General features: G+C 35.0%; 2 protein-coding genes across 2 annotated transcripts; both read left to right on the forward strand.

Annotated features, from left to right (window-relative positions):
* Positions 1-506: 506 nt before the first annotated feature.
* On the forward strand, positions 507-9,008 carry meox2a (mesenchyme homeobox 2a). Its single transcript, XM_046862186.1, has 3 exons — positions 507-1,326; positions 5,915-6,087; positions 8,057-9,008. Exons 1-3 carry the CDS (start codon positions 819-821, stop codon positions 8,273-8,275), a joined length of 900 nt encoding a protein of 299 aa, XP_046718142.1. The 5' UTR covers positions 507-818; the 3' UTR covers positions 8,276-9,008.
* Positions 9,009-10,826: 1,818 nt separating this feature from the next.
* On the forward strand, positions 10,827-49,156 carry agmo (alkylglycerol monooxygenase). Its single transcript, XM_046863701.1, has 13 exons — positions 10,827-11,040; positions 18,227-18,357; positions 18,777-18,928; positions 30,104-30,207; positions 30,968-31,063; positions 32,598-32,664; positions 32,810-32,875; positions 33,394-33,473; positions 34,798-34,932; positions 38,798-38,914; positions 40,918-41,000; positions 41,846-41,951; positions 48,888-49,156. Exons 1-13 carry the CDS (start codon positions 10,909-10,911, stop codon positions 48,963-48,965), a joined length of 1,347 nt encoding a protein of 448 aa, XP_046719657.1. The 5' UTR covers positions 10,827-10,908; the 3' UTR covers positions 48,966-49,156.
* The last annotated feature ends 22,933 nt before the right edge of the window (positions 49,157-72,089 follow it).

The raw sequence follows: 72,089 nt of genomic DNA on the forward strand, positions 1-72,089 counted from the left end.
TAGACCTGAGGATCGGAGGTGTAGATTGCATGAATAATTGCCTCTTTATGGTGAATATTTACAGTCAGCAAGTCTTCAGTAATAACCCCCCCTGCTGTGTAAATCATCCCTAGAGTGAGGAAAGAGGGTAGGAAATATTGGAGGAGTGAGTGTTATCACTCATGTTTTACTCCTGGCTTCCATGTCCTCCTACTGCTCATCTGCTGTTCTTAAATCACAGCAAAAGAAAACAAGAACAAAGAGAGGGCACTACACTTCAAAACCACAAGGTTGGAGATGAGCTTTCTGAGTCATGCCCATACATTAATCCCACTCTATATTATATTGGGTCTGTCATGTGGATGTGGTCAGTAGTGGCAGCATGGGTTTTCTGACCCAGCCTCCCTCTCACATTACAACTCTATTTATAACACCCCCTCTTGCATGGGCTCCCCGCCCAGCATGCATCTGGAAGCCCCATCCCATAGCCCAAAGCCCATAGCCCCAACTCTGAGCAATGGCAGGAAACTCCTACCACTCCCATCTCCTCTGCACTCTCCTCCAGGCCGTCATCTGAGCTCCTGCTCAGCTCAGCTGCTGCTCCTGTTTACCCAACGCCGCCTGGCAGCTCGCGCTCGCCGCACGCTCTGGATTAACACACACATGGGCGTGCTTAGATGCACACACAGGCACACAAATGTACATACAGCTCTTGATGTTTTTTCCCGGACAACTTTTATGAAGGAGTGGGAATTGATTTATTAATTTTTGACACCCCTTGTGTTTGTTGTTGCGGAATTAAACTTAGTAAAGGGGTCTTTTTTTTTTTTTTGCTTGCAATGGATCACACGCTGTTCGGCTGCCTGCGCAGCCCTCACGCTCCTCCTCAGGCCCTGCACCCAGCCTTTGCCCTGCACAGCCGGTCCGAGCACCTTTCAGCCTACCCTGACCTCTCGTCCTCTTCCTCGTCCTCCTCTCCCTCCTGTGTGGTCAGCTGTTATCCGGGTGAGGACGGGCTCTACGGAGGGCATGGGCACCAGCGTGGACCCCCGATTACCCAGCAACATCACCCTGTAACACCCCAACCACAACAAGGCAGCTGGCACATACCCCAAATGTCCAGTCTGTCAAATAACAATGTGCGCTTAGGCCTCGGAATGGCAGGGACAGACTCAGGCTCCTCAGATATGGTACCTAGTGGCCCAAGTCTCTGTGCCAGTACGCCCAGTCTTGGTGGAACTGTGCCTTCGGGGGTCTCCTGTCTGCCTGGTGGGGACTTTGGGCGTCAAACGCTGTCTCCAGCAGAGGCAGAAAAGAGAAACGGAAAACGAAGGAGTGATAGTTCAGGTAAGAGACTGTATATTCAGTAACATTTATTTTATAACTGTGAAATTTGCAGTACTTGTAATGCTCACATTGCAATGAGCTAAAATTAATATTTTATATGTATATATATATATATATATATATATATATATATATATATATATATATATATATGAATATAAAAAAAATTTTACCTACTCAAATGTTTATCATAAAAATGAATCTCTGTTGATCCTGAGAACAGACTTTTGATTTGGTACCTTTCCCTTCATGACTCACTGGCTATTAACACATTGTAGCTGGCTGTGGGATTATTCAGACGGGATTTTGTAGTAGCGTTTTTGGAAAATTAGTCTCCTGCTGCTCGGAAATGTGGAGCCGTATTTTTGCGAGAGAGACTTTTGTAGGTGTTGGCTGACACGCACAGAAGCAATTATTTTGACTAGAGCCAGGAGCAAAGGCCAGACTATAACTCTATGTGGGCATTCAACTGTTCGCATGTTTCACTTTACACACCATCTGTTTCGTCTCTGCACTTTTTAGAGAGCAGAAAATTAGGAATACTGTAAAAAAAAAAAAAAACATTTCAAGGATTGTAAATCTGCCGAGAGGAGCAGCACATATAGAAAATGAGAGAATGCAGATTCAGAGCATGAAAAGCACTATCTGCATTAAAGTATATGATCTTTATTTTGTGATGTCAGTATGGGTGAAATAGAAAATATATTTAGGGTAATTTAGGAAAATATCTTTAAAAAAAAAATCAGTATTTAATAGGCTTTGATACACGTTTTAGGTTTCTCACACCTTATTTATTTATTTACTTATCAGATATTTATTTATATATTAATTCATGTATTTATTTATTCATTTATTTGTATTCGTTTATATTTTGCATTGAGGAGTTTGTTTACAAATTTTACCAATAAAAAGTTTCTCCCTTTTCCTTTTTTTTTCAGCTCATAAGTCACAATAAGTGAAATGCAATTGCAGGGGTTTTCAGAAATTGTGATTGCTTTTAACGCCAATCTGAAATCTATAAAAAATAGCCAATATACATGAATAACATTAGAAACAGTTCAAATATGCATTAGAAATACTGTAAAGTCACAAATATTAACATTTAAACCAATATTTAATCATTGACCACTTAATGATTGATCTAAAATATGTAAAAAAAAAAAAAAAAAAAAAAAAAACTAGCATAAAATATTGGTACATATATTAGATGTATTTTCTATTTAATGTACAATATATAACAGATTCTTCAATTTTCCTACAATAATCATTTCATCAATGCTGGTCGTTTTCTCTCTCTATCTATCTATCTATCTATCTATCTATCTATCTATCTATCTATCTATCTATCTATCTATCTATCTATCTATCTATCTATCTATCTATCTATCTATCTATCTATCTATCTATATATATATATATATATATATATCAACTCAGTATTTAAACATGGTATACTAATTAAACTAACAGAGGTTCAGAAATCCTTTGTTTATTTGCATAAATCATGATAAATTCATGTAGAATTATCTAATGCTTCTGCAATTACCGTGCTTTTCTGAACCTCTGTTAGTTTAATTAGTCACACTGTACCTAAACTTGCTGTAGGTGGAATGACAGCATTTGAGTACTGAGTGGGATTTCCCTTTCAAAATGACTGTCGTCGGTCTCCTGCTGTTCAGCATGTAGCACAAAAAGTTACACCTTACAAAAACTTGCTCGCACAATTAACTCTGAGTTTCTGCTGGTTCTTAAAGGAATTCAGGGAGAAATTGAATGTACATTATTAGCAATACCCCCTAATATGACAGCAGCCTAATTAAGATCAGGTCTAATTTAGATGCTACGATAATTTAGGAATTGTGTAATGCTTCACTTTCAGTTTCGACAAAATGCTGTTGAAAGTCTTGTCGTTATAGCTGCAATGTTAAAATTTGACTTGGAGCGTTACAAGTTTAATGTGTAAATCGATTAATTATTTGTGAATGTGCTTCTTCTGCTATATGTGACTTGATCATTAAAACAGTCCAAATGCAACAACAACAAAATCCAATATTTTTTCCTGTGGAACTGTAATGGTTGGCTTGTCGCTTTCATTCAGTAACACCACTGACCTCTCATTTTTTAAAACTGGGCCTTAACCTCGCTCTTTCTGTCTTTCACACACACACACACACACACGCACACGCATGCACACATACGCACGCACACACACAATCGCTCTCTACTTTTTAGTAGAGAGTTTAGTAGAGATTTAGTATAATATAATATAAAATTTAGATTTTTATAATAAAGTGTTTAAAAATAAATTTTCTGCAACATACATTTTTATTTATTCATTTTGCTTTAAGCAGCAGGAGCTAATTTGCAGGAATTTCATAGACATAGTTACAGCATTATAATAGTTTTACAAAATTAAATTTTTTTCTTTATATTGTTTGCACTTCTATCTGCAGACACTCATTGGTTAACTATAGACAGGAATAAACTGGAGGAACTATAACGTGACTTGGATATAATATGTATAGCTTCCTACATGCTGAAAAGTAATTAGAATCTACAATGGCTGGGGAATAAATAAAAAATAAATGATTTAAAGCTTTTACAAGTGAGTTTTGTACTCAGTGTCAGCATATTATTAGGCTGGGTAAACTATTTCCACATTGGGACATCTGGATGTGCACTACAGTGTCAGGTTTATTTTAATAAATCTTTACTTCTTCAAAACACAATTCAGTGCTGGGCAACTAAAACCATATGCAATTCAAAACTGACCTAAAATGCAAAAAATGACACATTTCTTTCAGTTTATGTCTTGCATTTGAAATCAATCTACTTAACGATGACATTCTGTAATGTAATTAATGACAACTAAATGATATAAATCATTTGTAACTAATGCAATGCAGAAAATCTTTCAAAAATCGTCCACAGACACGCAGACTGTCACAGCAAAAACACTGCGCCTTCTTTTTTTACAGCGCTGCTTGTGTTTTTGAAGTGAGATGAAAGTTAAGGCGCAGGCCTAATTGCTGTGGCGTAGCCGCGGCATCGTAAAGCTGGGGAAAAGTTGCTTTAAGTTGTGGCACTGTTCGCAAACAACTTCACATGTTAGTCTTTCTTCTTCCACAATGGCTGTGTTTAGCCCACAGTAACTGGCTTTCCCGAGGCCTCAATCAGAGCCAAATGGAGCCCCGAGAAGGCCCGCTAAAATTACAGACCACTCCGAATCGCTTAAAGATGAAATGGGCCATGTAGAATGGAAATGGTCTAAGAAATCAGTAGTTCTGCACTGGAATGCACACAATATAATAAACTTTGCAGTAAAATGCAAACTTTTGGGATTCTTTTTCATAATATCATGAGTAATTCATTGTCTAACTATATAGTTCAGACTAGAGGAAATCCAGAGTTATTTATTTATTTATTTATAAATATAAATTACAATGATCAAGCACAAGGTGGTTGAATCCCCTCTTGGACTTTTATATGTACACAAAAAAACCTAATTAATATTTGTACCTGTTTCTCCAAGATTGTATATTGGACAAAATCACACTTCCTCACGCCTTTTGGGAAGAAAACCAATGTTGAGCAGTTGCCCACTTTCACTATTTAGCTAAACACAATAGGAAGTGCTGCTCAATCCACAATAGTGTATTTTGAAAATACGTGTGTTTTGAAATAGCAAAGTTGTTCCCATGGCTTGTGGAAGGGGCCTCGTTAAAGTGGGCTCTATTTACAGCTGGGTTTAGGATTGCCAGTTGGATTAGCAAAGACCGGAGGTTTTGTTGCCTTGATGTGCAATTTGCCACTGAGGCATAGCCTGAAAAACATACCACAAGATCTAGTCATGAGAAGGGCAAACAGTTCTCTGTTTCTACCAACAAAACAAACACCAAGATCTGAACTTTCTTCATTGCGGTGTAAGAACAGCAGAGGTCAAATTTTCTTGGGACGTCGTCCGTGCTTAGTTTCCAGTTTAGTGTTTCTCATAAGTACTATCTCAATAGCCAAAAAATAAGAAAGCTTCAGCCTTAAATAATAATTATACACATATACTGTACATATGGGAGCATATCATGCGATGCCAAGAAAATAAACAATTTTAATGCAACAAAGAGAAAAAAGAAAATAACAAAACTAAAGTTTATTATTGCTTGTGAGTCATATAGGAAAGAAGCTTATAAAATGTTGAGGTAAATAAACTAAAGAAACCATATTTTTACATGTTATACTGTGTTGTTTTATTCCATAGTAAAACTTTAAAGTTCCCCAAATCCATTAAAAAGTAAGACAAATTAACTCCACATTGGGAAAGGCTTTTAAGACTGATCCTATTGTAAGAGGCTCACTAGTCTTAATATGAGACATCACCAATGAGAACGTCAGTGCTAATAAACACAGCAGAATTTTATGTCCACCACAATCTCACAAGGCAGAAATCCCTTTCTTTGCACCAGTTTCTCAGAAGGTATTAATATCATATAATTTGAAAGTGGAAACTCTATGGTCATTTAGCATCATTTGGAAATTCTGCTTTTTATATATCAAGTGGAAATGTTTTTCCTTCAATTTTGCTTCCCACCAGAGTCTCAGGATGGAAATTACAAATCGGACACGAGTAGCAAGCCCCGGAAGGAGCGGACCGCCTTCACTAAAGAACAGATCCGGGAGCTTGAGGCGGAATTCGCCCATCATAACTATTTGACCCGACTGAGACGTTATGAAATAGCGGTAAACTTGGACCTAACGGAAAGGCAGGTATGACAAAACGCAACCTCCACCTGGAACATTCAGCAAAATATAAAGTGTCACATTTTGTATTTGGGTTATGTGCTTCTCAATGCTGCTGTGGCTATAGAAAAAAAATATAATGGGGACTATAATATTCCAGATGTTTCAGCAAGGTCCCTTCATCAGACAATAGTCAAGAAATAGAGACAGGCAAAGGATATGTTCGTGCAGTTAGGCACTTCCTGCACAATCTCCCAAATTGTTCTGTGTAGGAGGACCATCTGTGTAGGCAAATAAATATCTTGAGACAGTCTGAATGGTGTGAGGGAACTTGAGAAAAGAGCTGATCAAACATCAGTGTTCTGAATCATATAGCCTTATTCTGCAAAATATTCAGAATTTAGATGCATTCCCAATATTTCTTTCTAATAAGATGTTTACAAATAAATTATAGCACAGCTCGTAGTGAGGGTTTGACACTTTAAGACTCCGATTTGGGCACCTATATGGGCACCTTTTCAGGGGTTACATTCCCTCTGCATAACATTAACCTTGCCACACGACGGATTAAGCAAACCCCCTCTTGCTATGTGATACCTGTGTGAACCAGCAACCACTGAAGTAGGATATAAAATTTTAGGACAATTATCACTCTACTGCAGCCACCGAGGAATAAGCTAAAGCTTATAAAGCTTATAATTACATAACTGTATAACGTGTAATAATACCATTCACTCGTTATAATGGCTGTAAATAAAATTGTGATAGCTAATGTCCTAGGTTACTCAGATTACATTCTTTGAAAAAATGACTGCCTGATGGGATACTAAGAAGACGTAATACAGACTCAAACTTGTCAGCAGTGATGTGGAGAACTCTCCATGCTGTGGGCAAAATCGCAAAGCTTGCAGATGTATTTTAAGAACAGTCGTCGTATGCGGCTGACAGCATGGGCCACAAGTGGCAAATCATATGGCAAGATGTATCACACAGAATACACGCCATTACCCCAATGTTACCCTGACTGGGGTTTTCTTATATAAATATGTGATTTAAACAGCTAGGTTTGTTGTAGCTATTACTCCAGCATTTGCCTAATGGAGACCAAACAACTCTCAACAAATCAATCAATCAATAACGTATCCTTTCATTGGTTCTACTGTATTTGGTCAAATAATGAATCCATTGTTGATTTGTGCTGCACTTACTGCTATGAGCAAACATCGACATTTGGGCAGTATGGTGACATCCACATCACATGACTCACTTCATTTGCATCATGACCAACCAAAAATAAATTTTAGCATGGTGTGATCCGGCCCCCAGGCACCAACACTCATCACCAGTGAGCTTCCATCACACAGCGGTAGCCATTTAAGAAACTGCTTAGTCATCATTCTGGGAAACGTAAATGATGGCTCCTGCTTGTCAAGAAAGGAAATAAGGGAAGCATTTGATACAACTGAACAGATGCACTCTGACAATTTATTATGGCTAATATGGATACAGTTCATTTTAGGTAATGTCTGTGTCTTAAAAAGTGAGCCTTGACTGACTACGGGTGTCCATGAATGTCTATTCTATGACGATTTTTGTTATCATATATCATGTTTTTGCTCTATATTTGCCAAAAATTTATAGAACCACACTAATTTCTGCTGAAATTTAAACGTTTGGCAAATAGATATTTTTTTAAGTTTTTATATAATACTCTCACTTCATTTTATTAAAATAGTTTTAACAGGCTACATTTTGCATATCAAGCTACAGAAATAAATAGCACATATACATGCACCACTGTTGAGTAGCCATCTGTTCACTGACCAAGTGTTATTAGCTTACGTGTGGTTTGTGAGTCACGGATGTTGTGTAGTGACAAAGTCATAGTCAAAATGAAAACTCATCAGCAAACCATATGACGCAACAAATCAATTCACTGTTAGAATTCAGTGAATCTGTTAAGTATTTTCAGAGTTGTTTTTATGTTCCTTTCCAGGTAAAAGTGTGGTTTCAGAACAGACGGATGAAGTGGAAGAGAGTGAAGGGTGGACAACAAGGGGCGGTGGCAAGGGAGAAAGAACTGGTGCATGTGAAAAAGGGGACTTTGCTGCCTTCAGAGTTTTCAGGCATCGTCGGACTTCACCACAGAGCAGACTCACTGATTAATGACGACAGCCATGACAGCGATCAGAGCTCTGATCATGCTCAGTTATGATATGAAGATGTTGCCCCCGAGATGCAAAACTGGGGTCCGACCGTACCCTAGTGCTATCACAGTTGCTATTTATGAAGAGGAGCCACATATTGGGTCAGCAGTCCTGGGCTTTAAATCCACAGGGATGTATTACAAAACCACAACTGGAAGACCTAGAGGACTAGAAGGAATGTCCCTATAAGGATTTTTGGTAGCGGAATGACAATGCTCAAAATACATGCACGCATGTACAAAGGACTGACTTATGATTATGTAAAATATGCCCATGTGCCTTACCATTAAAAAAATTTTAAAAATCAAAAACAAATGTAAATTAACAGTTAGATGCAGTTTACAAGTGGAATATTGCAAGAGTTGGAAGTATAAATATGTTATATGCTGACAGGGTTTTAATAAAAAAAAAAAAATGTGAGTTTTTTTAGTGTTAAAATGTTATTTCTAATTTGTTCAAAAATGTTGAACATTCCATACAAAAAGTGCCTTGTGTTACAAAGTGGGTCTGTTCTCTGGTTTACACTGTAAACCATCATTCATTTCTTTTCTACTGTATATTCTAAAAGTCTCATTGTACACAAAATCATTATTTAACCCAGCTTGCAAGAGAAGCCCAAACTCCCCTTTTTCTTAAGTTTTTCTGTAAATTTCTGTAAATATCAGTATGACTATTTTCCCACCACCCACCTCACGTCTGCTACTTTCATCTTAAATAAAAATGTTTTTGGCTTTTCTTTCAGCCTGTAGTTTTGTCTTCAAACAAGGCATAAAACATAATCAACAATGATCTGTTCTGACTCTTTGGCAAGTTAAAAGCAATTTTAACACTTGCTGCAGATGGATTTTGACTGCTATGTCTGATCCTGTCCATGCCTCATTATGGCTAATGTATGCTAGGACGAAGAGTGTGGCTAACATGAATAAATCATTGAGGAAGCAGCAGTGCACAAGCTCCAGAGAGAATGCTAAACTCGATGTCTCCTCTAGGCAGGGTCAGGACTTCTGCTGGAGGCCTGAAAGGAAGTGTACAAACGGATCATATTCCATTACAAAAGCGCATTTGAGATATTGCTATGGGATCCAACTGCCTCGCCAACTTGCCTTGTGTGTGAGCGTGCATTCTAAACGGTAGAGAAAATTATAGCATCCAAACACAGGTTCGCCCACCAGGATATGGGATTAAGTGATTTGGCCGCAAGAACCGCATGTATGTTTGATGGTTAGTTTTCAATTAGCAAGAAGCAGAAAAACTAAACAGTAAATGCACAGTGTGGAGGAATTTTCTGCACAGAGCGTTGCATAAATACAAACAGTGAAGATTAGAAATGCACACTGTATAACTACGTGTCAGCATATTGGTTAAATCTAAATATATCATTGAGGTTTGAGCTGTGGTACACTGTGTACTTTATGTGATGATTTTAGTTCCTTAACCCAGCCTATTTTTTTTATTTTTTTACTTTAAGGAAACATTCCTTTAACAGGAGAAGTAATATTGTAAGATTGGCCAAAAAGAGGCCTACCCACCTAATGCTTTTTAGACTGTGCCAGAATTCTGCCTCCCACATGTTCCTACTCAAGTGAACAAGGTAGATTTACAGGATATGCATTCTTTTTGTGACCTTGAGGACCAGTGATGAGTTAATGACTCGAAATAACCTAATGCTGTACTTCTTGATTTTAATTCACAACACTCTATGTTTGAATAGCTATTTTTATTGTGTTCAGTGGGTAAATAATTAACTTACTTTATCTAAATGAATCAAATTTCAGAACTATGTCACAGTATTATTGATGTGTAAAATAACAAGTGTTGTGGCATATAAAAACTATGCACACTAATATGAACTGGATTAGTAGCGCAAACCTTCACATTAAGTCTATCTGTTTTCAGTAAATAACTTTCTTGACTCTCTTGTTCCTTAATTCCAGAATGTAAATGATCATTGTCAAGGCCTCTGTTTGTGTCATACAAATCAGTTGAAACCAGAATACAAAGAGTAAAATAAAAATTCCAATATGAGATGAAATCAGCAACGATCAAACTGGACTCCTAAGGTTTGTTAATATTTATGATATAGCTCAAGGTTGTCTGTTTGCTCTAGGTCCCAGGACCATTAAAATTTATTCTAATTAGAGTTGTATAGTAATTAGTTATAATTATAGAAACAACAATTCTGCCACTCTCACTTATACGTTTGTGTTGTTTAAGAAGTTAATTCATTTTATATACAACAGTTTATATTTTTTTTTAACATAATTGGAAAGGGTACTGAGTTGATACTAGGAAATGCTAAAAACGCTTTAAATCCACATTATTATTATTATTATTATTATTATTATTATTATTATTATTATTATTATAACTAGCCAATGATTAATACACTTTTTAAATTAATTTTTTTTACTGTTATAAATAATGCAAATGCACTTCATGTAGGCCATATCGGGTTATGCAATTCTTTAAGAAGCAGAAATTCAGATAGAGTTCAGTGTCAAAGTTACTGATAAATATCTGGATCTAAGCGTGTCCTATCTCTCAGTCACACTGCAAACATTCACCCAGAAGGACAAAAGTCACGTCTGTGTTTGTGATCATTCTGAAACACGGCAGCAGCTCACACACACTAAAAACACACATGGCGCAGGTGGAGGACACGGAGACCACCGCTGTCTCCTTCTCACAGGGGACTCGCATGCTTTTCTACCTCATGTCCCCCAATGAGACGTCATTTGCGGAAGTAGAGCACGTTCCGCAATATGTTCAACAGGTAGGCTCAGGGTTCACCCTGCAACATTAGCATGCATACACACATAATCTTTTATGCTGTCTGTGTTTCTCAGGCTTTTTATAACCAGTCAAACATTCACTGATTCAAACATTCACTGATTCAAACATTGCACTAATTATTTATGTGTGTAATTCTATCTGGTCTATTACTTATACAAACCAGTGGAGAACTTCCCACTTTAACAACAATTGGTTGTGATTTCCACCAAAAACAATTATAAAATAAAAATAAATAAATCAATTCACAGGCACTGTATTTCATAGGCCCCTGTATTTCCCCAGTCCTATGTTAGAACCGCTGCAATGAAAATGTAATTTGAGGTGAAACAAAATGAATAAAACACCTCAGAATTTGCTTTTATAGCAAAAATAACCAACAATAGTGTGGTGTAATGTGACTCACCACAAAGTGGAGTTACATTTACCAGCCCTAAAGTAGAATATATTTCCACAACCACATGTTTATATATATACTGTATATACTGTATATACTATATATATATATATATATATATATATATATATATATATATATATATATATATATATATATATATATATATATAAATATATAAATGTAGATTTCACCTTAGCTTAGCATTTAATATGTTAATTGCTGCAATGTGATACCAAGCTGACCTAAGAATTAAATTAATATCTTGTAGCATTGTTTTTTTTTTATTAATGAAATTTAATAACTTCTAGAACTATTCATTCAGCAAGATAGACACGTATTATAGATGTCACAATCAGTTTGTTATAATTGTTTTAATGTTGTTTCTTGCATTTACTTTACAGTATGTTAAATTGTATTAGGTTATAAATGAAAGCCAAACAATTTAAATTGTCAGGTTTTTCAGACAAGTGCTATTGAAATACCCTGCTTTGTTCTACTCACAAACAATCTGGCAACCTCAAAGGTGATAATTACACACAGGTGATTTGCATAATCTGTAAGGTGCAGCCAGAAAATCGACTTAAACATCTGAGTAATTTGACACTGCACACACAAAACATTCCCAAAGCAAATATTTACATAACTTAACTTCGGTCTGCAACTCCAATACAGTCCATGTTGCTGAATAACATTTCAGCAAGGCTGTAATATCAGTGTCTCTGTTGTGCTAAGCATGCTTCAAAAACTCGAATTATATCTGGTTTAATGGAGGTCTGTTGGAGAAACTGAATTCAATTTGGTTAAAAAAGTGTCTAAACTAAAAACCAACACCTAATTGCACATTGCCATGAAAAATAAGTTGCTCTGAATTAATGTATAATAATAGATCTAATTTCAGAAGTAATCCTGAAAGACCTAAGAGACGTAAGGGACCTAGAAGCAAAATACAGAGCTACATAAGTTTCACTTGACTGGGGTTTTATATTCCCTGCAATTTCTGGTTGTTGAAATCATGTCAGGCTGAGTTTGTTTATAATTTGTAACTTCTATACAGGCTTATGCTTTAGGATTGATAATTACAATTTCTGAATTGGGTGAGAAAATCAGTAACTCTCCTCACACCTGGGCGCTCTATAATTGCAGGTGTTTGAATAACGTCACCTGGGATTTCATAGTGTTAGTCTCTGTGTATTATGAAAAATGAATCTGTTGAAATTTCCAAGAATGAGGATCATAGGCCATTTTCAAGGTCTTCGCTCACAGCACTTCAGCAGCATGTATACAGTATGAGCTTTGACCTATAGTTTATTTCTTGCATTTAATTTTAGTCACAAACAAGAGGATCTAAATGACCTAACATTATTAAAAGTGTGTGCTCATACTAAACTTTCTTAAGCACTATGACAGGTGTTTTAAAATGTCAGGAAATTATAGTAGAGAAAAATATTCTAGAATCTGCAAAAACACCTCACAAGTCCTCACAATGTCATTTTATATGTAAAACTCACACTGTCATTTTTTATGTGTTACATTTTTATCAAAGACTACCATATTGCAACCCTGCACCTTGGACTTATATGTGAAATTTTATTTGCCCTGCAAATAAAAAAAAAGTATTTTTATATACCATGCACAAGTTGTATAGTTCATGTTATCTTTACTTTTCTTATTTTATTTTCCTAGTTTTTATATTTTAAATTTTATAAAAAAATATAGCACCAGCAAACCATGATGAATTCCTTGTACGTGCAACTTGTGATACTTAGCAATAAAGGTGATTCTGATTCAAGTCCCTCTAACCTTGAATCTAAACGTTGTGTAATGCTTTCTAGTAGTTTTTTTTTACAGTCGAGTTGCACCTAATCATGATGTGATAACATGCTAACATAACACTGCACACAGTCTTTTCCAATTCATCCCAAAGGATTTCAGTAGGGTTAAGGTCAAAGCTAGCAGGCCACTCAATATCTTCCACTCCCAACCATGTAAACCATATTTTCATGTAGCTTGCTTTGTGCACCTGGGCATTGCCATGCTGTTTGGGTCTTCTAACTCAAGTGAAGGGGAAAATTTAATGCCACTGCATCCAAAGACATTCTGTGCAATTGTGTGCCTTCAACTTTGTGGTAAAAGTTTTGGGATACACCACATATGGCTGAAAACCTGTGAATACTTGTGTTTATATAGTGTATAAAACTATTACTGTTGGCATTAGTAGTTCAAAAGTTCTACATCAAACAATGTAAGAAGACTTTCCTTGTACCAATTCGAGTCACTGTCTGTAGAAAGGAGTCAGTTAATGAATATATACTCTTTCTATTCATTGTTTTAGGTGTATATAATATATACCTTACAAATACATATACCTTTCAGGCTGCAACTAATAAAACAAAGCTTACAGCACATCTAAAGTTGATTAGAGTAAAGTGTGAGTGCTGATAATGTTTGTGCATTCATAGCAATACTGGCTTGTCTATTTTTATCACTTTTAGATTTTTTTGACTATTTTTACCACAGATTTTTTAACCTCGAGTTTACCTTTCTATCTTAAAGCAGCATACGAAAAAAAAAAAAATTTAACAGCAGAGTCAATCTCATCTTTGATAGCAATGAATCTGTATCTAAGCTATAATTGCTGGCTTTGTGAAGTAGTCATAAATCACGACACCACATCTGCGCAATGCAAGTGTGGAGTTTGAAAATAAACATCCCGAGCATCACGAGCATAAGCAGGGGATTCTCCCTGCAGTCCGAAAAGTATATGAGGTCTTCTGCAGTTGCTTCGAATACTATGACCATTTTTAGCCCTAAATTGTAATCTAATACTTTTGTTTTCAGACATTAGCACTTCTCATGTCTGGAACTGTAATTCGCCTGATGCCAGAGCAAATGCAAAATCTTGTGTACTTTCTCACATTTAAAGCCCCCTCACATTTTAATTGTGGGTGTGTTTTGGGTTTGGCAGTAACCGAGTCAACACATGTTTATAATTTGAGGTAGTAAGGTTAATCTTTCAGTAGACCTATATAAACACTTGGGGACAGACAATTAACCACACAGCAGGGATCTGAAACGCTGTAATGTTGTAATCGTTGTAACGCAGTGATTAACTTTACTCACAATTGTTCTACTACTAGTTTATTTTAATGGCTGTCTGTATGAATCTGTGTTCACATTTATGCTCATGGAATGTCTTTTCAAAGACAGAAAGAGGAAAAACAAACACATAAGTAAGTTATTGTTTATTGTATATCATTTTACTTGCTTTGATAGTCAGAATATATAAAATTATATGAAACTTCATGCTATTATAAAATATATTTGGATGGAAAATGTGGTCAGAGCTCAAAGAAATCCTTTTATAGCTATATTTTTAATGCAAAAAATGACCCCAAAGCAAAGAGAAAGGTTACAAACACTGACATCTGCTTTGCAAATGTAATTTTCCTGACAAGATCAGCATCCACACACAAAGTTTTCTATAAAACCATAGAAGCCCAGAATATGTTACTGCCTGAACAAAAGCACTGAATAATAGAAACTAGCATACCAAGAAATGTAAGTGATCTGTGGGATAAAGCAATTTTATGAAGACGAAAAAAGTAAAAACTATTTTTTAAATACTTTTCTTTTATTACTGAAATTTTTGGGTCACTATAAATCTTTGGCTGTACTAATGCAATATAATATAGCATTAATAATGAAAATCCTGTTTATACCGAACTCCAGATTGATACAGACAGATCTCTGTTTGCAAGTTGTGCAGTGCTAACTTACAGTCGACAGCCAGATGTGTAATGTTGGGGGGGTCCCGAGTGGTGTATCCTGCCCTGGAGTGTTCTTATACACACATAAATCCACACATTTGTAATACTATCTTTGTGGGGTATTTTGATTTATGTATATGTGAACCTAACCTTAAACTCAACAAACGAATGAAGCACATTTTCATTGTAGAAGAAGTTGTAGATTTCATGAGACAAATATTTAAAATATCTCGCAAATTCCTAGTATTATAGAAATTATTTATTTTCTTAACATAAGAAAACAGTTGTATATGCTGTGCCTCACAATTTGAGTGTGTCTCACATTCCACAAAGTGATGGGGGACCTGACACATTTTTCTGAGTTTATCCAGTTCGCTCTGAGCACAGCTAACATTACAGCATTATGAAGGAAAATTCGGAACATGCTAACCATGCTGACAGCTGCCTTTAGAAATAGTAAACAATAATCATTATGTGAATTTATTAAACACAATTTTTATACGTATATATATATATATATATATATATATATATATATATATATATATATATATATGTCAATTGCTCTGTTACAATGAACAGCAGGTTAAATGAAGCCTTGGGAATGTAGAATGCCCATAATACACATGTAAATTGTAGGGAATGACTACAAAACGACTGCAATATCTGCATATTTTTTTCACTTTTTAATTTTATAAACTATGCTACTAGGAACATTGATATTTTAAATTTCATGCTATATATTAATGTATATGGTAAAAAAAAAAAAAAAACAGAACTTTTCCAGATGCCTTGTCAGCATTTTGCAAACAACAGAGGTGTGATAACTGTATAAAATCTGCCTCTGATGTCATTTCAAGCGAGTATTGACTGGCGTTACTGGATGTATATCAACATATACATAAGAACAAAAACAGTTCATGTGGTGCATGTGGTAAAAAGTCTATTTTCAAATTTAGTACATTTAGATCTTCTTAAGGAACTTAAGCACTGCTTGTAGAGCAGGACACTTTGTTACTGTATATAAGTAGATTTTTCTGGTATGAGTATTTTACTTCACTATTTTTCTTTTGGATAACTTTTTACTTTCAGTCATTACATTTTTACACAAATATCTTTGCTTTCTACTTCTCACATTTTCAAAACAGACTTTACTTTAGTAATGTTAATCTTGTCATAGTTAATCTTGGTGAAATGTCAATATCTTAAACCATTTCCTGTCATTGATTTTCATTCTATCACTGGTGTTTCATTTCCTGGCTTTCACACACTACAGACGTAGGCTAGATACAATGAGCGTAGTAGAAGGCGACAACAAGTTTTAGGTTAACGTAGATGAGACAGAAGGAGTCAGTGATGTAAACATGATTCAGAACAGAGACATTTTTGATCACCTGATCATCATCATTATCTTTTCTCTGCTTGTGTTCTATATGGTGGATAGTCAGCCTGGATACATTCATTAGGTAAAAACATTTTAAATTAGTTTTGAATTCATATATTAATTAGGGCTTTCAGCAAATTCATTTTAAAGACACAATTTATTTATTGCTGCACGATTAATACAGTGCATATTTCTGTTTGACCAATATAAATAAATATAAAAAAAATCATTTTTAATTAGTAAACATTTGTTTTACTGATGCGGCAAGTCTCAAATCAGCACCAAAATCCGTCACGACACGCACATCTGGCAGTTAATCCTCTGGGGTCGACAAATGCGCCGGTTTCTGGCAAATTTGTCCTCATAACACCGAAACAAACATTTGCCTTTTTTGATCGTACAGAAGAGCAATTTATCATTTGAATCTGTAAAGGATTTACTTTTATCTGTATACACTCATAATGACAACAGAATGCTGTGCTTTTATAAAATAAAGAAAACAGACAGTGTGCGCATCACTGTCATCTCTTTTCACAGACACAGATCTAAAACAACCTGAATGTTAGTAAATACTTGCTTCACAGACATAATAAATATATCAATAGAAAGCACAAAATGTCTATTTTTAATTAAACCAATCCACAAAACAAATATTTTTTCCATTCATATAACTCTTACCAACAGCTTTACCATTATTCATCCTTCAAATATCAGATAAGGCAGTGCCATTCTCATGCACTACTACGTGCATCTACCATTGCTAGTTGATTTAAGGAGAGCTACTCATTGTACCATCTATCATCTGTTGTGTAGCCTTGTATCAATTTTAGCTAAATTCACTGTTATAACGTTTTATTGTTGTCTGACTAACATTTACATCTTTCTGTATAAAAAAAAAAAAACACCTAACATAAATATAAAAGGTAAAAGAGTTTTACTGAATTGAAACATTGCATGGTTAATTACACAGTAGCATGAAAAGATTTGGTGCTCCAAGGAAATGTTAGCACTTCCCAGATTAATCGCTGTTGTGTAATAGAGGAAACCTAGCCAGTGCACAGAAATAGACAACGATTAATCTGAGAGGTACGCTATAAATAATTATAGTATTAATAATAATAATAATAATAATAATAACAATAATAATAATAAAAAATAAATAAAAATAATAATAATCCATAAAGACACTGTATTATTATTGTCAATCCTTCCTGTTAATAGCCCTGCAATTATGAATTTTAATAAAGGCAGAAAGGTATTGTATAAATATGAAGCATGACTATTTGGTCACCCTGTCCTTCAATATACCCTATAAGCCTGTGAGATTTAAATACTATACTTTACTCTTATTTGCAAAAAAAAAAAAAATTCACTTTCATTTTAGTTTCCACATATTATATATTATATCTATTACATATATATATATATATATATATATATATATATATATATATATATATATATATATATATATATATATATATATATATATATAATACCTATTCCAGACTCTATACATTTAATATTGGTTTGTGTTGAATACTGTTGACCTGTCAATAGAAAGGCATCAAAATTTGTACAACAGAAAATGACAATTTCTGGTGTTTGTTTCATGTAGGCCACTCCATTTTTTATTGGGATGATATTGCTGGAGGCATTTCTGGGTTGGCTGAAGACTGGATACCTTCTCATTAAAATTAATGATGGCACCACATCTCTGTCCGCAGGCATGATGTCTCGACTGCCCGAGTGAGTTAGCCACATTGCCTTACTCTACTGTATTTTTAGGTTACCTTGCTTAACTCTACTCTATTTACAGGTCACAAGGCAATAGCTTGACATTATGCTCTGTATTGCATTATACTAAATATAGAGTGTGTGATTTTACTATTTAATTGTCAAATCCTAATAAAAAGGGTTAACATTATCATTAATAAAATAAGAAGAAGAAGAAGAAAAATAAACTTTATTTATAGACATCATTCCTGTGATTGCTCAAAACACTGAATAGCTGAGTAGTCAAATGAAATGATAAAAAATGATGAAAATTATGAAAACAATGCAAGAGGCAATTAGTAAACAACTACAAAACAATATCAAATACATTTGCAAAATACTGTAAATAAAAGGGCACTTTGCCTTAACTTCATGTGTGGTTTATCTCTCAGGCTCCTTGTTAAAAGTTTGGAGATTTCCAGTTATATATATGTTTGGAATAACTTCCACATATTGGAGTTACCCTGGGACTCAGCTTGGACTTGGTGGCTAGCATTCCTAGGCGTGGACTTTGGATACTACTGGGTTCATCGATGCAGCCATGGTATGTCATGCAAATAAAAAGCTATACATTACAAACAAAGACAGATTATTTTATTTCACTTATAATATTCGGACATATTTTTCTTTCTTTTTAAAAATGCAGAAATATTTAAGAACGCAGAAAATGCCTGATGTATTATTGCTCATATGGCAAATATTATATAACAGAGAGCCAAAATATCATCTATAAATTTCCTAGCAGCTGTTAATTTTACAGCAAGCTAACAGCTAATTATAATTACAATGTAATATATATATATTTGCAAATGTTACTACAAAATATTCTTAAAGTGTTTCTGTTATATAGATTTATAGGATTTTTTGAAGGATTGCCCAATCAATATTACATTTAACTGTAAAGGATATATTATTTTTCAAATAATCGTTTATACAAATACAAAAAGAAAATTATTCACAGGATTGAATGCCAATATTACATACTCAAACAACAACCTGTATGTTGAAATTACCAGCAAAAAATAAAAAAAATTTAAAAATAATAATCCAATGCAACACTAGAGAACAATTAGAGGAACTAAGTTCAGGAAATTACTTCAGGAATGTAAAGGAATGCTAAGGGTTATTAGGTGTTTCAGATTCATTCAAACCATTGTCTATAAATCCGTCACTTCAAAACTCATGTATAGATCTATTTTTACCACTATGATGTTTGCTGAGCGTTTCCTTTAGGTGTATGTGATCTCGGCTCGATGGTATGTTTTAGCGGAAAACCCTCCTTTAAGTTGCCTTCAAAAACAGGCAGGCAGCTGCATTCCTGAGGCAATGCCACTGCCCATTACAACATTTCTGTTCACAAAAAAGATAATCATCATGTGAAAAGCAAGTTACGTTGTGGTGTAGCTAATAGGGGTCATTGGTCTTTCTTGCCAGGGTTAAGTGCATGTATATGTAACCTCAATTTGGGCTAGTTCAGATTTAATTGTAAAAGCACTCCAGCACTCCAGTACATTATTAAAATCATGTCCCTCCAGACGTCACTGAGATGTAGTGGAGTGATGAGGTGCTTGTGGTTGTCATGTTATGTTTTCCATTGTCCAGAGTGCCTTTTGCTGAAGTTGGAAATGTCATTTATATCAGCGGTCTCCTGTCTCCAATTTGTACCTTTTTTTTTAAGTTGAAGGAAATTATTTGTCTAGTTTTCCTGTTCCATCATCATTCACAGGATTGGACAAAACTTCCACCAAAGACATAAAGGCCATGGCCTCTGCCTTTTATCTGTTTAAAATTTGTGCACTGGATTATTTATAGACTATAGACTATAGTGTACATGCATTAAAGCCACATGTGCACAATAATGCAGATGCAAATGGGAGGTTACTGTACATGATGAAGTACATGATAAACTCCACTTTTACATGAATGCTTTCTCATTGAGAAAAATTGTGCTCTAATTGAATTTATATACAGGAAAAGGAAGCACCATTGGTGAATGGTCTTTATTGGCATGTTTTTAAGCCACCAATTCAACAGACACAAGCATATGGCAGTTTTATTTAAAGATCTAATCCTGTGAGGGTAGCTTTGCCATTTTCTGACTTTGACTTTGGCTTTAAACTGGTTTTCATTCTCAATTTAGCCTCCAGTGAAGCATAGAATATGTATCTAAAATCCTATTCTTTTTGCACATGCAAGCAATAAATCTTTATTTTGAGCAAAGTAACAGACAAAAGGCAGAAATATGACGTTCATAAAACCATGCAGACCCCAATTAGTGCGTTGTGAAATACGAAGACGAGTTTTTATTTTTTTTTTTTATGGGAATTTCATTTTTCCCCATTTTTCATGTAAAACACTTAAAAGTAACCCTTATTTGTTTGAAAATGGAAAAAAAAGAAGCAAGTGCTTTTAAGTGAAACCCTTTTCTTTTCTGATGCCACCAGTATTGAGAAAACATTACTATAATATGAGCAGTAGTCTAGGTTTACAGCTGGCTCAGTTTGTCATACATCCTTTCTGCTAATTATATATACACTACAGTATATGCACTTAAGTATTGGGACATCTGACTTTTCTCAGCAATGTATGCTTCGTCTCCAGATTTTTGTCTATATAGTGTAAGTTCATTAATGATAAACATGAAAAGAGATATAGGTGAGAACTCCTTACTATTTAACATTTTGAGTTCTACTTGCTGTATGTGAGAAATAAAAAGGAAATTTGCAGGAGAGAAATTATAGGGAAGCAATTACAATGAAGCAGAGTTATAAAAAAGCTGACTGTATTTCAATAATAGCACAAATACTTTATTTTTTGTATACACTACAACATGTAGGCACTATTACTTTTTTATTAAAGCACAGCATATTTTTTTTCATATTTAATGTTGTGAAATGTTTTCATATTATTGAAAAATCGTCTGAAAAAAGGTCTGACAGACCTTCAGTGCTTCAGTGCTTTACAATGCACTGAAATGTGACTCTTTCCAAATAATGCTACAAAAATGCTTCACAATTACAATAATTACACACAATTTCTTTGTATTGCATCAGCAATACTAGTTTTTGTGGAAAATATATTCGAATCCTTTACATATTAGAATAATGTAAACATCTATGATCAGTTGAAATGTCAGTACATTGAAAACATTTTCTATTTGTAGCTTTGTGGTGCATTATTTTCCATCGGATTCTTCGACTGTTTTAGTGTGTATATTTAAATGTTTGAATTATTGGTGCTTTTCTTGTCGTTTACTTCTAGAGCATGTCTGGGTCATACACCACTGCAGTTGCATGTCTGACCCTTACACACTCTCTGGTCTGACCACACAATGCATCTGGTTGAATGCAAGCCTTGAGCAATATGCATGACAAACAAGGTTCATAGCTCTGCCTGAAATCTTGTCAATGCTTTGTTGCATTTCAGGGTTGATTTGTTGTTTTGCCAGTTTTTCCCATTTATCTACTGACAAAATCTGAACAAATTGAGAGAAAAATACAATGTATGCCATTTACTCTGGATTTGGTCAGGAGGAATTCAAACGGAGTTAAGTATGACTTGATCAGAGTCGTGCTGGTTCTGTTTGTTGTCTCTCTTATGTGACCTGACACAGAGTAGCTCTGCTTTCTGCCTACTTCTACTAAGTTCTGAACTACTAAGTTCTCCGGAGACCTCGGCACAACAACTTGTCCACAAGCAGCAGTTAAAAAGAAAACCATTGTAGACTATTTCATTTCAAAATGAAATAAAGTAGAAAATTAAAAAAAGGAAAAGAAGTGGGGAAAAAATAATCGAAACAAGTTTTAATTACTATTTTGACAAAGTCCCAAAGTCTTCTTTAAAGCGTCCCTTAAAATTGTTCTTTTGATGTTTGTGGAGACATCAAGAGGTGGTTTGCAGAACCAATTGAATTCTATCGGTGGCATACATACATTTTGTGTGATGTCAGTTTTGATCAGTTAAAGGTTCAGGGTGTTAGGATATGTCCCTTTTGACCACATTATGACTAGGTTAACCACTAATACATTTATTTTGAACATTTATTTTAAGGCATTATTCTGTGGTTGACTCACAGTAGTTTCATCACTATGTCCAATGACTATTAACATAAAAATATAAGTCTCTATTGTTCTTTAACTGTCTGTACATTTTGTTATTTTACTTTACACTGTGTCATAAAATGTAACAGTTTGTCAAACTTAAAACAGATCCATGTTTCAAACATCATCTCATTGCTGTGAGTCTGGTTCAAAAAAAGACACAGAACATGTCAAAGCATTAAACAATTTTTTTTTAATAAGATTTATAGCACGAATAACATACATTTTCACCTTTTTCAAACCTCATATCAGGTACCTATCCTCCATATAAGGTACAGTCTTTTCTTTCATATAGTCACCTGCCCTTAAAGGATTCATTTGTGTCTCTCTTTTGAAAAAATCTTAATCCCTAATAGAACCATTTAAGGATCTAGAAGCCCACTGATCTACCCATTGAAATAAAATCATTCACATTAATTGTTTGGGATTTCGTCTTCTTAAAGCACAAATCCTACCTGTTCCATTTCGCCTATGTCTTGTCATTTGTTAAATTAATTTATTTCTAGGCATTTTTCTGTTACACATGCAGGAAATGTTTGATTCAAATCTTGCTCTATATGATAACACTTTGTCTGATAAAACTTTGTACGTTGGAGTGTGTGGAGATTACCCTAGATAATAGCATGGCGATTCGTTAACTAATGCAGACAGCAACAATCACTAGGACAAACAGATCACGTCAGTGGCTCAGTGGGGCATCCTGAAGGCCAGCAGGTCTGGTTGTTATTGTTTTTAGAAGGAATCCTCATGGTAGAAGGTGGCGGGGGTTAACTCTGGGTGACAGAGGCTTCATAAATCTTCGACTGCCACTGGAAGTCCCCTTGCGCTCAGGTTGGAGGGCGTACAAAAGAACTGAGCTGGTCAGGATGTAGGACTGAGTTTTGGACAAGTAAGGTATACCTCTGGGACACTGAAATAATATCAACAATCAGCTACTCTTCAGCATGAATATGAGTGTGTGTGTGTGTGTGTGTGTGTGTGTGTGTGTGTGTGTGTGTGTGTGTGTGTGTGTGTGTGTGTGACAACACAGTCAAAAGAATGTATCTTGCTGTGTTGAAGGTTTACTGTTTTTATAGACACTGGAGATAAGTGTTCTGGTTGAATAAATTTGATTCCAGAGGTATTTTTAAAAACAGAAACCTTGTCCAGATCACTAGCTTAGTGCCTCTGTCATAGCCTGGACAAATATTTCAAACTAGAAGGTTTCTTAGAAGGTTTAATGTTTCCAGATATATAAATATTTCAAATACAAGATGCATCCCTAAGTGGCAGTCTGCAGTGTCTAAGCACCCTCTGCAAGTACTGCATCATCAATGCAAATACACAGAACATTTCAGCATGATCAGACCCATGGTTTCAGAAAAAAACATTTACTCACACACAACTTTGCTCTCTACATATAATTATACTTTGCAGATGTGAACAGCTGATTGGCATGTGGTGGCAATTCTGTTTACCGTTAAATGCTTTATAGTTATTGTGACTCAGACTCTAGGGTAATTTGGGCAAACACGGGTACATATTGTCATGGATTGTTTGCAAATGAAGACTATTATATAGGTATACTATTACATCATCATATTTAGGTGGAGGAAACTTTTTGTCATTTAACATGAATTATGCATAATTTGAAAGAAGAAGAAGAAGAATCCTGGTATAAATATACCTTTCCAGCATCTTTGGCTCTTGGTCGCCTAAATCAATATAAAAAAGATTAAATATAAAAAATATTTTTATTATTATTTTGCATCATAAAGCTGCAAAACTAAAAGTTATTAACACTATGCACAAACAAAAATGGACTGTTGCATATCTTAAAATCTGAGACTGAAATTCGAGATTTTTTTCTTTTTTAAATATATATGTTATATAAATGTATATTTTAATAATGTAATTCTTGTGAGAAAATAGTGACAACAGCTATTCATTTTATATTCATTTGGAATAGCTGCTTGTAAAAAAAAAATCACTGCAAATCTCAACACACCTTTCAGTTTATGGCTTGGAAAATATTACATTTGAAAGATACTTGATCCTACTCCATAGTTAAAGTATGTGTAGGAAACATGATAACTAACTCCTTGTCCATTTCAGAACTGTATTTTTAGTCATAAGCAAGCTTTCAGTGATTTCACCAACAGCTCCCGCCTGGGCCACAGGATATCAGTGTAGTGCGCATAAAGCCTGCCGGGTACCAAATGAAACTACTTAATAATAATCCCACAACACAAATCTCTGTAGGTAGGCCCTTTACCTTATTATACCTTTATCACACCTTTAAAAACCGTCCTCAAACTCCAGTGCCTTCGGCTTGTAAGTGGAGACAGTGTGAAGTATTGTGGTGACAGGCGAGGGATTGGCTGGCCCAGATGCCTGTTTGTGTTGGCATTTCTTATTAGCACTCGGCCTGTCCTCTCCAGCTTGCCTTTCACAGCCCATTGGCAGTGTGAATGACGTGGCATGCAGTCTCTTGCCACTCTTCAGCAAAGCACCTCATTTAGTGCACCGCTGCTGTGTATGGTGGCGCTGTGGCAGACATGCTGGTGGTTTCTCACTAAAATCTCACAGCGGGTGTTCTTTATGTGAAACAGGACAAATGGTGTTGGGGAAAATAGCAGGTTCTGGCTTTTGTTTGTGTACCCTAAATGATAGTCTTCTATAGACATGAAACAAGAGTAATAAACTTGAAGGAATGGTCTCTTTGAATTTATTATTTGAATGATATTTTACAAAACAATTCTGTACCTTGTACTATGGCTTACAATGAAGTGTTGTTTTTCCCCTTATACCACAACAATTTAACAAAAGTAGCAATTTTTCCTTATAACTTTTTTGTTTAGCTATTTATAGCTATATTTAATGCCATGGAATGCTATAAACAATTTATTTACAGTGCTGGAAAACTTACTGAGAATAGAGACTTCCTTCATACATGTTGAATAAATGTCTCCTCATAGACAACTTTGCATGATGACAATTTCAATTAATATATTAACATGGAAAATAATGTGTTTTAGTAATAATTTATTAGAACTAGTATATTAATATAGACTTATAATTTGTATTACAACTAGAACTACAGTCAGGGCTACTGTTATCGGAAATTAATCAACAGTCTTTGACCAGTTACAGTATAAAAATGAACAAAACTGTGATATGAGTATATAAAGCACAGTATACTAAAGTTAGCTGCTTTGTATATTACCCATGTACTACATTAGTTTTATACTAAAATGGAACAAAGTGTATGTTTCTAAGTAAGCTGTCTCAGATAAACTCCATATACATGGTAATGATTGTACTTTACCCAAGCATTATCTATATAATAGCCTAAAAGTACACTTCAAATTGATTGAAAAACATCTGAAATCTAGATAATTTTCTTTCCATCATGCAGTTTGGGAGGTCAATGGAGCTTCTTCCAAGAAACATACAGCAATCACACCTTTTAAAAAATGAGACAGAAAAACTCTCCTTAATATAATTAATCTTGCACTAATAAATACCCTAACAATTAATTGTAATGTGAACATACGTAGTTATTTCACTTAACTGTGTTTCAATAAAAACACAAAATTACTGAACATTACTTCCTCCATTCTCCTAAGAGATTGTCACAACATATGTAAGATTATACAAATCTCAGCAATAGTCAATGAAAACTTGCATAAACCTGTTGAGTTTAACAATATTATAAATGAGATGAAAAGTGATAAAATGTAATAACCCTCCCAAAAAACCCCAAAATGTTTTACTATTTAAAGCTCATCGAGTTGATAAAGAAACTACGTGTGACTTCATTTTGCTGAGCAATGAACATTAAAAATAATTTCGAAAAGCTTATCCAAAGTTGCCTACAATGTCTGACTCTAAGATTATATTATCTAGGAAAATAGGATTCACAGGGAAGATCTGTCATCTTTAGAGTGTGGAAAGGGCAATCACACCACAACATTTTGGATGAGTTCATTGTAGGTGTCTAGTAAGAGCGTATAGAAAATGACAGACATTTTCTCCTGTTCTGTAATCTGACTTTTTAATGGGTCACAATAACAGGATTGAACAGATACAGTAGTTTATTATAGTGCATTCACCTTTGATCATTTGACTTTTAACATAAAAACATCAAGAGCACATGTTACATAAGCCTTAAATTAAGTGCAATTATGGCCTGACAATGCTCAGTCAGCACTTTCTCATCATTACACCATTACAGACTTGAAACTGAAATGGTGCTGCTTGCAGCTGGGTAGAAAAACAGTCTATGCTAAACAGTGCAGACCAACAGAAACAGAATTCCACAAACATAACAGACTTCAAATATTCAGCAACATTTACTAAACTATTTATTATGACACTGCTATAATGTTGGTGGGTAAGTACTCAACTCGACTAGCTCTTTACACCAAAACAGAGTAACCACAATTTCATTAGCAGAGTAATAAACATGGTTTATTTATATTTTAGCACATTTTTACTATGAGTGTTTTATACTTTAGCAAAGTGTACTATGGGTGCAATTAAAACACTGTATATTAATATATTAATGAATATCAGTACCAATATATCAATATATTATATTGTGTAAACCTTTAACCATGTTCAAAATTATGCTGGTTAGCATAACAATATTGTGTATACCAGTGATCCACTTTATTAATTGCCAAGTTTGAAAGCAAGTTAAGCACCAAATTGCTCACCATGATAAATAATTAAAACTGAATGGCCATGTAGAAATTGGTATTGACTACAATAGCTACAAATAATACGCCATTCCATAAACCAGCTGCTAATATCCTCTATCTTAATATAATAAGTGTAGCACTCCACACAAGTTTTGAAGATTTGAAGTAACAGTGTAAATTATAACCAAAAGCACATTTCGTGTTACACAAGGACACTTTACAAAAACATAATTTAAAAAACTCTTGGGAATTATGAAGCTGCAAAACCAAACATTTTCTGTTGCAAAATTCACTTCGCACTTTTCATGACTATTTTTTTTTATTGGTCCATTTACTAATCCATGCAGTGCTATGCAGTTTACATGTTTGCCCTCACTGTCAGAGAAAAAAGGCAGTGTAATTGTGCAGGCCTTGGTGCTCAGATTCGGTGGGAAACGCTTTCCTGTGGCATGGGTTCTCATCATTAAAGCGCTTCCCCTCTGAATACAGGCTGCCAAACTATGCAGTGTCCAGCCGAGCCCTGCTCACAAGGACACGGATTGCAATGAGGCCTAGCTGTACACACTTCCTACCAGTGACACTTGGCATCAATCTTCTTCTCTTCCACCCCGTGAGGGGAAACCAAGGACTCATACACTATCAAACAATGGTTGGATTATTTGCCAGTGTGTATTTTTGTGATAGTATATTTATCTGACACATGACAGAAGCAGGAGGTGGAAAGTATAATGTAATGGCTTTTGATTAGTCTGTCACTTTGTTAATGACTTGGTGTTCTAGATGAGTGCAGCGCATATTCGTCAACATGACTAGGACCAGGTGTAGTGATCATTCTGCATTTTTTTCTGAGGAAATCAGTGCAATCAATCAAAACAGTCAACGCTGTAGACAGTGCCAACATTTTTACCAGCTTTCTTTAAATATACATTTCCGTTCCATATCATTTTAGTGAAGCACACAGACACAAACACATGATCTTAACTTAAAGCGCCACATGTAGCCTTAACTATGGGCCTGATGGCTAAGCATCAATGGCCTGATGAAATTTTCTGAATGGAAACTTTGCTGCTCTCCCCAGAGCTTGTGCACTCAGGCTGCTCGTCTTGGCTTCATCCAGGTGATTTTGACATCTTGGCCCTGTGCCGCTGGCTGCTGGAGGGCAGATGGAGAGGAGAGAGTTATTTTTACGTCCTCACAACTCTCTGTTTGTTCAGCTGGAGTGCAGAGAACTCTACCGGCTTACCTTTTCAATGGAGCTTACATTTAAGTAGAGCTTCTTAAGTCTTATTCTGACAGTGTTAATACTGAAGGTAATGTTTAAAAATGTGTTAGACATCACTAGTGTCACATATGCTTTTCCTGGGCCGGTGGGTTAATATTTTGTGCAGCAGTAGAACTTGTGCTGGAAAGGTTTGCCAGTAAATAAAGTATTGTTACTGTATCATGCTGGTAAAATTTAATGAATGGAATACAAATGTAATGAACACTAGGGTTTGTAAACCGAACTGTGGCCACATGTCATGCCATTACATGACTTTGTATCTGTCTAAATCATCAATAGGTGACTTCATATAATAAACAAACAACTGCAAAAAAAACATTGTTTGCATAAACAGTTTGCCTAGTGTTTAACTTAATTTAAAAGTATAGTAAGTGATTTTGGGTCATAGTTCATGTTTTGAAATCAAAACTCATGGTTATTCCTGTGAGGCCACACCCTAACAACACATAAGGTGGCAGTTTCTGAATTAACGACCAAGTCCAGACACCTCCTTCCACATAATTTCTCGAATTCATCTCCAATAACTGCTCTGACCTGCAGAATTACATTGGATCCAGAGCCTATCCCAAAATATTAAGTGTGAGGTAAGAATACAGCCAAATAGGAAATAGGAATGCAGGGCATCTTATACACACATTCACACAGGGGCATTTTTACTCAAACTAATTAAACACTTGCATGTTTCTTCAAGATGGAAGGAAACCTGAAGAACTCGAATATAGGAAACCAATGTGGGCACACAGAACACACAGTATTCTATACATACTGTAACCTGAGCTCAGGATCGAGCAAAGTACCTTCAAGCTGTGTGGTGAAAAAGCTATTCACTTTGCCACTTTGACTATTTCTTGTGTCAGTAATTGTTTGATTTTATACAATAGTTTTCTTGAAAGTAATTAAATCAGACACTGTGACAGGTAGATAAATAATGTCCAGGTGTATACTAAACCGCATGCCAGGTTTCATCTAGCACCCATACGAATTCTTGCCTATGAAAATAGAAACCGTATACTGGATGCTGCATCATCACAGGGGTCAGAAATGATTTTTGAATGCGATGAGATCAAAGTGGAATCTCTAACACATCTTCATTATTATAACTGTGTAAAACTTACTTGTATTATAAATAAATTGAAGTCTGCATTAATAATCTTAACCAAAAATTAAGTTTTGTGTGATTTATTTAGGTGTAGCACAGGAATAATTCAATTTCAACTTAATGTCTTTTCACAGCCCATTGTGCAGTGTTAAAGCATTACAGAGCCATCTGGGTGGTCTGGGGACAGCTTATAAGATCCTTTGAAATGTAGCAGGCGTGATTCTGTGGATCCAAGAATGAGGTCCAAATCAGAGAGATTAATGTTGTGGAAACCACTACAAAAGGTAGAATATAAACTGGTGTTTTGCAACTGAGTATTTGCTTTTGTACCCTTCAACAAAGCTTATTACCTTGCAGTGGAAACACCAAGAAATGGCTCGTTTTCCTCCTTCAGCCATCAAGCAGTAAATACAGGTCATAGTTTTTATCCAAAGCAAAGCCAAAGCGGATATAGTTTGATTTAGAGTTTTCACTTCTCTGTCATTCACAGTTAGGTGTCCTGACATGTGTTTGGTGAAAATGCATAAGTTGTGTGTTTGTGTGTGTTTTGCAGAGCTTAATATCCTGTGGGCTGCTCATCAAGTTCATCACAGCTCGGAGTACTACAACCTGACCACAGCGCTTCGACAATCTGTAACACAGCAGTTTGTTTCATGGGTAACCATTCCCACCTGCTATAGACTCTGCTTTGCAGCTTATTGCAGTGTCCAAATTTGTTCCCTGTTTATTGTTATGTGTACTTAATAGTTTTATATACCTCATTTTTCCCCCATACTGCACTATATTATTAGTCGATCATAAGTCTATCATTAGTTTATCATAAATCCACTGTATTAATGATGCTCACTAGTTCTGCACTACATTCAATGTTTAGCATTTTCATGTAGCTCAAAATGTTTGTCAGAAGGAAATGTGTGCACCTGTGTTGTTTAATGACCTTTACTTTAACAGGTACTTGATCATACTGTATTTAATACAGATTTAATATAGATTCCTATTTTTGGCTGTCAGGTGTGGAACATGAGGTGGTCTTTTACTGTTGTAACCCGACCACCTGAAGGTTTCAAACTTTTTAATAGTATTTTTTTTTTTTGCTCACTATGGCTAAAAAGTGTGGAAATTTGAGTTACTGTGCCTTTTGGTGAGTTTAAAACAAGTCTGGACATTCTTCACACATCGTAAATGAGCAAGATGCCTGCTGAACTGCTGCTCAAATAATGTTCTTAGTTTTTTGCACCACTTTGTGGAGAAACTTTGTTTAATTTTTGTGCAATAGGGTTGGTTTGTAAAATTTTTTGAATAGAGAAAATAAATATGTGAGGGCGAAATGGCAAAGTGTATATTAATCCAGTTTTCAATGTTAAAGTTATTTTTTATTATTAGTTTGTAATAATGCATGCTGATTGTGTGTTCTTAGGTGTTCTACCTCCCCATGGCATTAATCGTTCCACCATCAATCTTTGCTGTACATATTCAGTTTAACTTGCTTTACCAGTTTTGGATCCACACTGAGGTAAAGTGTTAATCTGTTCATCCATCACATTTAAGACTTTAGCTTGGTGAATTTGCAAGAAGTAGCCTCAAGATAATATGTACTGTAGGCCAAGTGTATTCAGTGTAAAAGGTATACGATAAAAAAATGAAGGATAATTCTGACCACGCACTTCAAACACCTTAATGCTTTATACACCATAAAATACCTACTTTATGTATCTCTTTCCAAGTTTAAAACTCCAGAGTTTATGTTTAAAAGGGAATAATGAGCTTATTGAAATATTCCAAACAGAAGCATAATCATACCCTTGCCATTTGAGCGAACATTGGCCCATCGGTTTTACAGTTTTGGGGGAGTCATTTGGGGAGTCATTTAGCAGGAATGGATTTGGAATCATTTCCAACTTTTAGAGCACCATTAGTGAAAACAGTCTTCACATCCGCAAGTTCCTAAAGGATATAATTTATGCCTGTTTTATTAGCTTTTTTTGATGTTATGTAATTTATTGGCATGAAATTCCCAGGCATAATCCAGCATTAAAGCCCTGGCTAAGCAGTGAGCAACCTTTTTCATTCAAGACGAAATTCAGCTGGAGCCAGACCAGTCATTATATAGAAATAATGACCCACTGAAAAAATCATGTTCACTCTCACAATCCCCAGCTAAATCTAGACCTCAGCAGGTTTGTATTTTTCCATCAAAATCATTATTTCTTCAAACACCTGAGGGCAAACTAAACACCTGTGTAATGTATAACTTTAGTAACTTTAAAGATCGAGTTAAAATGGATTGGCGTGGTGGGAGATTAAGGTACTTGCGTGCTAGTGTGTACATGCACATGTGTGTATGTGTGGTGGGTATGTTTGCATGTGTGTCTGTGCATATATTTCATATATATATATATATATATATATATATATATATATATATATATATATATATATATATATATATATATATATAGTCTTTCTGTTTGTGTGTGTGTGTGTGTGTGTGTGTGTGTGTGTGTGTGTGTGTGTGTGTGCATGTGTGTGTATGCGTGTGTGTTTGTATGCGTGTGTGTGTGTAGGACATATCAGGTTTTTGGCTTCCTTTTAAAGACATTGTAATTCCTTCCAACATTGTGTTTGCTTTTACTTCTAATCTATATTGTTCTTTCCATGTGGAATTCTGGCTACTTCTCTCTTTCCCTACTTAGCAGAGCTTCGAGCAAGCTCATCAGACATGAAAACACATAATATTAATGATGTTTGGTGTCAGAATCCATTAGCAAACACGTGAACCATGCAAGCGTTTGGGTCCTGCACAATTCCTCCTCAGTATTGTTGGCCAAAACAAAGACAAGGCAATCAATAGGCGAGATTAATCACATGTGTGAGGTTAAAACTCAGTTTACATCTCTGTTTAGCAACAGCTGGCATGGCACGATACCCCCAGGCTGGATAGTTGTTTCTTTATTTCAGTCACTTGATTACATGACACTAAACAATCAGTTTCCAGAGGCACTGTTTATTAATACAAAAATCATTTTAAAATTGCTTTATTTCATTAGTTTGTCAGCAATCTTGGTCCTCTGGAGTGGATCCTAAATACGCCGAGTCATCACCGAGTTCATCATGGTGAGTACTATACCCCTCCCACAGTGGAGCCTGTTTGATTTATAGTTTTGCTTGACTATTTTACAATTATATGCTAAATTTAAACCAAACAATGTCAATTTTTCGTGATTTGCTCCTTGTTTATTTTGTATGCATCCTGGTGCAGGGAGAAACCACTACTGTATTGATAAGAATTATGGAGGAACCCTCATTATTTGGGACCGAATGCTTGGTAAGAGTGTGTTTCTACAGTAGAGTAGGAGGCTTTATTAAGCACCACTCATATATTCTTCAGGAAATTTTGCAATTTATTTATTATTCTAACCCTGAATATGAGAATATAGTCGATTGAAACAGAACAATGCAAGGGCTTGGTGTAGAAATTTTCTAGTCAGAAGTGTGGTACAAAATACAGTGCAAATATATAATTTACTAGACAATTAACCAACACAATGAGGAAGAACATACAGTCAGTATCAACAAAGTGTGTATTTATGACATGACCAGACCTGGGCAGGCTGGCATTGTAATAATTTAATATGAATTATCTATTATTAATAGATATATAATTATTAGGTCACTGTAATGCACAAGTGAAAGTATCAGTGCATATATAGTGCAAAAGACAGTCTTTACAATTATGAACATTCAAAACTAAATATATGTACAGTATATACATCTGTCTTTCGTGTGTTGAAAGCAATTTACGTGAGTGAAGTATTTATCAGTTTATTATCAATGTTCTTGTAGGAACCTTTGCTCCAGAAGATGATAAAGTAATCTATGGTCTCACACACCCCATCAACACCTTTGACATTCTGTCTGTTGAGGTAAGTTAGCCACAAATATATCTTTATAGACATCATTTTTGAATCCATGCCCTGATTTTTGCAAGCCACATGAATTCTCGCCAAGCAAGTTTGAGCACAGAGTTTCAGAGTGCTATGTTAAATGTAAATATGAGCTGCAAGTTCTCCGCTGCTTTCACTCTCCTCACGTTTCCCCACCAGTGGAAAAGCCACACCATAACCATAACATTAGTAGTGCACTTTAAACAAGAGAGGCGAGAGTATCGGCAAGAAACCATGTGCATGTTGCCTTTGATTATTTTCTCTGCACTTTTCCTTGGAAGGAATGACAAACGCAATCTTATCTGTGACATAAAACACTTAGATAGTGGATTCAATGTCGAATGAAATAACAATAGAGTTTCACATACATTTTTTGTTTGAAGAACCTAATAACCCTGAGCTATAACTTACTCACTGACACAACATTTCACACATGGGGGCTTTGCAATTCTACCAAAACTAATACAACATTCTAATACAAGCCTCCACCCAAATGAAACATTTCTAGAAAAAAAAGGTATGCTGTTAACATACTTTAAACATGTGTGGGTTTTTATTTATTTATTTATTTTTATTTTGGGGAAGAATATATGTTTATACATATTATTTAAAAAAAATGTGTATATAAATATCATATTCAGAAAAGCAAATGAAGGAAATAAAATTGTATTTTTTAAGATCTTAAGATTTATTTTGTAGAATAAAAAAACTAAATGCAGAATGTAATAGTTACCTGTACTGAAAAAGCCTGCTCTAAAATCTGAACAGTTTCCTGAGCAAAAAAAATAAGAATGCTTTTAATAAAGTCATGTTGAAAGAGACACTCAACACACTGCTCCAATTTCAAATCTGAGTTCTTATAGTTTTCTGGCCTTCACCAGGACTAAAATTCAACAGTAACAGTTTACATTAAGGACCTTTTAACTTTAATGTACTGCATTACTTATGTGAATACATAAACATTACATTAATTCTTTAGCTTTACTTTTGGTTTCGGACAATAAATGATTACAAACACTATTTTTTTTTTTTTAATCAAGAACTATTCCATTATTTGTATTCTTTTTAAACTATACTTAAAATCAATATTTTATGTCCTTTAACAAAGTTTACAAATAAATCCACTTCTGTTCAGTCCTAGTAGCAGCAATAAGCAGATTTCTGCCAAAATGTGATTTTTTACAGTTATGAGATTACTTGCTCATGTAAACAACTCACTGTGAACTTTTGTTGCACATATGCCCATGTGAAATGAGGTTTCCAAATCATGAGGTTTTGTTTTTGCTCTGTTTTCTTTCTGAAGTTTGAGTACTATGTGTACTTGTTGCGGCAATTCCTCAGTGCTGATGGTATTACACACAAGTTTTCTGTCATATTTAATGGACCAGGCTGGACACCGGGCAAACCGAGGCTAGGAGACCCTGATGATCTACCTGAGGTTGAAACATTTTTTTTTTCACCTTGCTTACTTAAGTTTGTAATCATATGATGAACTCTTGATTCTAACAAAATGTTATTACTAATGAATAATCCCAACAGGAGAAACTTTAGCTTGTATAATAGTACTGTTGAATTCTTCATTATGGTCATCCAGAAGGTAATGATTTACTTTCTTTATCAGTGGCTCTGACAAAAATTCTGGCTACAAGGCAAAAGGGGATTATATCAAAAAGTTAACATTTAATTAACAAACATGTTTGACATAGTTAAGTATTGTCTAAGGAGGTATATGGAGAACTAACTAATTTCTTGAATGGTCCACAATATTAAACATAACTATAATCAGATCAAAAAAATATTGTCATATTTTAATGAATAAAAAGGTCACTGTCTCAGTAAAACAATTTTGGGAAGTGCTGGAAAAAAAATCAATTTCAGGGTGGGAACAGTTTTAGCTACGCAGCATGCTGGGCTGTAGTACACTATCCTGTTGTTGATGTTATTTCCCACCATTTTCTTCCAGATTTAATTGCTGTTGGAGTTTGCTGGTGAATCTGATCTTAAATTTGGCCGTAAAATCCTGTTACTCTTAAATGTTTACATCTAGTTTGCCGTCTACTGCCTACAATTTCAGTGTGAAAAAAAAGCTTGACAATGACTCTTAATACAAAACGACACACTTTACAAGTCCAGCCCAGTGCCAAAAAAGTCTCACATGCTTTTGAAGCAAAATAAGCTCAATTTTCACGTCTTTAAAAGTCAGGCCCACGGCACGGGATTGAAGTCTCTCCATCAGGAGCTGCGGCGGTTTGCTTTGAAATAGTGATGTGTGTGTGTGGCATATTTTTAGCCACTCTTACTTCACACATAAAACAAAGCCTCCCCACCCTGCAATTAAAGCAGCCCTAAAGAGAGCCTGGTGATGGAGAGCATGTGGCGAGTGCTGAAGTTTGACTTGAAATACCTTGAAAGGTGCTGGATTGGGAGAGCTGGTCCATGCCTGTTCATACTCCTGTGTGGGAGGGAGGGTTGTGCTGGAGGAGTTGAGTTTTGAGGTAAAACAGAACAGTGGAGTGTTGGAGCCAACAGGTCGAACCCACATGCAACTGCACTTGAGTCTTAAGCGTTTGTAAAAAATAAATTGAAGGTTATTATTATTCACTATTTAGTCAAATTGGCAAGATTTATTCAAACCGAGTGATAGTATGTGAACGTTTTAAATTGCTACATTTGTTGTTTTATAAAAATATATTAAAATGAATGTTTTAACACAATTTAACATAATGTGATACTTGCATATGTATTACATTTAGTAACAAAACATTTTTAATAGAATTTATAGACAAATTTAAAGAATGAATCACAACAGAGGTGTGCACTTATACAAAATCTATCATGACATGCGTGTGATTTGACACAAAGTCACTATAACCTCCTAAGAGTAGATTATTCAATTCAAATCAAGTTTGTGGTGACGTGGAAAAAAAATGAGTAAGAAACCTAAGAGAACCTCATCTGGGTGACGGAATGTCTATTTAATGTAGTTCCCTCAGTGTTGAGGATATCAACTTTTCACTGATGGACACTTTAAAAACGGTTCATGGCAGTTGCAGCCCTAAGCCATTGTAACAAATTGTTTATTTTAGTTACAATCCTTCATGGTGATTGAGTTTAACCCAACAACTTCATGGATTTTTAGGTTGTTCTATATGTCCCAATAAATAGAATATTCCATAGCTGTTTGCTCATTATTAATTATTATAATTTTTTTTATTGAATTTGTATTTATTAATACAGCACCTTTCTAAGTTAACAATAATTACATTAGAAGTTACAAAATGTCTGTGGGAATAGTTAAAATATAGAAGCTGTGAATAATCATTCCCCCATTAGATGGAATGATTATTAAAAATAAGATTTAAAAAAAAGCAGATCTTTGGAAAATAAACCAGTTTTACAGAGAAAATAGTTAGCACAGTGTTTCCTGTTCTTACTATCTTATGATGAAAAAGTGCTATAAACTGCTATATAAACTGTTTCTTTAAATGTAATAAATATAGCAGAAAACATTTTCTTTGTTAAATAACAACACATTTTGTTTATCCTTTTTTATTAGATTTGGAGCATTTGTCTTGCATGTCCCTGTGTAGCAGCTGTTACTCAAGAATCCAAAATGTATTCAAATTAACATTTAGAATCTAGCTTTTAATTTTCACCTATTGAAATAGCTACACCTATTGTTTACATGCTGTATATATAAAATAAAATAAATAATCAACAACTTCTAATCAATTAGGAATTTAGCAATTCTGTGGTACATCTAAAAAAAACTGACATACAGTAAAAACAAATGGTGCATGTTTAACTTATAAAAAGTTATTTATTTGTTTGTTTTGTTTGTTTATTTGCCTTTTTTGCAATTGCTATATGGTGGGGCAATATGCAACATGCATTAGGAGGTTCTTCAGCTGCAGCAGAGAAGTAGATTAATTAGAAGAATTCTAAATCTTTATAAAAGAAGCACCAGTATGTGATATGGCTGTTCATAAGATATTACACAATAATCAACAAAACTGTGTTAAATAATGCTGCTGTATTGGGAATAACTAAAGTCTGTGACCAGATGTTGATGAGTCACATACAATACTGTAGTTAAAAGGAATTTTACCTCACTTGCTTATGTTTGAGGCGTTTCAATAAACGAGTCTGCTTTAGATCATGTGCAGCATTTTCTTAGGACAGCGTTCATTATTTTGACTTATACATTTTGGAATTTATAAATACAGATTTTTTTCTTTAAGCTACTGTGTAGTTCATTCATTCTTGCAGTTCACACCTGGACCTTGCTGCCCCTCAAGCCATTCCAAGGCACAATAAAATTCTTCAACAAAAAACAATTTAAAAACATCTGTGATATTTTCCAATGAATTTCCAAAATTATATTTGCATGCAAGTGTTTCATTTTCTCCAATGCAACACTTTGCACATTTACCAAAAACTTAATCACAACTGTCCACATGGCATTTTTTCATGTATTGAAGTGGAACATCCAGGTGGTCTTCTGAGTTTTCTTAGAAAGCACTGGTTTCCTGTGTGGTTAAGTGCAAGCGATCCTTAAAGAGATTAATAAGGTTCTTGTTACTTGTAAGATTTCTCCAGCATGTGCTTACAATGATCTTTAAGGTCACCTGTTCATGAATAGAGAAATCAAAACTACTTGCTAAAGGTTCAAATATTATTTTTTGACCCGCTCTAAATTATTAAGCTTGAAGCGGATTGCACTTGCTGTGCAACAAAAATGAAGTGTTTTTTTTAATAGGGCTGTAGAGGTCAACCCCACACCTGAACTGACTGGAACATCTGGAGCCAATTAGACTTCTTTCTTTCAGCCTTATAGTTGAGCTTCACATGTACTTACATTAATAGTCGTGATTCTTTAAACCTTTTGTTCAGCAAGTAAAACGTTTTCTTTTATATGTACCATTGCCAGGACACAGCACCACCTTACCAGGTTTGCTCTTGTGTTTGGGTTACTGTGGTGTTTAATTCCATCGTGTTGCACAATAAAATGCATATTGTGGATGAATTAATTTGCTCTAGGTGTAAATGTGAATCTAAATGTATGTGACTTGTATTCCATCTGGCATGAATTCCTACACCATTGTTCAGTGTTACTGTACATTGTAAACCAGGACCACTTATTGAATGTATGAATAAATAATTATGGAAATGCAATCAAAAACAAGTTTTCATCTTTATTTTTTTTCATCCTGAGAACTCAAATATTATTCACTTAAAAAGTTTTAAATAAAAAACATGTAATAAGCATTTCTCTAAAAACCCAACTGCATGCTGCTTTTCAGATCACAGGAAAGGAGATGCCTCACAATCCACAATGGTCATCTGCACTTCAGGTGTATGTGCATGTGCAGTTCCTTCTGGTTCTGGTCGTTTACAACAACTTATTTGCAACAGAACATGTAAGTAACAGAAGGATACATGTTATTTCACAGAGATTTAAACTGTCTTGGTTTACCTTACATGTTGATAGTAGAAAGACAAACATTTGCCTTCACTGAGGCTTTTATGCCCATGCAAATCTTTCATTGTCTTTCTAGGTTCATTGAAAGCTTTTAATTTGCTCAGTGCTTAATAATATCACACTGTTAAATCACATTTAAACTCTGGCTCTTCCTTTTAATTATCTCAATTATAAGGCATAGACAGATATCTTTTAACCTCTGCCTATTATTTTCTATCCTCCCTAACAAAACTGCAGACATTATGTTCCCTGTTGGTATCATTGAAAGTGTGTGTTCCCCAGGCATAGTTTTGGTTAGCCAAACTTTATGGACCCACCCTGCTTCCCTGCTGAAATGAAACAGCCATTCTTCCTGTGATTCCTACCTCAGTGGTGTTCTCTCAATAAGAGATTTCTAGATCCCTCTTTCCCCCTCCTTTCCCGCCCATCACCAACCAATAAAAAAGCCGCCGGTGGTCCAACAACCAATACAAACGTTCTGAGAGCCAAGTCAACCATTTCCCATCGCCTGAAAAGCCTTCCTGTTGCATCCATCAGCCTTTCCAGAGAAAATAACTAAGTAATGCCCTTGGGCCAAGCAATAAATAATGTCAAAGTGTGTATTTATACCTTTATGTACCATGCACATTTATTTGCACTGACAAGTGATGCTACAGCACAGCTTAGTGGTACTTCAAAGCTAGAAAAACATTTATTTTTCAGACTTGGTCAGTTACCACCCAACCTCATCACTTACACATTGTTTGACTTGCTCTTAATTATTGAGGTTCAGAAACTGACCACCGCCGACACGTTAACTGTTTAACTCGGCAGAACCAACATTGTAGATTAGAATGAACTTTGTTGTGCAGGGATTAATAGTAGTGAGGACAATGATGTTAGTAACTTAATCTTAAACTGCCTTGGGAGGAGTAGAAACACTAACACAGTTCGACTGTTACTGCAGCAACTAAGAAAACACCCAGGTGGTTTAATGTTTTCTACACTTTGGCTTGGTGTTATTGTTGAAATAGGATAGTGGGACAAATTAGAAATTAGCATGTTGAAAGGATTTGAAAAACATAAGCCAGACCTTAGAGAACTGACTCACAGTGTTTTCACAAAGTTCCCTCTGAGACCTGGGCAATGTCACACATTGGTAATTCAAGAAAAATCACAGTCCTCTCAATGATCTTTTGGAAGTTAACCATCATGGTGTAGTACATGTATGAGAAGCCACAAATCTGTTATGCTATTTTCAGTAAACTGTATGGTTAAATATAAACTTTAAATATAATTTCAAATTAAATTATAACATTTTCACCATAGTTTTTCCTTGGGAGAACTTGGCTAGCTAGTAATCATTAGTAGAAAAATTGTCTTAATAAGTGTTAATGAATGTGTAGAATATGACACTGCATTTTAAAACCCAGCTGAATTCCCACTAATGCTTATCTGTAATATTAATGCAAATTTGATATTAAATGGATTAATAACTGATTAAACTGACTTCAAATGTTTCCCAAAACAATAAAGAAATGCACACTCCAGCAATGTGTATCACATACAGCATGAAGAGCTCAGCTGCACTGCATGTGGTTACTTCAAATGAGTCTAAACTTTGAGAACTTCTACTATACCCGGGAGAGAAATATTTTCAGCAGCTTTGAATATATGGTTTTGAGAGCAAACATCCACCATATTCAATAACATTAGTCATATAGCAAATAGAGGGTTATGTACTATAAATTTAAAGGTCAGTCAGAAGTACAGTTGTCTGTGCACTCATGTTATGGGTCTTAATAATACCTACTCTAATGAGATTTCCTCAAGCTAGTTTACATTATAAGGGTCAAGAACATAAACATGAGGACATTGTGAGTGGGATTTGGAGGTGAAACTGACATCCACTGATGTTGCATTGAGAACACATTGTTCTTACATTCTCTTTTTGTTCTCTAGATGCTGTCTCAAACAAGTGTGCTGCTCATCACTGGATACATATTACTCACACTTACTACGCTTGGGTATATAATAAACCAAAGGTACTGAGACTTTATTATGTACAGTGTGTTGCTTGGTCATTAATAGAGCTTCTTGGGAATCACACATTTTGAAAAATGATGTGTGTATAATATAGTATTTTCATACTTGTACATTTTGATACCGTGAGTTATAGATCTGTCAGCTCTGCAGCCAACGAGAGCGACAAGGCCTTAGTAATACACAACACTTTTCCATATGGTCATTAAAAATTGAGCATACTATTTCTTTTCTTTGGATGTTTTAACACTTGGCTCGAAATCTCATGTGTCCACTCAAAAATCGATTCTGGATCCATTTAGGATTTTATTTTTTACATCTGGACTCCTTACAAACCAAGGTTCTGTTGTACAGTCCTTTTCTTATTAGGGATCATGTAATTTTTATTATTAAATTTAGTTTTTTTGCAATGTAGCAAATAGATATTAAGCTTAAACCTAAACCTTTATCATTGATGTGTAGTGGTTTTGAGGTTAGTAACTTAGTCATGATAATTTAAAAGAGGTTACTTATTTTTTCTTATTTTTTTTTTATTTTTTACATGGCAGCAGGTAAAACAAAGAATTACCTCACAAACCTCACAGTTTGAGCTGACAGACAGCCAGAATTCATAGACCATACTGATATTTCTGGCATATGGAAAAGATGCAGATGCACATGATTTAGGTTATGGATGTCTTCCTATGATGTGAATGGCAGAACAGTATTTTTACATGGACAGTAGTGGTTTGCACCCAAGCTTAGACTTAAACTTCATATTCATACTTTTTATGCAAATGCTCCAGAAAAAAAAGAGCAAAACCCACAGACTTAAGATGGTTTGTTGTTTTGTTTTTCTTTCTCGCAGTCCCAATGCTGCTGTATGGGAGGTGTCACGCTGCCTACTAATGTTGACCCTCTACAGGTTTGGTTATATCAGCTCTATGGTGCCTCTACTGACTACTGCAACAGAGGTAAGTGTATTAAACTTTTGTCCAAAATAGATGAGACAAAATAATGCACATATTATGTAGCTAAACAGTGTTAAACATAAATTGTTGTCACACTAGATTGCCCAAATTAGTGTAACTGCCAGTGGCGGGAGGTGAATTAATGCTAAGTGTGGGTGTGTGGTGTGTGAGTGTGTGGTTCAGCTGTAAAGCAGTATAGATGAAGCATATCCACACACAGCATGCAACCATCTATTCTGTCTAAGAGTGTGTGCATCTGTGTGTGTGTGTGTCTGTGTGTGTGTGTGTGTGTGTGTGTGTGTGTGTGTGTGTGTGTGTGTGTGAGCTGACACCAGGACCCGCTATAACCCACAATGATGTATAACACCAGATGCATGGCCCAATTGACCATAAAATTGCCATGTGTTCCTGACTCTCGCAACAGGGCTATGGATTGCGACTGACCTCTCATTACTACTCCAACACCTCTAACCCTACATCGCTCTCTGCCTTAATTTCTCTTTCCCAATCTCGCCATTTTTTTTCTCCACCCCTGCTTAAAGTAGAGGCAAGACTTCTGGAATCAATTAGCTCTGTCTGTGGCTAACTCGAGAGAGAGCTGATGAGATTTACACATGAGAGTAAAATTGTTCTCTTTGTGTGTGTGTGTGTGTGTGTGTGTGTGTGTGTGTGTGTGTGTGTGTGTGTGTGTGTGTGTGTGTGTGTGTGTGTGTGTGTGTGTGTGTGTAAGTGTACATCTGTAGACGTAGGTGCTAATACGCCCACGATTTTTTCCCCTGAAGATCCGCAAGGAATAAAAGAGTTTGACTCTGAAAGAAGTTCCCACATACTACATTTGGGTCCAGTCATGAGAAGAGAAAACACAAAACTGAATAACATAAAAAACACGTACTATATTCTGAGGAAGAAGTATGGTGAAATAACAGAATGTTAAATATGCATATATGTGGGAGATTTTAAAAGATTTACAACAATAGTACAATGTTACATTTGAATTGTGCAATGATACACTAGATATTACCTTACTGATACAGCTGATTTAATTGGAACGAATGGTAAAGAGTCATTAACTACATTGCTTTTTGAGGGCTGTGGTTGCAGCAAAGGACTGCAATGCAATTCATTAAATCATTGTCTGCTTTGATTCCTCATTTCTAGCAGCAAACCTTTAAGCTGGGCCTAATAGACAGACAGTAATGCTTCATTTATATTTACTGCATTTAGCAGATGCTCTTAAACTTTGAAGTCTCTATCAATGAATAAATCAACACTGGTTCACTAGGTTGCAAACTTGTTATACCATCAGCCTAAACTCTGTTGAGAGGAATTATGACACACTTTTTGTGTTAAGATAAAGACAAAAAACACACAAGAAATAAATGCTAGTTTGAGTGTTTCAGGAAGAGGTAGGTCTTCACCCGTCATTTGAAGATAGGCAGTGACTCAGCTGTTCGGACATCTAGAGGAAGTTCATTTCACCACCTCAGTGCCAGAACAGAAAAGAGTCTTGATGCGCCATAGACTTTTAGGATTTAATAAAAAATATTTAAAATATCAAAACATTTTTCTGGAGCTAAATAAGGGGTTTATGCGCATTGTTTCACCCCAAAATCTGCATACAATTCTGGTTATAAATGGAGCAGATGCAAGAGCAAGCTTAGAATGCCAGTATACTGGGGTCTCTCCTGGGGGATGGATCTAAAATGTATAGATGTGAGGTCTATTGCACTATAGTAACATTTACCAGGGGGCACAGGTCTGGTCTGTTGGTTAGTAAACAACAGATTAACAGTCAGTTTCATTTATCGGTACAACCCTGTTTGTTTGGCGTGAATTGTGAAAAGCAGTGTCATCCATAGCAGTGGTATCACCTGAAAATCACTGTAGATTTTTGCCAAGTTTTGTGCCAATGCCTCTTGGATTACACCAGCCCTGAACCACATTTATTAATTATAGGTTATTAAACATGTACTTTGGTCTAAGCACATCTGAGGAAAAAAACTGAAAATGTGTATTAAAATCAGTGTGACTTTTTTAAGATGATATTTTCTGACAACACTTTACCAGAAATCATTGTTTAGTAAATAGGCATAATATTTTAAACATTGCTTTATCATATTCTCATGTTCTCTGTACACATATTCTGCATGCAAGCTTAGGCTTAACATCTTAATCGGAATTCTTTTGAAGGTGAATTTCAGAATGGTAATGGTAAGTGATCTTTATTTGATCTAATCCTTGTATCTGGAATGGAAAAATCTGGATTTGTGTGAGTCTCAGTTTACATTATCTGGAACAAACCCCAGTTATGCCTGAACTTAGCTAAGTGTACAAAACTGTACAGGTCAGCGGGTTTACGGGGACTGGAGGTTTAAAAAAAATCCAGGCTATAAAATAAGAACGATTAAAGAATAATAATAATTGTGAAATAAAAGTGCTTCTTTGATTTGGCTGTCAAATATCAGGGGCAGTACAGTAGAAGTCTTTCTTGTGATATATAGTGGCTTTTAAACCACAGGCTGGTATTCATTATTGAAAGAACTTCTCATTAAAGCAGCAGGATTTGCCCATAAACTCAGGTGGCGAGGTCACACTCCTAGCACACAAGCACACTCATGTCTTACCCTGTTACATTTACGCCCACACACACTATTTCACACTTGTTTACACGTACACATTTGCATTTTGAAGAGCTATTCGGATTCGCCTGAATTGCGGCTAAGTGATGTCACACATGGCTGAGGGTTCGGGAAGTGAGACATTCCAGACGTTGCATGCCTAGCAGTAATTAAAGGAGCTTCTCTCCCGACTGTAAGTGGTGAGCTCATAGCAATTCAAGAACAGCGCTAATAAAAATACACCTGTCTCTGAAAGGAGTCTTAACTCCACATTGCTCTTCAGTAAATGCCACAAAGTATGGCATTTAGAAAACTGTATAACAGACACAGAATACTGTAGTTATTCTCAGATGGATTGGGAAGTTTACAGACTGACTTCTCCTACTATATATACTAATAAAAAAATCTCATGCTAAGGTGCATTGATGGAAATAACAGTACATGGAAAGCATCAAGGAGAGCTGGAAATCTTTAACTATAGAACTACTGGGTTCTTTCATTTTTTTTGTAACAAATTAAAGATAATATTTATGCCCCTTTTTTCTCAGGGGAGGAACATAATTATGTTTTAAAGGAAAAAGTTAATAACAATATTATTGAGGTCACTCCATGCAAAAAGCACCACACTCAGCACAGCATGGCCTTACCTTACCACAGCACCTGACCCAGTTTGTGCAAAAGTGGAATCTACAGCTTTTTAAAATGTTCCACCATTTGTCAGAATATGAAGTTAAAAATGACAAGCATTTTTATGCCATAATTATCCAAAGAGGAAGTTCTGTGCAGAGGAAGTGTTATTGTAACATAAAACATAATACAGTAAGTTTCTAGAGAATAGCTGTGCAAACCAAAACAGTTCTTCTAAAGCTCAAGAAAACAAAATGGATCATGATTCTAACCAGTAGATGTTTAGAACATTACTTATATACTTCTGTAAATTTGTGACTGGCATTAATGGTGTTATGAATGATAGATCAGAAGATAGCTGCAAAATTAGTTAACACATAAACATCAATATATTTGCTGCTTAATGACTTGAGGCCCTATTGTCTTATATGAGTGTAGCTGTTTTTTCATCAGACACCTTAAAGTCATTAAAATACATTGAACAATGGAGATGAAAACTTTTGAGCTTGCTAATAAAATATTTTGTTACTCTAGATGTCACAATTGTGTGCTGGGTTTTAATGTGCAGTATATTGCCTTTACATTGCATTAAAGGTTTCTAACAAAAATCTTCAGCTATTTTTTCCCTGAACATTTTTCATTTAATTAATTTGATTACCAAAAAAAAAACAATAAACATAGAGCTAGAATGTTGAATTTTGTTTATTGAGTTTAAACATGGGCTAGATTTAGATGTATTAATTGTTGTGTCAATGGGCAGTCCCCACAAGAAGATGCATATGTGTGTGTGTGTGTGTGTGTGTGTGTGTGTGTGTGTGTGTGTGTGTGTGTGTGTGTGTGCGAGCCAGCCTTAGGGAGCTCAGGCCACAGGTTTAGATCACTAAGCCGACCGCTGTAGGTCCCTTACAAGTCCCACAGGAACCATCCATCTTTGTCCTTCTCTCAGGAATCCCACTGAAGTGGTTTACATAGCGTCTAGAGAGACGTGTATGTCGTGGCCACGGCCTCCTTCATTACTGCATCAAAGTGCTGCAGGGCTAATTTGGCCCAGTGCAGCTCCTCTAGCCTTGATTCATCCTCTGCAAACACGGCTTCAGAGAGCTGCTGCTCATGTGGAGGACTTTGAGACCTTGATCCATATAATATAAAACTGAATTTAAGAGTTCAAAATAGTTACCACTTTCTTCTTAACAACAGTCTATGGTCTGGGAGGCTATAACTAGCGTATGCTATAAAGCACTTGGGCCTTCTGTTCTTACCCAGATGATTGTGTGAGCGATTGTGTGAAAAATCGTTCAGGATATCATGCATGATGCTATGCTTGGCTTGATTGCATCTTTAATACAAGTGTGATTGGAGTCAGATTAGTTTATGGCTTGTAGGAGACTCAAATTCTGTGGTTTTTATGTCTTATAAATGAACTTGCATTTGTACAATGATTCCTTAAAATATTGAGCCATTTTTCGGTGAAATTTAAGTTCTAAATCTGTATAATTCGTCTGCTCAGAAATGGAAATGCATTACAGAGGGTGTAATTTCTGGTTGTCTGTGGTGCATAAATACCACAAAACCTTCAGAAAAGTGTAATTAACCAGAATTAGTGTTTAGTGTTACTCCAAGTTTTATTTTAAAACAGTCCCCATCTTATGGCAAGAAGAAGTTGTTGAGGTTAAACAATTACAGTTTTTAATTTCTAGATTATCACAATAAGGTCTGAGTTTCTTGTGAGCAGGCTTTTTATTATTTTATCATTTTTTTCAGAAAAAAGTTTAGATATTCTTGTCCATTATAATCATACATGCACTACAGAAGTGGTGATTAAGAATTTGGTAGGATTTGATTTCTTCGATCCAACAGAGAAATCCACATTAGTGTGTGTGTGTGTGTGTGTGTGTGTGTGTGTGTGTGTGTGTGTAGGTGTGTGTCTGAAAACCCTGTGTATGTTGGCTGTCCATGTAGACAGTATAGGATGGAAACTTCTATTATGAGCTGTATATCAGCGAGCTGACAGCAGTGCTTCAGTCTTGTTTTCCTTTCACTCAGCAGCTTCTCTAGAGACTTTGGACTGAACACAAAGTTCACCATCTACTCTACAAATCTTCCCTTGTCTTCTTTTTAATATGTGTGTGTTTTCCATGGATGTGCATGGCTATGAGTTTTGCATGCACATACACAATGTTCACAACTACAGCACTACTGAAGCAAATAAAAATTTATTTTCTAGTATTTGTAATGCATATATGATCTGTAAAGGATTAGCATTTACAGCACTTTTTTACAGCATGAGCAGAAAAATCCATTGTGCTTTGATGGTCTCAGTCTCCTAATCCATTTCCTTTGTCAATCAAAGTGACAATAGTGAAAAGATTGTATCTGTGAGCTTTTGTATTAAGAAGAGAGCAGATACAGTAGTTTACGTCCCAACAGTTTGAATAGATGTGATTGGTTGGCTCCACTTTTCTCAAGAGATGCACATGTTAATCTTTATCCTTACAGGTTGGTAGTTGTTGTGTGATTAAGCAGTCTGGGTGGTGGGTTGGAATTGGCAGATAAGAAAAAAAAGTGGCAAAAATTTACAGGGAGAGTAAAGGAAAACAAAAACAGGAAGAATCTGTGTTTTTCTGGTTATAAATGGTAAGAAAGTTTTTATCTAAATTCCAATTTCTTGTATTCTTCTTTAATTTCCTCTGCCATTTATTGTGGCTCAAATATATATATATATATATATATATATATATATATATATATATATATATATATATATATATATTTAACAAATATTTAAATAATTAAATAATTGCTATCTTTTTTATTTATTTAAAAAAAGCCGTGGTTTTTTTTTAGTTTTTGCACTTTTGTTTTTTTTTGCAATAATTTCCATTTTTTTTTGTCCTGTCCATGCTTTTATTAGACCAAAAAAATTGTTTTAAAAATAAAACAATAAAATAATATAATTTAACCATAACATAATTTTAGGTTAAAAATATTTCTGAACATGGTGCTTGGACTGCTTTGATTACAGCATGTTTTTTTTTTTTCACAAAATGAGGTGACTTTTTTTTAACTCGTATGACCGTGCTGGTAGGTTCAGGTAGTGAGAGGTCAGGAATCATAAGGACATTCCAAGCTCTGCATCTCTGTTTCTGATTCTCTCGGAGGAAAACAGCTGGGGAGCTTGGAGGAAACTCTAATTTTTTCCCATCAGAGGAGAGGAGTTGTGATGGACAGGATTCGCTTTTGGCCCGAGTTAAGAACGCGGATGCAGTTTATGGTGTAGAACACAGGGGAGGAGCGGCGGTTCCACCCGGGACACTTTTTGGCAGAACCTCCTGGCTTCATTCCTCAGTGACCACCACCATTAACCTTGTGACACAGAGCTGTTGCATTATGGGAGGTTCTTTGGTCTTGATATTAACCTTTTGTTAGTCCTTTTTTCCTTAAATGACCTACTTTTACATGCTGGCTGTTACAGAAACACAAGAGTACACGTTTTGGATGGAATACATGTGTAACTTTATACCTACAGTGTTCCTCATGACCGTGACCAAAGTAAAATGTTTTAGCATGCTCTTTGCCTCATTTATACTGAACTAATTGTGTTCATCTGTTAACACTGCATTTATTCCTACAGCAAGGTTAAATATTTTATATAAATATTTTGCTAAGATTTTTACCTATTCATCTTTTCATGCAGGTTTTTGCTTTACTTTCTGCAATCTACTGGGCTCTGCAGTGTTCCACCAAGCTAACTAACAAGGAGAAGAGTCACTGAGTGCCAGCTAAATGAACAAACAGTAAATGTATTGTGTTGTGCAGGATCCTGATTTTAATTACATAACAATGAATAGATTCTGTGTACTGTGAAATGGGATTTCTGTATCTGTTTGACATTTATGATATAAAGTATCAGTGCATGCATATATATGGATAAACAGATAACATAAATATGATATAATAAATATGATTAAATGTGGAAAACCTTCCCAGAAGTTCATATAGAGATTTTTTTTCATATGAGTGTTTTTCTTAAGTGAATAAATGATTATTAAAGTATAATATGGAAAATTATGATGAGAATTAATAATAATACTAATTATTATTATACAGTGGAATCCGCTTATCTTGCCCTCGGTTACCTCGACAACCCTATTAAGTCGACGTTTTTGAAGTGGAACCGCCAAATTCTCGCTTTTTCTTAGCATTTTTTTATCGGTTATGTCGACTTTTTTTATGTCGCCGAACCCTGATATCTCGAGCACAAGGAGGGAAAAATTTGCCATTTAACGTCGGTTATCTCGGTGCAGCATTGTTAAATGTTATGCGATGAACGGGAGGCGAAAGCCGCGATTGGCGGCGCGGAACGTGTGATGAGCAGCAAAATCATAGAATGAACACCGGGATCGGGGGGAATCCGCGATGCGCTTTGGGAAGAAAAGAGCAGCCGTTGAGAGAGTGCCGGTGGGAAGACACGTACCGGGATACACATGAGCGATAACAACGACCACCGTGAACCAACATATACCAACAATAACGGACGGTGAGAGTGTGGAAGTTTAAATAGGAGCTGGTGATGATGATAAACGAGCACCACATGTGCGCGATTGAAGCCGAGATCTTCAGAGAAAGCGGCCGAGAAAGCACCTGACACGCTGAAGGGGGCGCCGAAGGGGGCGTGGCAGGTGGATTCCTGACAGATAAACATAGACTGTATGTATTTTTATAGCATGCCTTCATCAAACAAATTGTGGCAACGCTGTTGTGTAAAAAAAACCCTTCAAAAACACGTGCATGCACATTCTCATTTATTAACGCACATCATGTACATAAAGAAATTTCAAGCACGTTAATATATTGCCGCCATTTTGATTTTCATTTATCTCGATCATCGGTTATCTCGATGCTTTTTGGCGACCCCCTAGGACATCGACATAACCGGGTTCCACTGTAATAATAATATACAGTACAGACCAAAAGTTTGGACACACCTTCTCATTCAAAGAGTTTTCTTTATTTTCATGACTATGAAAATTGTAGAGTCACACTGAATCATAAATACATCCCATCCTATCAGGTCATTTTGCTAAATATTAGATTTTTTGCTTTGCTTTATAAAACATTTTATCCTTAATAACATTGTTATGTACAGCACAGAGAGTCATAAAATAGTCTCTTGTAAAAAAATGTAATTCAATAATAAAACAATACAACACATTAATAAAACTTATCCTAAGTATGTGATAAAATAAAAGTTTACAAAAGAAGTCCCAAAAACAATAAAGAAATAAAGAATATATATATTGTTTTTTCCCCAAGACGCAGTTAACAACATATTTAATGCAGTCATGTAGCAGACCACAAGGTGGCATCAAATCAGAAGTACTTTTACCTTAAGATTCAATTTTCACCCTTCAGATTGAAGGAGTCTTTTCAGATAGAAGAGCACATGACAAAAAAAGAACAACTGGGTTAAATTATGTGTAAGAGCATCATCTCTCATCTCTATATCAATCCACTGAAATAAATTTGCAACCTTCTCCTGACTCTGTGCACTTCTGATTGAGTGTTATTTGAAACTAACTGAAAACATTCAGTGGAAGCAAGTTAAGAACACAGACAAACAATTATGTCACTGTCCTGCCCATTTTAATAGATTATCAAAATACTTTTTACCATGTTTTTCTTTTTACCGAGTCCTTCGTGGCGATCACATTGTAATATGATCTATCTGCTGTAATAACTTTGGGAAATACGCCATCATTAGAATGGATGTTGAAAACTCCAGGGACAAAATTCTGCCAAAGTAAAACTTATTGTCCTCATTCTGCAGGAATTTTTATTCAAAGTGGCGTACATGAGAGGACCCAATCCAAAGTGTTGAGTTCCCAGTGAACTACTGCAAGGAGACGTTTCCACCAGTACAAAATACAGAAAGCTGGATTTTCTTATTTATCTTACTACAGATTTATACCGTACACAATGTTTTTTGTCTTTTCTGATCATACATTTATACAAAAAAGATGTATACATAAGCTTTAAAAGATAGGATTAAAAAGAAATGAACAAAAACATGTGTATGTAAATGATACACTCTTTATGTGATTGCTAAATTTATGAGGGACAGTTTTACTGAACAACAATTAAGAAAAAATACAAGACTATATCAAAGACCTTAAACATCCCTTTCAGTACAATTGTTTTAATAATATGCAGGTGAAAAACTCACAGCACTTCGACAACTTAGAGTTAGGGCACTAATAAAAAATTGCACAATACAATTTGAAACACTAAGGAATAAACTGCTCTGAAACTATTTTTCTTCTGGAACACTCACTAGATTTTAGCTACGGTGATTTTTGCCTGTCTGTGTGTGTGTGTGTGTGTGTGTGTGGTTGCATATAATAGATTGGTATTCCATTCAGAGTGTATTCTCACCTCACTGTTTCCAAGATTGTTTTCATAAAACTGAGCAGCATTAACAAAAACTCACAAATGAGCATTGATATAATAAAGTTTTATATCTATAGACGATTACTGAAATAATTTAAGAGACGTTTTTCAGGATACATTTAAATCAATCACTATAAAATAAATGAATCTGCTACACACAGACAATTATCACACACTGTGAATCTTTCTTGTTGATAAAACATCAGAACTGAAATGCTATTTGGACTTACTAATAGTGTTTAGTTTTTGGTTGTCACATCGGGTCTAGGTGACTCATTCACAATAGTTTTAGGGAAGAAAACAAGCCCTCCAAAGTTTTAATAGACCACTAGGTAATGGTTTTACACCATTTTTATTCCATATTACTTAACAGATTGAAATCCCTGGAATGAGATTTAACAGCTCTAATAGCATGTGTCTGTGCAGCCATAGGATGTTTTTCTGGTGTTACATTCATTTCTCTGCTCTCGTTTTGCTCATGACAGAAATCCGTGCTGCAGACAGAGAAAGCAGTTGTTCAAGCTGTGTAATTGTTATCAGTGTAGCAGATACAGTATGAATCGCAGACTGCTCTCTTTAGTTTAATTAGCCTCCTGATGTGGTTCCCATCTTCCACTCGGTTGCTTTTACAGGTGAAAATTATCCCTGCTTTTACCTCCATCTGTTTTTATATGCCTTTTGTCATCTAGAATACTGAGAATACACTGAGAATAAATTCAGAAGAGTGCTGCAATGTTCATGTTCATGTGCTGTAATGTTCATGTTAACCCTTAACCCTCACTTTTTTTTACATTAGACCTCCTGTTGTCCCAGAGCAACACAACTGTAACATCTATATTTAAAGATTGTAAATTTGTACAAATCATTTTAATTATTAAAAATATTTCATAAACATTATTTCAGTTTTTTTATAATCAAAAAACTGTGGATTCTGTCCATATAATGTCATTGTTCCTGTTTAATAAAAAAAAAAGATACAAGAAAATAAAAGATTAAACAAATACACAAGCTTCTCTTTTCATTACAATCTGCCCTTATGTTGGTACTAGTACTGTACCAGTACTGTTATTGTTTCCTTGTGTACCCGTTTTGTGTTCAGGTTTAAATTATCCCTTGTCATCTTCATGCTTTTTTTTTATTAAGAAATCTGGTTGATTGTTTTAGCTTCATAATTCCCCACACATTGAGTTTACTCACTTGCGTCATATCTCCAATTTACAAAAAGCAATGCAGTGATATTTACTGAACCTTTCTGAGATTTTTTTAAACATTTGACAATGAGTGCACTCCCACAAATCAAGCAAACTCCATAGGGATTTAATGTACTGCATATTCACATATATAAATCAACACACTATCATATTAAATGTTATATAATACTTCTTTATGTATTAAAAACTCAATGTATTGTGAGAGCATTCTAAATGAGTTTGCATGTATCTGAGCTCACACTGAGGAGAACTCTCTCAGTAATGATCCTATTTGAACTTAGAAATAAAACTATTCACATTTAACTACATCACATCATTTTTTACTGCACTTTTCTCTAAAACTTAAAACACTTGATCAAGCTATACTTCACAGTTCTGCAAATGATTAAGTGTTTCGCCACACTGGGGCAGTAGTGCTCTTCTTTTATTGAGCAACTAACAAAACCTGTATGTCCCCTAGATGGCATACAAGCAATGTAAAATATAAAGATCCATATCTTGTTTTAATACTATTTGTTTTAATAATAGATTTTTTTTTTTATAAACTATATATAAAATGAATTTTATATATACATCTGCATTTATCCAATTGTTTTTTTATGTCAGGTTTCTGTGTGTAGTCTCATAAAAGTTTATTACTCTGTGCGTCTGTATAATTTTCATAGAAGACATTGTGTATATTTTGAACCCCAGAACAAATAGTCAGAAAAAGAGTTAACCTTGTAATATAATAAATACTGATAAATAAAAGCAATAAAGAAAAGAACAGAAAATGAACATACAATCGTCCTACTTTATCCCTTTAAAGAGGTCTGGAATCAGGTGGATGTTGTATTTTATTTTTTACTGCTTCTGTGGTCAGTGAATCTTCAGCTTATGAATGAGTGGATTTATGGGTTCATCTGTATATAAAGTAAATATTTTAAAAAGGTGTAATTTTTAGTTCTTTACGTAGTTTATGCGTGCCTTTTGTTTTTGGACGCTAAGCTTTATTACATGTATTATTAAGCTTTTTTACATGTATATATTTTTTACATATATTGCATGATCACATATTCATCACATAACGTCCTCTTGTTTGTGTGAAAGTAAATTGCAGATTTACACATTTTATGATTAACATTTTAATCAACAATATATAAAAAAAAAAAAGAAAATCAAACACCGAATGATTATTAAAAATAATTAATTATTAATAGCAAAATATGTTTCGATAATATATAAATAGATTTTTTTTATTTATACATTATTTGTTCTTGAAAGTAATCTATGTGAATCACAATCACTATATGTACAATACTGCATCTTGCAGAAGTGTAGGTTTTGACTGTAGTGTTTTAAACTCGTCTTGTTTGGGTCAGCAGTGAAGCATGGTGACTGAGAGATCCTTTACACTGAATCACATTACAAACAAATTCTCTGTGTATGCATTGATACCTACGGATATGCTAAAGTACACAACAATACAACTTAAATCAGCTCTATTTTTTTTTTCGTTTTTTAGGTTGTCTCATCAGCTTTGCTCGTTTTCCCCTATTTACATAATGCAGCATATTCAAACTGTACAAGTAAATACGACAATTGTTTCTGATATTTCACAGGACATTACTGTTTCTGCTGTAAGATGACTGAAGGTGTCAGTGTTTCAGTCTATACACTTTTTTAGAAGACAATTCATAAGCTATTGCAGTAGTTTCTGCAGACTAAAGCATGAAAAGCTCAGGAATCATACTCAGCAATGTTATCAGCTAATAGACAGATTAAAGTTTTAATCAGGTGTAATAAACAGCAGGATTTAATTATTACAACATGAGATTTTGATATAAATATGAAATATGAAATACATTGTGTTTTCCATGCTAAATTCAGGAGCCCATGGTTGGGATTTATTATTTTGATTTCAGCTACTTTAAAAGTTATAAAACTGTGATTTTGGGCCTTATTCAGATGTGTTATGTCATTTATAAAGTGTATGGAAACAGGGTTTTTTTTCTTGCATTGGTTAGTGCCCTCATTTTTGCTTATGTGCTTAATGATTTTTGTCATTATTAATTCATTAATTAACTATGTGCTGTCATATTTGATTTAAAAATGTTATTGATTTATTTTTAAACATTCTTATCCTTTTGCTGTGTATTCAAAAACATGTATAAATATATGATTACTAGACATAAAGGTAAAAAATGTATGTATGGATCAAATAACATCCGCTGCATAGTCTATGTGAAGGTATGCATAATATATTCTTTTGTAGGTTTGTTTGTAATAATTTATTAGTGAATACAGTAAGCATCAATGAGTCATAATGACGTCTTGCTGTGACAATGAAGCACCTACATCACAGGTTGTGTTTTTTGGAGTTTACATCATGCTGACCTGCTGCTGATGCTGGACTCACTGGTTATCCATATGATATGTTGGGGACGAAAAAAAAAAAGATAAATCATGTCTTGGGCCATCCATCTCAGCTGGTGGCGGCTAACCAGTGTAATAATCAGGATTATTATTTATAATTAGAGGAAGTAATGGATCACTCCTCGGTGGATGGGGGGCTCATTAATTCACCTGGGCCTGCTGGGATTGTTTCGACGGCTCTCACTTTAAGCGCTTCATCTGTGTCATAGTCCACTGGAAGGTGTCATTCACTCAAAATTAGCTTTAGACACAGATGTCCAACTGCCTTTTCCTCCTCTTTCTGCTTTAAAGCTCTTTTCCTAAAGTGATTGCTAGATTGCTTCATACTCTTCACCTTAGTTTTTCTACGTGTGCATGTAGCTTTGTTTTTCTCAAATAAATTTCACTATGAATCGCGTGACTGATTTTTTTTCCCCCTTTTTGTTGCACAAATCATTTTCTTCACATAAGGTTTTTGCATGATTTCTTTCCACCACATTTTTACACAATTACTTTTCTTTACATAATGTTTTCCATTATACTTTGTTTAGCACATTCTTTTTTGGTATTTTAATGCTTTCCTCCCCCTCACCAGATTCATTCATTTACATGTGACTTTCCTCACAGGATAAATTCATTTTCATGCATATTTTTGTAATGCAAAACATATAAATTATTATTATTTTTATCTTTTTACATGTTTTCTTCTACCCAAATATCACATATTGCTAACATTAGTCACTTGTTAAAATAAATATTGAATAGGACTATAAAATGTATGTGATTTATACATAATTATATTATGTAATGGTGTAATGAATTATGTAATGTAATGTATAGCTATTGGCAATAATGTATAATTCACAAGAAAAATACTTTGTGTTTTTTAATTGGTTGCTAACTTTTAATCTATTCTAGGTCAGCCATAAGCACATATTATAACAGTATTGTGCAGTACTGCAGAGTGTTTACATTAGTTGCCACTCAGTTAAACTATGGTAGAAATGAATGGGCAAATTTTAGATAGAATTTAAAACATGATAGTGCCTATGTAATGAGTTCAGAGAGAGCTATGGATTTTAATAAATAAATTATATATATAAGTTTTCATTATTTCACATACCTAACAACTGAATCTTTTTGACAAATCCTATAAGTATTTAAGGTTAATAAAGGTTATGGCTAGAAGTTTGACCTTTTCTTATCACTTTATTTATACCAAATCCAACCACATCTAATTTGCTTAATTTAACTGCGATCAGTTTCAACTAAATATACTGTCCTATGAATCTGATCATGTGTTGGTGCACTGGTTTTATTTTGTTTTCCCGAAGCCTCATTACCCAGAGTGTCACATGATGGCTCTGTTGAACTGGTCCCTTTCTGACTCACACAAACAGCTAATTTAATTTATTACTGATCATATTAACCCTAGTCCTGATTACTCTACTTCTCATTGGTTTAAATGATCAACTTCAAATATGATCACAGTATTAAACACAGTAGTGGGAAAATTTATGGAAAGTAATATATGACAGATTCACAGTAAGCCATAAACCAAAGAAATTTCTAGATATCTGAACCTTAAAACATTGATAATTTATCAGTGTCACTTTACCTTTTAAACCCCATTTATGATGTAACTTAAAATCATCATATACACATACACATAGATGATGACTAAACACACAAACAAATTATATAACAAATCTGATTTTACATTATTTTTAAGTCTATTTTAGGTCTAGATGTCATGTTTCTCTACATATTTTACCAGCTACATAGTAATACATATAATTCCTAACACATTGCTTCTATCTTTAGTAACTTATTAAGAACCTCTACTAATACTTTATTAATTATAGCCAAGTATTACATGTTAATTGACTACTTATAATTATTAGTGTTTTATTTTGCACTCATAACACTACAATATAATATAATATAAACATTTAAGTTGATGTACTTTACAATTTATGTAAAGCTTATAAATCTGTAATGAAAGTTCGATGTCCTAGCTACTTTTCCTAAAAATGTATTTCATAAATATATCTCTTAGCTGTTAATGCTGGCAAATAGTTACATTATACAGTATGAAACTAATGTATAATATGTGGTCCTGATTAATAAGTAGAATAAATATTGGTTTGTGTGCTATTCTTGCTGAATAAACAAAGATAAAATGGTGTGAAGAGCAGTTTTTTCAGCACTGTTTTCCCAAAACAATTGATCTCAAAGTGTCTTATTTCTCCTATACTGCAGTAATTTTCCAACAATTACAGTTTAAACTGTTTAATAATGACACATTGATCTTTTTCTTGATGTTTTTAACACACACACACACACACACACACACACACACACACACACACACACACACACACACCTTGCCATGTGACCAAGATGCATAAAAACACAGATTATATGCTGAAAATCTTTCTGCATTGTGAAATATAAATAAAAAAAATTATATGTGTCCATCATACAAAATATTTAACATTTTTTTATTAGCCTTGTTATCATGTTATCATCCATTATACATGTCCTTATAAATGAGTTGTTGCCATAGAAACAATAACAAGTCAGCTATAATGATATGATTTGCACTGCAGCCTATCAGACTGCCAGAGCTGCTGTATATTGAATGTAATAGAAAATTAATCATCACAACCATCATCTTAGAGACTTTTCTCTGTTCTAAAGTATTATAAACACAGCGTAAACTTGGGGAAAAGTGTTTATGAAATATAGGAAATTTAATTATGTTTCTACATATGAAAATTTCTACATTTGCATTATTATTTGCCAAAGTTTTCATACCGTATACGCTTACTAGTTCTTCTGCTTCTTTCTACTTGATTTCCCACAGTTTTACTGTACATAAATGTTACGTTGGGTGTGTTTGGTTTCAGCCCAGTGTTTACAATAAATTGTGTTTTCTGATGTTGCAGAGAATTAATACTGAATAACTCATGCATGGGAGGCTCCTGTTCTTGGTGGTCCCGCTTTTGAGATAGACTTTATTAGAGGGTAAGTTCCAACATCACTGCCGCTTGAGAAAACAAAGTGATGCAAGGATGTTTTCAGTGCTGGCGTTCGGCCTGTAATACTAGTCGCATGTTAGTGAAAGCACAAGACTGCTGTCGGCATACCAACAATGCTGTCATGCATACAGTACAAATACACACACTAGCACACACACACACACACACACACGCACGGCCAGACACCTCCACAACAGAAAGATGAATTTGGTATTAGTATGCACAGGACATGGTTGCATTTTAGTGTCCCACTGTCATAAGTGTGGGGATATTCCATGCTAATCTGTTTTGAGTATGCAGTTCAGATGACCAAGTAGAAAAGAAAAAAACAAAGCGTTATCTAGACGGCGGAGTGACACAGTGAATATCCGGAGAAAACCTTTTTTTTTTACCATTATAGACTATAAGTTTGGGCTTTTGGCTAAACTCAAATTGCTGTTTTGCTGTTGGACAAAATAATATGAATTTTGCATTTGACCTTGTGAGCTATTTTCATTGTGAACTATTCATTTTTGTTTTTTTGTTTGTTTTACGGTTTGTGAAGTTTCGACTAGCCAAAAGTGGTCATGTATTGATGTTCTGCACAATAGAATTGTTGCACTCAAATTAACCCTGTGCCTGTGTTGATATTCCAGACGACCGTGGCCTCGTCTAACCTTGTTAATATTTGTTGAAGTAGACATAATACGCCTTGCAACAACAAGGTGACGGGCTGTTATGGGTTCCAACCACAGAGCCACAGATCCCTCAACTGCTCCTGTCAATTACAAGCCTTTCTAACATGATTACTGCAAATTAAGTGTTTGTTTCTTCATATTGAAACATCCCCAAAGTAGCCTTTCATGTGAGCAGTCATCTGTTTGTAGTCTAATGTGGTTTTCCATGCCTGCATGTCCTAGTAGGAAAGTAATTGAGGGCCTATTTTGTGCACAATTCTGCCATGTAAGCCCTCCTCATTCAGTTAGTGCTGTTATTATTGTGAAGAAACGGAAGACGGTGGACGGAGCATCATCTCAGCTGATGTGATTAGCATGTGAGCAGGCTTCGCTTTTCAAGTGACTGGTGGAGTGGCACACATGTTACCCCACCAGATGTTCAGGACTTTTAGATAATTTTCCCCCAAATGTATGAGGCATTTAACAGTATTAAAGTTTCTGATCATGGAATTCATGATTGCATTAGCCACATACAGTTAAAAGAAAACCACAACCTTTTTTTAAATATCATTTAAAGATAAAAGCAAAAAAATGTTAAATAAAAGTACATCTAACAATACAACTATAATTTCAATTGGCTTTTTAGGCACAAAGGTTTCGACATGTTTGTAATCCATCCTACCACTAATATTATAATAATCAGGTCCAAAAGCTGTTTGAAAGATGCTAAATATCTTGGAGGTTTGATTAATGTAATTTAACAATATTTACCATTATTCTGGCTTTCCATTGCGTTGCTTACCTTATTCTATACATCACTGGCGTATGCACATTTTTGCATTTTTCTTGAGGGAATTGACCAGATATACTTACATGTTGCAGTTATCACATTATATACAGAGTATTCTGGTCTTTATGACAGAGCTTTATTTTATCCTATTTAATAAAAATAAGCATGTAGGTTAAGCAGTGCTGCTCCTTCCTACAATGAAGCCTGGTGGTGGTAGCATTATGGTGAAAGACTCCCTTGTTCTCTTGCTTGCTTCTCTAATGAACTTTTTCTATCAGTTTTGTATTTTCAGTTTGACATATTACCATGATTAAGGCCATCTTGCGTTCAAGTAAAGTAAAATGTGGAAAACTTTGTGGTGGTGAATACTTATGCAGCATACTTATGCATCCACATCAATGTCCAAGTTTGTAAAAATGTGTATTTATTGCAATATTCTTTTCTATAAGCATTATGTATTACTAAAATAATAATTTGTATTTACTATAACCTATTTTCCAATTATAGGTTGAACTCTCTCAAGATTTCTGATGTCTTATTTTGTTGGATTTTTCAATTGGAATTCAACAATTCAAAGTAAATACACATCATTTGTGTTTTACTTTTCATTTTCACCTAGATTTCACAGATAACAACAAAAAATAAATGTGTTCTTTTTTTAAGTAACAGTGAGTCAGAGTTCTGATTCTTTCCATTAAATATATTATTTTTGTCAGAGGCTAGGCTTAATCATTTTCTACCTGAACAGGCCTTTTCATTTTACTTTATTAATGACTATGAAAAACTTGTCTATTTAGATGGCACATCTCTAAAAAGGACATTTTGCTATGTTTGGAAAAACAGTGACATATTTATGACTTACTTAGCTATGGCTATTAAATGAGTGCCTGCATTTTCCCAACAGCAAATAGGATGATTATTCTTCTGCAGAAAAGCCATATTAGTAGTTACATCACCTGAAAAGAATTGTCTGTTCAGATTATTTTTTAGATGACTTGTTCCATGTTTAGGCTGTCAAAAATTGCTTCAATTTTGTATCCATCAAAACAAAGCAGAGTGATGGAAAGGGAAGGGGTGCAAATGCACTGGTGCAGTATAGGGTCACATTATATGAGTGAGAGTGTATGTTGTTATAAAGGAGGTAAAAATTAAAATAAAATCCAGTCTAGGTGTATGTCTTTTACTTATACACTCTGTAGACACTGTTAAAAAGACACAGCTTTCCATTCAGATTTTGCTGAATGTAAATGTTGAATTTCTTTGTAGATTTCTGATTAGTAAGAAAATCCACTATTTTGTATATTTACACCACTGACGTATTGCTTTGACTTAACAACTTAATTAACAACTGTTTTATCTATTCAAATGGTTCAGATCCTTTTGCATCTTATTTATTGTATACAAGACTTCACTTGTAACTTGTCCACACACACACACACACACACACACACACACACACACACACACACACACACACACACACACACACGCATGCAAACACACACACACACCCTCACAAACCTAGTCTCTGCCTGGACACCAGTCTACTCCATTAATCATACGAGACTACACTTTATGAATGGAGAAGTAAATAAGATGCTTAAGTAATAAGACTAAATGAGGTAATCAAGAGAGCTGAGTGCTTTTTGAAATGCCAAGCAAGTCTATTACATTAACAAAGCCATTTCTCATCATTGTGGCATGGTGTAGAGGTTCTCAAATTGACAATGAAATATGCTGTAGACATAACAAGACTCTCGTCTTACCGAACCTGCGAGCAAGCATTTGCGTGTCGATGTGTCTTGAGCCTTCGAAAATGTAATGATGCTTATTACACCTGCTGCATGTCAGCTATTAGCCAGAAATGTCAGGGGAAATGTGGTAATTGACATTTGCAGCTCTGACGACTCGCACTTTGGGACATTCGTGCATGTTGAGAAAAAGGTAACGAGCCACGCATGCCAGCACAAATGTTAGCCAAATAATGCTAATGCCTGATGCCAGATTGAGAGGAATGGTCACCCAATTAGCCAGAGGGCATTATTGTTTTAACATATAGAACCAGAAAGTAACAGGGAAAAAGTCTGTGACTCCCGAGACTGAGTGCCCAAATTGGACCCAAGTTTAATTATACTTAAAATACAAATAATGTTCATTAAGAACAACTGTAGAATTTAAATAATACAGCAGTTATTTAAATTTGTTCTCATTTGCAGGTTTTATCATGGCACCTTCTGCACAATAATGAAATACACCAATGTTTTAAAAATTTACAACCACAAAATGGCTTAAACCTCAGTAGGATCTGCACGGCTCCTCCAGTTTCTCAGCATGGGTTCAACATATTCACTGTTACACATCACCTTAGTCAAATTTGAGTTTGAGAGTTGACAAATTTAGCGGTTGTCAGAGAATTAAAGAGATGTGAAAACCTCTGTGGATTTGAGTGTTATATTTTCTTAGCACATTTTATGTCAAAATATGCATTCCTTCAAAAAAAAAAAAAACCAGTGAAACTGATAGGGATTACAGAAAAAGTCAAGCTCATAATTACTTTGGAGATTGTGTGTGATCTGTTCAGTAATGATCTACATGAACTCTGATAGCAGACAGGCTATGCAATAACCAACACATGCAAAACATTTAGATAACAACTGGAAAAGCGTTGTAAACATGTTCACAGTTTGTCATTTTTAAATCAGGTTACACATTGATGATGTGAATGTCAGTTATTATATGGCTGATTTACCTGCTACATTGATTAGAAATAATAATTGCCACCTCATAAATTTGGGATTCTCATTTCAGCCCTGAGCTTGGGTTACTGTTGTTGTGATTTTGCATAGTCTCACCATGTCTGAATTTGTCTTCTATCCCAAAAAAGTAGGCACATTTATCAGCTAAAATAATTATGGCATCCACTTTGTAGAGAATAAAACAACAAATGCTGCCAAATTATAAAATTTGAGTTTAAGTAGACTACAGAATTTATTGGTTATGAGCTCTTAATGTCAAATCAAATCTGTTCCAGATAATAAGACCTGTCTTATTTGACTTATTGTCCTGTCCTGCGATATTGCGGATAATTAGGTACCATTTAAATATCAAAGTTGAATGATCTTCCTCTGCAAAAGAGCCTGTTGTCATTTCAGTGAGGAGGAGCAAGAGCTGAGGACAGGCCCTGATCACACAGGAACTCCTGCCATAATGTCGGCCATTTCCTAATGACTTCAAGCTCATGTCAAAGTCATTACTCTCCAGGCGACGGCCCATCTTCTGCCCGGACAAGCCGTAATTGGAATAACTGTTGAGCTATGAGGGCACATTACACATGTCCTTTTATTCATTTGGACATGAGAGTTTTGCAGTGGTAATTATTGGGGTGGGGTATCCTTTACAGAACAGAGGTAGTGAATGACTGACTTTTACCCAGTGCCATAGCTCAGCATGGTGTCTGCAGACCTCTAGGGGTCTACAGTATGTTCTCCATTCAGGGCATTTCAGTGTTTTTTATTAATAATATGTTGGTGTAGGGATCACAATTGCTCTAGTTTTCATTCAGTTCTAGTTATAAACAAATTTAATTTATCCATGGAATGTTTTTGTTATAAAGTTTTTACAAAATCCAAAGATAAACAGATTGATGCTCTTAATATATGATAAACGATGATGTGGAAAAAACCTTCAAATCTACCACCAGTGAAGTTTAATTTGGTGCCTGTGGATTAAAAGCCTTGATGGCACCAATATATAAATATAATGGAGCACAGAATATATGACAAAAGTTGTGCTTTTTTAACATCCCATTCCATATTTAATCACCATTTGCTGTTATATTAACCTCCACTATTCTGCCAAAATATTCCACTAGATTTTTTGAGTGTGTTTATAGAGATTTGTACTCATTTATATTGTGGGCAATAGTAAAGTCAATCACTTATTTTAGATGACCAGATAACCTGGGGTGCAGTTAGTATTCCAAGTCATCCCAAAGGTGTTAAATAATGTTGAGTTCAGAGCTCTAAAGCAGGCCACTCAAAATCTTCCACTTTAACCCATGTAAGCCATATCTTCCAGAAACTTGCATTGTGCACAGGTGCAATGTCATGCTGGAACAGGTTGAATCTCTTAGTTCAAGTGAAGGTAACATTCAATGCAACTGTATCCACAGAGATCCTGTATAACTTTGTGGTAACAGAAACTACAAAAACACTTAAACTGATCTTATTCATTCTTTATTACCACATTATCTGTGTAAACCTGCTTTGAGACAATGTCCATTGTTTAAAGCACTATACAAATAAAAATTAATTAAACTGAATTGAACATATGGCTGAATAAAATCAGGCATCCCAGTACTTTTCTGTATATCATGTATTTGCATAATGTACCTATGTAACTAGTTAAATTATATTCCATAAAGAAATTTGAGTTTCATAATTTGTCTTTTAAACTATAAGGATTCTCTGGATTGCTTTAAGTTGGTGAACCCCTGGGCTAAGGCATTGAAAGCATTTTTTCCTTTTTTGATGCTGTCGTTAAATTGAGACTGAAATATAAGATCAAACACTGCTTTGCTTTCTTGTTTTTATTTATTGTGCTGTTTGTAAGAAATGCGGGATACAATCCCATCATTTTACCCTGTTGTGTTGGAAAGAAGGGAGTCTTGTGGGATCACACACATGCCTTTGCTCCTCACCTTGCTGCAACGTTCAAAGACGTCAGGAGGAAGCAATTGATTTTTTTGACCTTCTCATAAACATGCCGCCGCAGGCTAGCAGGGGGCCTTCTTCATGGTCATTCTTTCTAAAAACAGTGAAGATGAAGAAAGTGGTCACTGAAGTGTGTTTTAGGTTCAAGGAAGAGGAGGGATGCTTGAACAGTAATCTTTTAATACACTTATATATTAAATCTTTTAAACTAGGATTGTTATTAGTTTGAACTTATAGTCCTTACCACAGAAAAGAGTATAGAAATATTGCAATGAAATATATTCACAAATATGCAAATGTTTTACAGTGATAAAATAGATGTTTCTTTTTTCTTTTTTCGAAATACTGACTCTGAAAACATAACCACAATTTTTTTTTTACGAGCCTCTGAATATACATGTATAATGTATGTAGAAACACACATACTGTGCAGTAGTGATACGTGTCTGAACCCATAGCAGGTTCGAGGGTCAGAAGAAGAAAAAGCCTGCATAGCTGGGATGTGATTGTACAGGTTAATTAACTTGTATGTAGCCGCTACACAGTGTTTAGGCCTGTTGTCAATACTCATTACTGCTGGTTGCAGCACTAGTGAAGAATCACAAACATATTATCTGTTACCTTGCATACATATGCATGGAGTGGGAGCTTTTTTTCAGCATGGTGGAACATATAGCAGAACTGCTGTTGCCTCTCGGAACAAGATACTGTCATTTTTTATTATTTATTTGTGCATTGTTAAAAGTCCAAAAATTAAAATGACTTAAATTGTATTATTTCTTTGAGTATTTATTCTACCTTTAACTAAACCTTTCACATTATTTACACAAACCTTTCACAAATATTGTCACATTATCATATTTTTGCTTTTATTGGAACCTTTTTATTTGGATACTTTTTTTTAGAGATTTTTTGATAACGATTAAGCTTACAGGAACTGTATTGCATCATTTAACCAATCTATCGTAATGCATTAAATCAAAAAGTAGAGATTGCATAAAGTGATATTATAACACGGACACATGACCATTTTACTTTATTAATTTATATATATATTTATATGAATTATATCCTTTTTTTTTACTCAAGTTAAAGCAAAGATGTTTGGGTTTTGATATGTACTTAAATAAAAAGTAGACATTACTACTACCTGTTTTAGTGTCACGCTGGTAACTGGACGTCATGTCATATTAATGTTAGGGTTGTCAATCGATTAAAATATTGAATCATGATTAATTGCACAACTGTCATAAGTGAGCTCTTGATCAACTTGCGACTTAATTGCACATTTGTATCTGTTCTAACTGTACCTTAAATTAATACTTTTGAAGTTTTTTATACTCTAATCAACATGAAAATGGATGCTTTATGCACATGTATGTTTATTATTACTGAAATCGCACACAGAGCATGCAAATATATTATATGCTTAAATATTCTTGTAAATGTTTTCAAGTAATTAAGGTGTGTTAAATTAAGTAAATCACCAGGACAAACAAACAGAACCTTTGCTATGTTTCCACATGAACGGTTAATGAGGTGATATTGAAGAAACTGAACCACTTCTAACTTTCATACAGATTACATAATCAAAGATTATTTTTTATGTTTATTGAAAAATAGACATTTCGAGATTTCTATGCATATATTTATTATGTCTGTGAGGCGAGTATTCTCTGAGATTCAAGTTGTTTTTTTTTATGTCTGTGAAGAGAGATGACAGAGACGGCAGAGAGCGCCCCCTGTCTGTTAAAATTAATTTGCATTAACACGTTATTAATGCGTAAAATTGTACATTAACCCTAAGTAATATATTAACACCAAATTATTTTAAAAATTTTAGTACCTAATAAGTATTCAGGCTGAACAACCACCATATAGAACACAAGAAGAGAAAAGATGATGATCATCAGGTGATCAGGAATGTCTCTGTTCTCAGTCATGCTTAGTCAGACTTCTTGTTGCCTTCTGCCGTGCTTTTTGTTAGCTTTGTAAACTAGTCTACATCTGTGGTGTGTAAAAGCCAGGAAATAATACACCAGTGGTAGATAAAAAAAGCCACACAATGACAGGTAATGGGTTGATGGACGGAAAACGGCGCAATGAGAAGAAAAAATATTAACATTTCACCAAATAGATTAAAACTAAAGTAACGAGTCTGTTTTGAAAATGTAAGAAGTAGAAAGTACAGATATTTGTGTAAAAACGCAATGTGTGAAAGTAAAAAGTTGTCAGAAAAATTAATACTGAAGTAAAGTACTGCTACCAGAAAAATCTACTTAAGTACAGTAACAACGCATTTGTACTTCGTTACTTCCCACCTCTGACATTCAGTCACACATTGAATTCAATATTGCACAGAAAAGCCATGCTGTAAGGTTGAACAGCAGGTAAACTACGCCTCTACTTTCTTTTTTTTCTCTCTCGCTCACTTTTTACACTTCACAAACACTGCATCTTAACTTATCCCGCTGTTTTTCATCTGCCAACTAAATCTGTGAAGGCACCAGCATATTTACAAGGTTTTTACTCAGCTACTGCTACACCAGCTCTCTCTCTCTCTCTCTCTCTCTCTCTCGCTCTCTCTCTCTCTCTCTCTCTCTCTCTCTCTCTCTCTCTCTCTCTTTCTCTCTCTCTCTCTCCTCTCTCTCTCTCTCTCTCTCTCTCTCTCTCTCTCTCTCTCTCTCTCTCTCTCTCAGCAGCTTCAGAAGCATCCTTTATCTTTTTATATTTACTTATTTTTTTGCTTATACACAGATGTCCATGTTTTTTAATCAAAAATAAATCAAATAACACACTTGACTAAAATCTGATTGTCATTTAGAGGTATGTTAAAGCAGTATATGTGAAGTTTGTGAAAGAATCAGATGGGCTTGCTAAAACAGGGTTAATGTAAATGTTTTAAACTTTGAATTGCAAGGTCCATACTTTTCTTGTTCACTGTTATAACTACAGAAGATCAGTTTTTCAGAGATCATGTGTGAAGACTGGAGAAACATGCAAAAATTCAGCCATCCGCTAATCTGGGTGACCTTCTGCAGGTGTCTCTAATCGCCACACATGATCTCTGAAGCTCAACAATCAGGTTCTTTGTCTCAATCTTACCAAGTCCCTTCTCTTCCAATTGATCAAACATGAAGAGTCTGTGTTGTTCCAGAGATCATTGTACACTTGGGAATCTTTAACACAGCAGAGATTCACCAAATTTGTGCCTTGAAACAATCTTGACACTGCTCTGCAGGCAGTTCCATTGACCTTGTGGCTTGGCTTTTGTTCTGAAATGCATTTTCAGATGTTTGATTTTATGTGGACAGATTCAGTATGTGCATTTCCATATCATCAAGTGTCAATTGCCTTTTATTGTTATAGTACAAAATGTCCAATTAACTACATTTGAAATAGGTGGACTCAGTTTAAGTTTTAAAGCATCTCAAAAAAATCTTTTTAATGGGAAGCACCTGTCATAGGATAGATGACAGGTGATGTCATCTATGACAGTCATGAATGTCATAGCAAGGAATCAGTGTCTTATGTCAATGTGATTTTTCAGGGGTTTTTTTTTTATTAATTTGCAAATAAATGGAAAGTAATAAGAATTGTGTTGTTTTTTTGCGTCATTTGTTTTATTAGCATTTTAGAATAAGGCTACAGCATAAAGCACGATGAAAACTAAATGTTCTAGCACATAATGCTTGTATTCTCAGTCAGCATCATGTAAACAGTATTAGCCAAAACCTGGCTAGTATCTACATTCTTGTGGACTTTAGGGAATGTGTTAGGAGATTTTTAACACTTTGTCTTACTTTGTTTCATCACTGTTTCCACATACCTGTGTGATTCTGATTCTGAAATGTGTCTGTCAACTGTGTTCACTAATTAATTTGCCTAAAAAACTGTTTTACTAACAGCCAGGGCGTTGTGTGTAGTGCGGCGGATGGTGAGATTTGGGATGACTAACTTGTGTTATAGTTACAAGTGTAAATATAGCTACCAGTCAATAGGGAGTATTATTTTTATTACTGTGAAATCTACTTATCTGTCAGACAACTGGGGGAAAAAAATAATTATATTTTAGACACAAAATCTGCTTCTCCTTCCTGAATCTGTTTAGATCCTCTGGATCTGAATGCAGTAGTGAAACAGAAGTTGCTCCTTTTAGTAATTTCATGCGAAGCAAAATGACTGGATTAAACTGTAACATCTGTGATTAGCTAAAGATGTGCTCACCTTTAATGATGAACAAATCTGGAATCTATTCTGTCATTAACATTTCATGTCCCAATAAGTCAGCACTAGATACAGGGAGTAATTGCTGAGGTAATTGAATTTGCTTGGGTAGTTTAACATCATTTGTCCATCATGGTGATGACAAGAGAGCGCACAGGAGAGTCTCCTCATAATCAGATTATAATTACAGTCACATATTCATATGTCTCAGCCAGGCCTATTGTGCAGCAGACAATGCTGATGCCTAAAGGATGGCTATAGAAAAGGATAAGACCGAACAAACATCAACTTGTTCATGGGATTTTATTTAGAAAAGATAGATGTTGCTGAAAAATGTGCTGGAAACAATGAGAAATGTATATGCATATCCTACGTGAGCATAAAGATTTTGTTTTAGATTCTGTGTCTTTGAAAAATGATTGAGATATTTTAAGAAAATTATACCATCTGTTATTTGAATTTAATAAATAATTCACAGGAGGGAATGGGTTTAGGATCTCTCTATTACATACTTTCCTTTTTCTCTCAATAATGCATGAATGTAGTTTGGAAGGTATTGAAGATTTTGTAGAATTTTGTAGGATTTATCTAGGTATTCATATCAAATGAATCGGTATATCATATCATAATGGTGATATTTTTTTTTTCAAAAAAGCATGACATATGCAGTAGTTACATGCTTTGGGATTTAGGAGTAGATGGTATATATACAGTTAAAGTATTCCATACAGTTGCTTTATTGTATTAAAAAAATAATTTGATATTTACACTTGTAACCTGATTAACAGCCAGTGACACCTATCTGTTGAACCAATTTCCTTATTTCTAGTTGCTCATAAGCAGAGAGTATTTGTTTAGCTGATAATGACATGTCTTCAACCTGTCCAGCTCAGTGACATTTAAAGCCATCATTTTCAGGGTCACTAGAATGAATTATGCTTAATTAGGCTTGTGCTCTTTTACACTATTTCCTTTTTCACTACAGCATGACTTCTTAATCCAGCGTGTCTTTTTATTTGATTCTTTGTGCAATATACATATCTTTGATTTTAATGAACATCCAAAGTTTTTAATTATGACGTGGGAGACTTTTGTTGATGAAGGATGCAGACCCTGAATCTGCTTGGTTCCTTGGTTTTTATTTGCACCTTGGCTGATTACAATGAAGAAGGTGAGAAGATTTTGCAGATAGACACTTTGCAGATAGATTAATTTACTGCTGCAGCCAGACCAGGGGGTGATAATGAGGTCGAGGATTAAAAGCAAGCGATCAGTCCGCCGTTGGCAACGTGAAGCCTTGTTAAAGTACACTGTTCCTTTTTGTCACTGATCTGCCATGTAATTATAGGCTAATCTCTTCCTCGGAGATGTGTCAAGTTAAAAAAAATGCAAAAAAGACTTTCAGTTGTCTTTGTTTGTTTAAACTCTGCCATTGTCTTATGTAAGCCTTTATTTTTGGGTAAAGATCTGTACATTATGTACAATATGTACAGTCTTTGTAATAGACCTTTTTGGTATTGCAAGGCAGTGGGCAAAGCACTTCATCCAAAACAATTATCTGAGAATGTGCAGATACTCCTAATAGGCACCATGTCAGTCATAGTTACATTCAAGTACATGTTGCTTATATCAGTGGTATGATACTGACAAAAGAGTAGCACTTAAACTCTCAGGCTATTTTTTTGAGGCAGTTAACTGTTCAACATAGTCACCACTTAATGGCGACACATGCAGCCCGAGGCGTTCCCCTTAAATTATTTCCTATTTAACCTTTCCCTGAGTAGCAGGGTGGCTGAGTGGGAGCAGAGCGTTTAGCATAATGAGGGTGCTCATCAAAAGGCCATTGCACAAGCAGAGTCCATTTGACCCACTGCGTACACATTGTACAGTCATACACATACACACACACACACCACACACACAATTCCACAGGAGCCCTGAGCACAACCGGCACACACACTGCTTCTCATTTTAGATGAAATCATTGGTCTAAGCAGCATGTCATCTATAATTAATGGCCACTTCTGAGTGTAATTTATTGAGATCTCACCTGTGGCCCTGTTCCCCAACCCAGCTGGACTGGATCCCCCACCTCCTCACATTTGCCCCCCACTTATGGCTTAAACAACCCTCAACACCTATTCATGTGATACAGAACTGTAAATTGATGATTTAATGCGCTACACAAAGCATGGCAAGTTTATTTATAGAACACATTTCATACACAAAGGCAATCCAAAGGGCCTTATTTAAGTTCAAAGCAAAATTAAGACAAAAAAGTTTAAGGTTAAGAGACAACAGGATAGAAAACATAGTAAAGTGAAAATAAGAACAGAAACTAAGATTAAAACAATTAATTTAATAGGAAATTAAAACCCCACTTAGACAGAAGTTGGGATGCTGTGCAAAATTGAGAAAATGTACTTTAAAGGAAAAATATAAGCTTATTTTAAATTTCTTTTTCTGAAACAAGTCCTATAAAATTTGGCACATGGCCATGTTTACCACTGTGTAGAATCACCACTTTAGTCTGTTTATGTCTGGGAAGTGTGAGGTGCTAGACTTCTGGGAGAGGAACGTTGTGTATCAATTTTCTTTGATACAGGATTTTAGCTCTCAACGGTCTGGGTATTCTTTGTTGTATTTTGTCATTTTATGATGCACCAAATGTTTTCAACTGGTGTACGGTCTGGGCTGCAGGCAAGACAGATTAGCACTTTGACTCTTCTACTACAAAGCATTACTGTGATAATAGATGCAGCACCGCTTTAGCATTGTTTTTCTGAAAAATGCATGGCATTATTTGAACAAGATGTTGTCTGGAAGGAAGCATATGTTGCATATTTTTCAGCATAGAAATAGTGCCTATACAGATGTACAAGATAACAATTCCATAGGCACTAATGCACCCGAAACCCAGACTTTTGAATTATTTGCTGACGTTAAGTTTTATGGTCCCTCTTCAATTTAGTCTGGGGAGGCAACATCTATAGTTTACAAAGAAGAATTTTACAATTTTTATTTATTTAACCAAAGAACAGTTTTCCACTATGCCTCAGTCTATTTTAAATCAGCTTTGGCTCATGGAGAATCAGGGTCACATATGGCTTCTTCTACATATGTTGTTTGTTAGAGGTTTAACCTGCATTTGTGGATTGACAGAAAACAGTATTTACAGACATTTATTCTGGAGGTGTTTTGAGTTCATCCAGTGATTTCCATTACAAAATCTTTCCTGTGTTTAATGCAGTGCTGCCTGAGGGCCCAAAGATCATGAGCATCTAGTTTTGAGTTTTTCCTTTGTCTCTTGTGATATTCTAAGTCTTCACATTTTTTTTGAGAAACATGATTCTTAAATTGTTTCACAATTTAACAGTTTTTCACATTGGTGAACCTCTGCCCATTTCTGAGAGAC

Source organism: Silurus meridionalis, chromosome 12 (assembly GCF_014805685.1).
Source record: "Silurus meridionalis isolate SWU-2019-XX chromosome 12, ASM1480568v1, whole genome shotgun sequence".
NCBI classification, from domain to species: domain Eukaryota; kingdom Metazoa; phylum Chordata; class Actinopteri; order Siluriformes; family Siluridae; genus Silurus; species Silurus meridionalis.

Coding starts and splice junctions, on each gene's coding strand:
- meox2a (XM_046862186.1), top strand. CDS start 819: ATGGATCACACGCTGTTCGGCTGCCTGCGCAGCCCTCACGCTCCTCCT. Junction 1,327..5,914: donor ACGAAGGAGTGATAGTTCAG/GTAAGAGACTGT, acceptor GCTTCCCACCAG/AGTCTCAGGATGGAAATTAC. Junction 6,088..8,056: donor TGGACCTAACGGAAAGGCAG/GTATGACAAAAC, acceptor GTTCCTTTCCAG/GTAAAAGTGTGGTTTCAGAA.
- agmo (XM_046863701.1), top strand. CDS start 10,909: ATGGCGCAGGTGGAGGACACGGAGACCACCGCTGTCTCCTTCTCACAG. Junction 18,358..18,776: donor ATGATGTCTCGACTGCCCGA/GTGAGTTAGCCA, acceptor TTTATCTCTCAG/GCTCCTTGTTAAAAGTTTGG. Junction 18,929..30,103: donor GGTTCATCGATGCAGCCATG/GTATGTCATGCA, acceptor TGTGTTTTGCAG/AGCTTAATATCCTGTGGGCT.